Here is a 71,113-nt window from a genome sequence, read left to right as displayed (position 1 = left end):
TGGATATTAGAGAAAATGTCTTTGCTGCCCAGGGAGGTGGTGGAGTGCCCATCCCTGGAGATGTTAAAAAATCATTCAGCCCTGGCACTTGAGGCCATGGTTTAGTGGTCATGCTGGTGTTGGACTCAATGACCTTAGAGGCCTTCTGCAACTGAAATGATTCTGTGATCCTATTCCCCAATCCTCACAACTCTGCAACAGAGAGCTGCCAGGCTGCTGAAGGGACTGAGCACTGCCCTGTGAGGAGAGGCTGAGAGCCCTGGGGTGGTTAGTCTGGAGAGGAGGAGACTGAGAGGGAATCTGATCAATGTCTATCAATATCTGAGGGGTGGGGGCCAGGAGGGAGGGGACAGGCTCTGCTCAGCTGCACCCTGGGATAGGACAAGGGGCAATGGATGGAAACTGCAGCACAGGAGGTTCCACCTCAACATGAGGAGGAACTTCTGCACTGTGAGGGTCACAGAGCACTGCAACAGGCTGCCAAGAGAGGATGTGGAGTCTCTGTCTCTGGAGACATTCAAGATCCCCTCTGAATGCATTCCTGTGTGACCTGTGCTGGATTCTATGGTCCTGCTCTGGCAGAGGGGTTGGACTTGATGATCTTTGAAGGTCCCTTCCAATCCCTGACATCCTCTGATCCTCTGATCCTATGACCTGGTAGGAGTAGGCAGGGTGCTGTCTGCAGTTGCTTGTGCTCTGAGTTTGGTTTGGAGTTCTTAACACCAGCCTCAGAGAGACAAACAAAACAAAACACCACCAAAGCAACACCTTGACTTTGGGAGAGAGAAATGCAGAGCTGAGCATCCACCTGGTGTTGTGTTCACCTGCAAGCAGAGGATGAGAAGCTGCTTTTCAGTAAGGTCAGCTCTTTGGAGAAGTGCTGACCTGCACAGCAGCAGTGCTGTGACCTCTCAAGCCACCACTTAAGCAGGGAAGGAGCTGCCCAGAGTGTCAATTAAGGAGGTAATTTTCTGTGACATCAGCTTTTGAGCGAGACATCAGCAGCGTGGCCTTGGCTGGCCAAAGAGAATCGATGGCTCACAGTGGAGCTGATCAAGAAATGATTGAGATCAGTGGGAAAAGCTGCACTGAACGTTTTGATTGGGGTGTGGACAGCCAAGCTGAACAATCCTGGGATTGAGAGGGTTGTTCTAGCAAACAAAAGAGGATTTACAGCAGGGACACCTGAAAAGAGAAGCTTCACAATCCTGGGACTGAAGGGGTTGCTCCAGCAGAAAAAGGATTTACCCCAGGGACACCTGAAAAGAGAGTTTTCACAGGCAAACTCACACCTCTCTCTTGGCAGATGTTTCACATTCTACAAACCTAACCCAGCAGGAAGGAAAAGGCTCCAGACAGATGGTTTGGAAAGAAAAGGTTTGTCAGTGGAGATGGAGTCTCAATCCTCGAAGGAAGCTGTACCCAAAAATACTCTAAAGGTCAGGACACTCCCAGAGAAGTGCTCGATTCAGGAAGACAGAAACCTCTGCAAAGCTGTGCGTGGGGATAAGGAGAGACCACTTCACTGCAAGGAGCTTGTTATGGAGAGGTGGGCACAAGCCAACCTCAGGAGGTTCAACAAGACCAAGGGCAGGGTCCTGCATCTGGGTCGAGGCAATTCCAGGCACAAATCCAGGCTGGGCAGGGACTATCTGGAAAGCAGCCCTGAGGAGAGAGCCTTGGGGGTGCTGGGGGAGGAGAAGCTCACCAGGAGCTCTCACTGTGCACTTGCAGCCTGCAAAGCCAATCAGATCCTGGGCTGCATCAGGAGAAGTGTGGCCAGCAGGGCAAGGGAGGTGATTCTACCCCTCTACTCAGCTCTGGGGAGACTCCAGTTCTGGAGCCCCTATTACAAGAGGGATCTGGAGGTGCTGGAAGGTGTCCAGAGCAGGGCCAGGAGGATGAGCAGAGGGCTGGAGCACTTCTCCTATGAGGACAGACTGAAGGAGTTGGGGCTGTTCAGTCTGCAGAAGAGAAGGCTCTGAGGTGACCTCATTGTGGCCTTCCAGTATCTGAAGGGGGCTACAGGAGGGCTGGGGAGGGACTGCTCAGGATCTCAGGGAGTGATAGGACTAGGGGGAATGGAATGAAGCTGGAGGTGGGGAGATTCAGGCTGGATGTGAGGAGGAAGTTCTTCCCCATGAGAGTGGTGAAGCCCTGGAATGGGTTGTCCAGGGAGGTGGTTGAGGCCCCAGCCCTGGAGGTGTTTAAGGCCAGGCTGGATGAGGCTCTGGCCAGGCTGATCTAGTGTGAGGTGTCCCTGCCCATGGCAGGGGGGTTGGAACTAGATGATCCTTGTGGTCCCTTCCAACCCTGACTGATTCTGTGATTCTTCTATTCTAACCTCCCAAAACATTTGAGCATCATATATAGAATCAGAGAGTGGGTTGTGTTGGAAGGGACCTGCAAGGGTCACCCAACACAACCCCCCTGCAGTCAGCAGGCTCATCCTCAACGAGAGCAGGTTGCTCAGAGCCTTGTGAAGCCTTAGCCTGAGTATCTCCAAGGGTAGAGCCTCAACTGCCTCTCTGGGCAACCTGTTCCAGTGTTCCACCACCCTCACAGTCCAGAACTTGTTGCTCACATCCAATCTAAATCTGCTCTGCTTTAATTTCAAACTATTTGCCCTCATCCTAGCATTGCAGGCTTTCAGAAACAGTCCCTCTGCTGCCTTCTTGTAACCCCCTTCAAGCACTGGAAAGCTGCTCTTAGGTGTCTCTGGAGCCTTCTCTTCCCCAGGCTGAACAACCCCAGCAGGATTCTTGACAAGGAAGAGAGGTATGCAACAAATAAGGCCAAAAGCATTTCTGGTAGTCACAGAAATCAGGACTCAGAGTGAAATCCCTGATTATTTTAGAAGGTCATAGAATCACAGAATTGTCAGGGTTGGAAGGGACCCCAAAGATCAGCCAGTTCCAACCCCCCTGCAGGTACACCTCATACTATAGCAGGTTGCCCAGGGTCACATCCAGCCTGGCCTTAAAAACCTCCAGGAATGAGGCTTCCACCACCTCCCTGGGCAGCCTGTGCCAGTCTCTCACCTCCCTCATGGGGAACAACTTCTTCCTAACATCCAATCTGAATCTCCCTACTTCTAGTTTTGCTCCATTCCCCCCAGTTCTATCACTCCCTGGCACCCTAAACAGTCCCTCCCCATGATTCCATGGCTGTTATAACCAAACAACCCTTTAACACCACCCAAAATCATCTTCATTTCAAGGCACCCAGGGAGAGAGAGAGGATTTGTGGCTGTCAATGGCTCCATGTCCCAGTGGAGGCCAGGGACAAGCAGAGTCCCTCAGGGATCAGTCCTGGGCCCAGGCTTCTTCAACATCTTTGTGGGTGCCATGGACAGTAGCACTGAGTGCACCCTCAGCAGGTTTGCTGATGACACCAAGCTGTGTGGTGCGGCAGACACGCTGGAGGGAAGGGATCCATCCAGAGGGACCTTGACAGGCTGCAGAGTTGGGCACAAGCCAACCTCAGGAGGTTCAACCAGACCAAGGGCAGGGTCCTGCAGCTGGGTCAAGGCAATCCCAGGCACAAATCCAGGCTGGGCAGGGACTGGCTGGAAAGCAGCCCTGAGGAGAGAGCCTTGGGGGTGCTGGGGGAGGAGAAGCTCACCAGGAGCTCTCAGTGTGCACTTGCAGCCCAGAAAGCCAATCAGAGCCTGGGCTGCAGCAGGAGAAGTGTGGCCAGCAGGGCAAGGGAGGTGATCCTCCCCCTCTGCTCAGCTCTGCTGAGACCCCACCTGGAGTACTGTGTCCAGTTCTGGAGCCCCTATTGCAAGAGGGATCTGGAGGTGCTGAAAGGTGTCCAGAGCAGGGCCAGGAGGATGATCAGAGGGCTGGAGCTGCTCTGCTGTGAGGACAGACTGAAGGAGTTGGGGCTGTTCAGTCTGGAGAAGAGAAGGCTCCCAAGTGACCTCATTGTGGCCTTCCAGGATCTGCAGGGGGCTCCAGGAAGGCTGGGGAGGGACTGCTCAGGATCTCAGGGAGTGATAGGACTAGGGGGAATGGAATGAAGCTGGAGGTGGGGAGATTGAGGCTGGAGGGGAGGAGGAAGTTCTTCCCCATGAGAGTGGTGAAGCCCTGGAATGGGTTGTGCAGGGAGGTGGTTGGGGCCCTGTCCCTGGAGGTGTTTAAGCCCAGGCTGGATGAGGCTGTGGCCAGGCTGATCTAGTGTGGGGTGTCCCTGCCCATGGCAGGGGGGTTGGAACTAGATGGTCCTTGTGGTCCCTTCCAACCCTGACTGATACTATGATCTCAAGGCAATCTTGTCCTTCCTGCATGTAGGGAAAGACATTAGTGACAAGGTGACCTGCAGGCATGCACCTCTTATGTTAACCTCAGGATCTGCTTTATTTTCAGAAAGGCTGACTCTGCAAGAAACCTTTTGTTGGAACACTCCCAGAGGGTATTACTGGGACAGCTGAAATGTGCTGCTGCCAAGATAAGCAATTAAGAAAGACTAACAGAAAAGGAAAGAAAGGCAGGGGGGGAGAGGAACCAAACCCCAAACCAGCATCAAGAAACTTCATGTGAAGGTTAAAAATCCTGGCTGGATTCAATGGAAGCAGGCTGCAATTACTTCATTCAGAGAATTGATGGCATTTGGATTTCACACAGCAGGGGGATGATAGATGAAGGATCACACAGATGACCACTGGCAGCCTGATTCTCCCATAATATTTGCTTTGCTCTAGGCATTAATCAAAAGCTGCTGGACACAAAAGCTGGTGGACACTTAGCTGACAAATGGAGAAGCCTCCCAACAGCCCTGGTTCAAAGACCCTCTTCAGCAGCAGCCATTTGCCTGCAGACCTCTTTCGAGTGAGCCACAATTAAAAGGCCACTTGCTTCTTTGCTCACACAGTGCAACCTGCGGTATCTGGATAGCCTGGGATTGCCTCCCTCCTCGCTGTAGCTGCCTCCTAGCCTCATGGGACCTCATTGCCCCCTCCTAAATGGGCACCTGTGTCCCATGGGCACAGCCTCCAACCAGCCGATGCAGATGGGGAATGAATTTGTTCAGCACAGGGCAACGAAACAGAGAGAGACTGGCTGCAGAAAGTCGTGGGACAGCAGATTGTGTGGCTGGAGATAAGGCACTGGCTGCAGAAGGTTGGGGGACAGCAGATTGTGTGGCTGGAGATAAGGTATTGGCTGCAGAAGGTTGGGGGACAGCAGATTGTGTGGCTGGGGATAAGGCACTGGCTGCAGAAGGTTGGGGGACAGCAGATTGTGTGGCTGGAGATAAGGCACTGCCTGAATCATCTGCACTTCTCCTTGCCTCTGGAAGGAGAATTACCCTTCCTGATCTCTCTGACAGAGGTGGGGAAGGCTTTGCTTGTGTTGGGCTTGCCAGTGCAAACCACTGGTTGCAGATGCTGCCCCAGGTCCCTGAAGATGCCTGATGCCGTGGCTTGGATTCAAACCCAGCTGGACACAGCCTTTGCCTTGAGCTTGCTGCTCCTCTCCCTCTGACCCCATCCCAACCTTGAGAGCAGACTGAGGTCAGTTTCATTTTAAATGGAAAATTCTCCACTCAGAGTGGAACCACTGCGTGGATTCAGCTTTTCATTAAGCAGCATCTTATCTCACTCACCCTCAGACACTCCTCATCTTATTGCACTTAATAGAATCACAGAATCACTGAATGGGAAGGGTTGGAAGGGACCTCTGGAGATCATTCAGTCCAACTCCCCTGCCAGAGCAGGGTGTCCCAGGACAGGTCACACAGAAACACATCCAGGTGGGTTTGGAAAGTCTCCAGTGAAGGAGACTCCACAACCTGCTCCAGGCCTCCAGCACCCTCACACCAAACAAGCTTCTCCTCATGTTGAGGTGGAACCTCCTGGGTTCCAGCTTGTCCCTGTTGGTCCTTGTCCTGTCACTGAGCACCACCCAACAGAGCCTGGCCCCTTCATCCTGACCCCCACCCCTCAGATATTGACACACATTGATCAGATCCCCTCTCAGCCTTCTCCTCTCCACACTAAGCAGCCCCAGGGCTCACAGTCTTTAGTCATAGCAGAGATGAATGAAGAGATCATCACTTCTCCCCCTCCATCTCAGCAGCACAGAAAGTTAGCAGTGCAGCAGCTAAATGATGGCATCAGCAGTTCTCTCTCACACCAACAGGACAAATGATGTCATATTCTCACAGTCTGACCTTCCTAAGCTACTTACTATTCCTGAGTACCTCCAACAGCATTTCCTCCTCCAAGAGGGGTTGGAAAAAAACCCTGCAGATGTCAAACCCAAAATAAATGTTGAATGCTCTGCCCTACAGATAGAGGAAAATGCAGATATGAATTAGTTCTGAGTAAATAGATCATACCTGGCTTGAAGACTTCCAGGGAAGAGGCAGCCACAGCCTCCCTGGGCAGCCTGTGCCAGACTCTCACCACCCTCACACTGAAGAACTACTTCCTCAGCTCCACTCTAACCCTGCTCTGCCTCAGCTTCAAACCATTCCCCCTTGGCCTGGCTCCAGACACCCTCAGCAAAAGTCTCTCTGCAGCCTCCATGCAGGATCCCTTCAGCTACTGGAAGGCAGCTCTGAGGTCCCCCCAGAGTCTCCTCTCCAGGCTGCACAGCCCCAGCTCCCTCAGCCTGTGCTCACAGCAGAGCTGCTCCAGCCCTTGGATCATCTTTGTGGCCTCCTCTGGCCTCACAGAATCATAGAATCAATCAGTGTTGGAAGGGACCACAAGGATCATCCAGTTCCAACCCCCTGCCATGGGCAGGGACACCCCACACTAGATCAGCCTGGCCAGAGCCTCAGCCAGCCTGGGCTTAAACACCTCCAGGGACAGTGCCTCAACCACCTCCCTGGACAACCCATTCCAGGGCTTCACCACTCTCATGGGGAAGAACTTCCTCCTCATGTCCAGTCTGAATCTCCCCACCTCCAGCTTCATTCCATTCCCCCTAGTCCTATCACTCCCTGAGATCCTGAGCAGTCCCTCCCCAGCCTTCCTGTAGCCCCCTTCAGATCCTGGAAGGCCACAATGAGGTCACCTCAGAGCCTTCTCTTCTCCAGACTGAACACTCCAGCAGCTCTGTGTCCTTCTTGTGCTGGGGACAGCAGAACTGGAGGCAGGATTGGAGTTGGGGTCTCAGCAGAGCTGAGAAATGAGAAATGATGAGAAATACAAAGAAGGATCAAACTCCAGTGCTGGGCACTGCTGTGCTTTCCCTCCCTGCATGTGATGGGGATCCAAGGACCCCCAGGTGCCAAGTTTCTGTCTCTCTAAGCAGGGTAAAGCCAAGCAGACAGAAGAGCCTCTGTGCCCTGTCTCCTTCCCCAGCTCTGCTGGCACCATGCCTGGAGGCGACCTGGCAAGGGACTGAGTGTGCTGCACAAAGCAATTCTCACAGCCTTGGCCACAATGACACTGGCTGCTGCCACACAGAAGTCACAAGCAGACAAGAGAGCTGGGGACTGACTTTTCTCCTCCCCACTCGAGAGGGATAAAGCTCAGCTGAGCTTCAGTGAGCACAAAGCAGGAGCTGTGCCGCAGACAACAGATTCATGCAGCTGGACAGACTTGCAAAGACCTTGTGTCAGCACACCCTCAACTTCCCAGAGCAGTGACAGGCAGGTCCCCTGCTTCCCTGTGTCACCAGAGAAGAGATCTGCCCTGGCAGGCAGCACACATGCTCCAGACTGAGGCACTGAGGCATCAAGATCCTAATCATCCATCTCCTGCAGTCGCTCCTCAGCCTGCAGCTGCCCTTGAACTTTTAAACTGGATTTTTGCTGTCAGACTCAGGAATGGTTTGTGCCAGGGTCAAACCACTTCCCTGTCCAGCTGGTTGCTTGCAGGAACAGAGATGTAAATGGTAAAGGCTGGAATCCAGGAGGTCTAAGTGTGTCTTACTGACTGCCTGCTAAGGGATGGGATAAGTGGGGAAGAATAAGATGTACTCAAAGTCCTGAAGCTCAGCCAGTCCCAGGCACACATCCAGGCTGGGGGCAGAGTGGGTTGAGAGCAGCCCTGAAGAAAGAGCCTTGGGGGTGCTGGGTGCTGAGCAGCTCCCCAAGAGCCAGCAGTGCTCTCCTGCAGCCCCAAGGCAGCTGTGTGCTGGGCTGCAGCCAGAGCAGGGTGGGCAGCAGGGCAGGAGAGGGGATTCTGCCCCTGGGCTCTGCTCTGATGAGCCCCCACTTCTGGTAACACCAAGCACAAACCATTCCCTCTTATCCTGTTGCTAGGCACGTACTACTACTACTACTACTACTACTATTATTATTATTATTATTATTATTATTATTATTATTATCACCATTATCACAGTATCACCAAGGCTGGAGGAGACCTCAAAGATCATCAAGTCCAACCTGTCACCACAGACCTCATGACTAGACCATGGCACCAAGTGCCACATCCAATCTCCTCTTGAACACCTCCAGGGCTGGGGACTCCACCACCTCCCTGGGCAGCACATCCCAATGGCTAACAACTCTCTCAGTGAAGAACTTTCTTCTCACCTCAAGTCTAAACCTCCCCTGGCACATCTTGAGACTGTGTCCTCTTGTTCTGCTGCTGCTTGCTTGAGAGAAGAGATCAACTCCCTCCTGGCTACAACCTCCCTTCAGGGAGTTGGAGAGAGCAATGAGGTCTCCCCTGAGCCTCCTCTTCTCCAGGCTAAGCAACCCCAGCTCCCTCAGCCTCTCCTCACAGGGCTGTGCTCAAGGCCTCTCACCAGCCTCATTGCCCCATCCTGACAGAAGGAGGGATGCTCCACCTGCCTGCTGTCGTCATTAGGCTTGAGATGGGGACATCCTCAATTTAGGAAGGACATTGAGAGACTTGAAGGTGTCCAGAGAAGGGCAACAAAGCTGGGGAGGGGTCTGGAGCACAGCCCTGTGAGGAGAGGCTGAGGGAGCTGGGGTTGCTTAGCCTGGAGAAGAGGAGGCTCAGGGGAGACCTTCTTGCCCTCTCCAACTCCCTGAAGGGAGATTGTAGCCAGGAGGGAGTTGGTCTCTTCTCCCAGGCACCCAGCACCAGAACAAGAGGCCACAGTCTCAAGCTGTGCCAGGGGAAATTTAGGCTGGAGGTGAGGAGAAAGTTCTTCCCAGAAAGAGGAATTGGCCACTGGGATGTGCTGCCCAGGGAGGTGGTGGAGTCCCCAGGCCAGGAGGTGTTCAAAAAGGCTTGGACGTGGCACTTGGTGCCATGGTTTAGCTGTCAGGAGGTGTTAGGTATTAGGTAATAGGTTGGATTTGATCTCTGAGGTCTTTTCCAACCTGGTTGATTCTGTGATTTTGTGACTGCAACTGGCAGGAGACTGAACCCAGCTGCTTCAGGCATTAGTAGGCCAGCACACAGCTTTGTCCTACTTTTGGCTACTCTTTGACAAGCTCTTGAAGGTTGAAGGAATCTGTGTTAAGACAGAAGGTCCAGCCTTATGGAGAAGAAGGGATGAGTCATTAGGATTGGCAGCATGGCAAAGAGAAAGTGTTCGCTGCAGGGACACCAACTGCATGTGGCAGCGTTGTCAGATACATGAAGTTGTGCTGGAGAAGTTCTCTCCCTTGTAAACAGTCTGGAAATTTGTTGAAACCACCATGCAAAGCTGACCCAGCAACATGTTCAGGCTGTGAAACCACATCCCCCTCCCCTCCTGGAATGTAATCCTTACAAACTGTTTTCACCACAGATTTGTTTCAACCTCTTGACTGAAGATCAGCCTGCAAGTCCCTGGCTCAGGAGTGCAGGAGGTTCATAGCATCACTGAATGGGACCTGAAAGATCACCCAGCTCCAACTCCCTGCCATGGGCAGGGACACCTCCCACTAGAGCAGGTTGATCAGCGCCTCACCCAACCTGGCCTTGAACACCTCCAGGGAGGAGGCAGCCAGAACCTCCCTGGGCAACATGTTCAGTGTCTCCCCACCTTCACTGGAGAGAATTTCTTCCTAATCTCCAGTCTAAATCTGCCTCCTCAAACTTCAGTCCATTCTCTTTTTTGCTATTGCAGGGGGTTGGATGATCTTTAAGGTCCCTTTCGCAGTATCACAGTATCACTAAGGTTGGAAGAGACCTCAAATATCATCAAGTCCAACCTGTCACCACAGACCTCATGACTAAACCATGGCACCAAGTGCCACATCCAATCCCCTCTTGAACACCTCCAGGGATGGGGACTCCACCACCTCCCTGGGCAGCACATTCCAATGACAAATGACTCTCTCCATGAAGAACTTTCTCCTCACCTCCAGCCTAAACCTCCCCTGGCACAGCTTGAGACTGTGTCCTCTTGTTCTGGTGCTGGTTGCTAGAGAGAAGAGACCAACTCCCTCCTGGCTACAACCACCTTTCAGGTAGTTCAGCCCAAGGCATTCCATGAATCTAATGAACCTAGACCTGCAGAAGCCACACATCAAGGTAGTAATCTCCGGTCTAAATCTCTCCTCCTCAAGCTTCAACCCACTTCTCCTTGCCCTACCATTACAATCCCTTGTAAAAAGCCCTTCTTGGCTTTCTTGTAGCCCCTTTCAGGTACTGGAAGGCTGCTCTAAGGTCTCCCTGCAGCCTCCTCTTCTCCAGCTAGCCCTGAAGAGGTCTTCATTCCAGCAGGAAGCAGAAACAATCCCTCGCTAACAAAGTCAGAGTGGAGGAGCTGCACACATCTCCTCAGTCTGGCTTCTCAAAGCCATCTCAGCACTCCTCACTTGGCACACATGGTGCTGAGCAGACAATAGCCTCTGACTGCAGAGAAGCAGGAAAACCAATAACCCCTGCTTGGAAAAGGGAATGGTCTGAGGTCCAAGATGAATTGTGCCACTGGGGTAATCAGATGCAACTCAAGATGATCAGAGGGCTGAAGCTCCTCTCCTATGAGGACAGACTGAGGGAGTTGGGGTTGTTCAGTCTGGAGAAGAGAAGGCTCCCAGGAAACCTTCCTGTGGCCTTCCAGGATCTGAAGGGGACTACAAGAAAGTTGGGGAGGGACTTTTGAGGGTGTCAGGGAGTGATAGGACTGGGGGGGATGGAGCAAAGCTAGAAGTGGGGAGATTGAGATTGGCTGTGAGGAAGAAGTTCTTCCCCAGGAGGGTGGTGAGAGCCTGGCACAGGCTGCCCAGGGAGGTGGTGGAAGCCTCCTACCTGGAGGTGTTTGCAGCCAGGCTGGATGTGGCTGTGAGCAACCTGCTCTTGTTGGGGGTGTCCCTGCTGACTACAGGGGGGTTGGAACTGGCTGATCCTTGAGGTCCCTTCCAGCCCTGACAGTTCTGTGATTCCCTGATTCTATGAACTCAGCTGCAGGCAATGGCAGTGAGCTGCAAGCATCCACAGTGAATTTTGTCACCGGGTTGGCTTCTTTTCTTCGACAGAGGTGAAGCAGCTTCCCCAGGAAAGGCAGAAGCACATCAAAGGCAAGCTTGCCTTGCAGAATGAGCAGCACACTCTGAAGCTGGGGATGGATTAGGCAATTCCCCACCTCATTTCCTTTTTTCTCTCTTACAAAAGGGTTTGAAAAGGAGAACAAATTCTCTGCAGTGGAGAACATTTGAAAGGAGAGAGTTAGGAGACAGCTCACTCTCCCCTGCAGCTGAAGTCATCCAGCTGGGACGTTACTCAGCTTAAAAACCTCGGGGGTACAGCTTGTAAATGTTCCACACAGCTCTGCTTCCCTGAGGAAGTGCAGCAAAAAGATCAGGGATGGGTAGGGTAGATTCATAGAAGACCAGGTTGGGAGGGCCCCCAAGGATCCTCTGCTCCAACCTTCCTCATAAAGCTCAGCTGCTTCCTGCTTTGCTTCTGCAGCTAATTTTAGCAGGTGACAAACTGTGGTGAATCCATCAGGGCTGTCTATGGAACAACACATCACAGACAGAGGATTAGAGTAAATAGTTCATGGCAGGGGCAAACCAGTCCATCAGACTCTGAAAGAGGCAGGTAGGATAGAGCAAAGGTACTGAAACACAGAATGGTGGAGGTTGGAAAGGACCTCTGAAGATCATCTAGTCCAATCCCTCTGCTAGAAGAGGGTCACCCAGGGGTAAATCACACAGGACACAGACCCAGGCAGGTCTGGAATGGTTAAAAGCAGAGCTGAAAATCAGATTGTAGCCAGAAAGGAAAGCAAATGATATTCCCAGATGAAAGTACAGCATAAATGGCTTTCTTTGTTCAGATCTGCAATTTATTTCCTTTCCTTTTTATCCTTGGATCTCCTTGGCCACCCAAAGAGCCTTTCCCCATACTCATCCATGTCAGCAGCTGCCCTTCTTGTGACTTCACAGAACTACAGAATGGGAGGGGTTGGAAGGGATCTCCAGAGATCATCCAGTCCAAGTCCCCTGCCAGAGCAGGGTCACCCAGGGCAGGGCACACAGGAACAAAGCCAGAAGGATTTGGGGAAGTCATCATAGAAGGAGACTCCACAACCTCTCTGGGCAGCCTGCTCCAGGCCTCCAGCACCAAAACATCAAACAACTTTCTCCTCATCCTCAGATGGAAGCTCCTGGGCTCCAGCTTCTCCCTGTTGTTCCTTGTCCTGTCGCTGGGCACCACCAACCAGAGCCTGGCACCTTCATTCTTACCCCCACCCCTCAGATATTGATAGGCATTGATCAGATCCCCTCTCAGCCTTCTCTTCTCCACACTAGAGTCCCAGGGCTCTCAGCCTTTCTTCACAGCAGAGTAGTTCCAGTCCCTTCATCATCCTCAGAGCCTCCCCTGGGCTCTCTCCAGCAGGTCTCTGTCTCTCTTCAACTGGGAGCCCCAAACTGGACACAGTATTGGCAGCTGTGGTCTCAGCAGGGCAGAGCAGAGGGGCAGGAGAACCTCCCCAGCCCTGCTGGCCACACTTTCCTTGCTGCCCCCCAGGATCCCACTGGCTCTCTTGCCCATGAGGACACATTGCTGGCCCATGCAGAACTTGCTGCCCACCAGTACTCCAAGATCTTTCTCCATGGAGCTGCTTCCCAGCAGGACAACTCCTAGTCTGGCCTGGTGCCTGGGGTTGTTCCTGCCCAGATGCAGGACTCTGCACTTGCCCTTATTGAACCTCATGAGGTTCCCCATTGCCCAGCTCTGCAGCCTGTCCAGATCTCCTTGGATAGCAGCACAGCCTGGGGGGCTGTCAGCCACCCCTCCCAGTTTGATATCATCAGGGAACTTGTTGAGGGTCCCCTCTGTACCCTCAGCCAGATGCAGACATTGAACAAAACTAGACCTAGTCCTGATCCCTGTTGAACACCACAGGCTTTCAAGTGGACTCTGTGCTGCTGACCACAGCTCTCTGAACTTCCAGACAGAGCAGCACATTGTGGATTCTTTTTTTCCTTACTAGAAAGCTCAAACTTTTCTTTCCAGTGCTTCATTTCATTCCAAAGCCTTACCTCAAGCAATCATCCTAAACTCCATCTCCCACATCCCAGCAGTTCTGGGGTGAGTGATGCTCACAGCAGATCCTTGTTCCTCCTACTCCTGTTGGATCTTCAGCTGGCACACATCTAATCACAGGACAGCAATCCATTAGGGCTGGAACTGAAGTGATGGCCATTAGTTAGTTATTGATTTACCACACAGAGCAGCAGGGCATGAGGAATAGAGTTTTTGCTTCTCACTGGCCCAGAAAATTGCTGTCATAATCTAAACCAACATTGCTCAAAGCTGCTGCTTTATTTTTTTTCCCCATGTGTTCCTCAGCTCTTTTGACTCTTCCTCATCTCATTTTGCTCAATGAGCAGTTTAAAAGATGCTGTAGCCATTTGTTATCCACTTAACAGCTGTCGATGCCAAGTGGGGATATCCATGAATACCCATCCCAAAGTGACCAGAGAAATCACTCTTGCTATCCAGAGCAACGCAGGCAGCAACTGAGAGGGTAACTAAAGTCACTTCCTGTTGAATCAGGTCTTTCATTACTCACCACTAAAGAGCTTTTCACTTGTTAATGCCGACAAGGAAACCCAGACACTGCCTTGCCTTCCATGCTGGTTCAGATCTGTGCCACTGACCAACCAAAGCTCCTTTACCATTGACCTTTGCTGCTTCGAGATCCTTTCTCACCTGACAACCAGCTCTGCTCCCTCAGCTCTCCTGTCAAAGTGTATTCATTGTTATTACAGGATCAGAGGATGTTAGGGGTTGGAAGGGACCTCTGAAGACCTTCCACTCCAACCCCCTGCCAGAGCAGGACCATGGAATCCAGCACAGGTCACACAGGAACACAGACAGACAGACAGGGCTGGAAAGGCTCCAGAGAAGGAGATTCCACAACCTCTCTGGGCAGCCTGTTCCAGGCCTCTGGGACCCTCACAGTGCAGAAGTTCCTCTTCATGCTGAGCTGCAACCTGCTGTGCTGTAGTTTATATCTATTGTTCTATCACAGGGCACAAGTGAGCAGAAACTGTCCCTGTCTCTTCCTTCCTGATCCCCAACCCTCAGATATTTATATCCATTTATTAAATCCCCTCTCAGCCTTCTCCTCTCCACACTCAGCACCCCCAGGTCTCTCAGCCTCTCCTCCCCAGGCAGTGTTGCAGTCCCTTCAGCAGCCTTGCAGCCCTCCCTTGGACTCTCTGCAGAGAGTCCCTCCTCTGTCCCTCCTCAACTGGGGAGCCCAGAGCTGGATGCAATATTCCAGGTGAGGTCCCAACAGGGCAGAGCAGAGGGGGAGGACAACCTCCCTGGATCTGCTGGCCACACTCTTCCTAATGCATCCCAGGACCCCATTGGCCTTCTTGGCCACCAGGCCACATTGCTGTCCCATGTAGAACTTGCTTTCCACCAGCAGTCCCAGGTCCTTCTCCCCAGGGCTGCTCTCCAGCAGATCACCTCCCAGCCTGCCCTGCTGCAGTTTATTCTTCCTTTCAGGCTGCAGGACTCTGCACTCATCCTTGCTCACCCTCAGTAGATTCCTCCTTGCCCAGCTCTCAGCCTGTCCAAGTCACACTTCAGGTGTCTCAGCCAAGCCTCCCAGTTTGGTGTCACCCCAAGGGAGTTTCACAATCATGCCCTGGTGACAGTGTCATTATTAGACATCCCTAGCCCTTAACATGCATTTTATGGGGCATGAAAGTTGCACAAAGCAGGACAAGCAAAATTAATGTTGAACATGTTGCTAACTTGGCTGTGGAGAACATCAAACACTTAATCATGCCATTAATAATTACACCAAGCACATCAGAAGACAGCACAGCATTGGTAATTTCTCCCTCAACTCCATGCAGATCTCCCCTCTGCTCCCTCCTTTTATCTTCCCAGACTTCAGGGGGGGGAAATTCTTCCCTCTGCAGAGGGTTTGTGTGATGCCTACAGCCCCCTTCTGCCTCAGGTTCTCATCTCCATTCACAGGGGTCCCCAGTCTAGAGCCTTTCTTTTAGTACCAGCTCCCTCCCAGCCAACTGTGCTGAAGGCAAAGCTTTGCCATTTCAGACAGAGCCAGGGGCTGGGTGTTTAAGGGAGCATGGAAGCACAGAACCACGGAATGGGAGGGGCTGGAAGCGACCTCCAGAGATCATCCAGTCCAAGTCCCCTGCCAGAGCAGGGTCACCCAGGGCAGAGCGCACAGGAACACACCCAGGTGGGGCTGGAAAGTCTCCACAGGAGACTCCACAACCTCTCTGGGCAGCCTGCTCCAGGCCTCCAGCACCAAAACACCAAACAACTTTCTCCTCATCTTCAGGTGGAGCCTCCTGGGTTCCAGCTTGCCCCTGTAGTTCCTGCTCCTATCACTGGGCACCCACCAACCAGAGCCTGGCACCTTCGTCCTGACCCCCACCCCTCAGATATTGATAGGCATTGATCAGATCCCTCTCATCCTTCTCTTCTCCAGACTAAACAGCCCCAGGGCTCTCAGCCTTTCTTCACAGCAGAGATGCTCAAGCCCCTTCATCATCCTCATAGCCTCCACTGGACTGCCAGCAGCAGATCCCTGTCTCTCTTGAGCCAGGGAGCCCAAAAGTGAACACAGTGTTCCAGGTGTGGTCTCAGCAGGGCAGAGTGGAAGAAGAGTCCTTTAAAGGTCACCTTGTCCAACCTTAAGTGTTGCCCACTGATAGGACAAGGAATCAATCACCTACACTCCCCTAGTGTCCTGGACAAGTTCTTGCAAAAGGTAGAATTAACTGGAGAGGGCAACAGGTCACCCCCTGTAAAAGGAAAATGCTCCTGCAGTCCAAGACTCCAGTTCTCCAAGGATAAATTTCTCAGGACACCAAAGAATTCAACAGATTCTGAGGAAGCCAATTAATTACTGCTGGAAGCTCTCCAAGCTGATCAGAAAAAAGTAATAAATAAAATGCAGGACTCATTCAGAGACAAACCCTGGCTGAAATTTCAAGATGCTATCATCATTTGCTTCCCTAATGAGACAATATTTGTCTGGAAGGAACACCACGTTCCCAGCAGCCTGGCTTTTAAATCAGTGACTGTAACAAGCAGCTGAATGTCAGTGTGGGTCCAGAGGAGGCCATGAAGATGATCAGAGGGCTGGAGCACCTCTGCTGGGAGAACATCTCCGACCTCCCCACCATGGGCAGGGACAGCTCTCAACTACTCTCAGCTGCTCAAGGACTCATCCAGCCTGGCCTCCAACACCCCCAGGCAGGAGGCAGCCACAGCCTCCCTGGGCAGCCTGGGCCAGGCTCTCAGCACCCCTCACACTGAAGAGCTTCTTCCTCAGCTCCACTCTAACCCTGCTCTGCCTCAGCTTCAAACCATTCCCCCTTGGCCTATCTCTGGACACCCTCAGCAAAAGTCTCTCTGCAGCCTTCCTGCAGGATCCCTTCAGGTCCTGGCAGGCAGCTCTGAGGTCCCCCTGGAGCCTTCACTTCTCCAGGCTGCACAGCCCCAGCTCCCTCAGCCTGTGCTCACAGCAGAGCTGCTCCAGCCCTTGGATCATCTTTGTGGTCTCCTCTGGCCTCACTCCACAGCTCTGTGTCCTTCTCCTGCTGGGGACCCCAGAACTGGAGGCAGGACTGAAAGTGAGGTCTGAGCAGAGCCAAGGGGCAGAATCCCCTCTCTTGCCCTGCTCCCCACACTCCTCTGGCTGCAGCCCAGCAGGCAGCTGTGTGCTGGGCTGCAGATGATGATTTGCCATTGCCCTTGGAGCCACAAGGCAGAGGCCAAGCTTGACATCAGTTGTTTCAGTGGAATCTGCTCCTTCCAAACGCTGCAGTGATGAAATCAGAGCTCAATGGAATCCCAAATCAAGGTCACTTCCAGAGCACTTTGCCAGCCTGATCTGTGCCTGGTGTGTGGCTTAAACTTTATAACTGAAGTAACAAGCCCTGGCCTCCCTCCCTGCACCCTGTGCTGCTCCAGGTGGCTCCAACCTTTTCCTTTACACCTTCCACCTGCTCAGGCCAGCAGCTGTCTGGGGCAGCAGCTGTGGTTGCACAGTGACTCTTGGAGCTGGGGTCTTGCTGCTTGCTGTGCATGGTTGGACTCCATGATCTTAAAGGTCTTTTCCAGCCTTCATGTTTCTATGGCTCTACCCTGGCCCTACTGCAGGGGCCCCAGCAGTGCTAGGGTTAACAGAGCTGTCTGCTAAGGGACTGAGTCCAGAATGTTTGTGTTGGGTTTTTTTGTTGCTGTTGGGTTTTTTTTCCCCCAGATTGAATTATTTTCAGCTTTCAAAATGCAAATAAATCACATGCTCAACGTCTTGGCTGCAAGAAAACAATATTCAAGCAACCCAAACTCTTCTGCTGGGTGACTGGAGCAGTAGCAGCCCCAGCAGGAGGCTCTTGTTAGCATCATTCTCTTTCCCACTGCAGAGCATCACTGCAGCATGTGAGGAACAGGCAGGGATGGGCATTACCCCATGGGCTGCTGCTCTGCACACCTTCCATGTTCACACACAAACCCTCAGGGAGTTGGGGCAGCTTATTGTCAGGATATTAGCCTACAGACTGCTCCTCTGCACACCTCCCAGGCTCATACACAAACCCCCAGGGAGTTGGGGCAGCTCATTCATAGAATCACAGAATTTTCAGGGTTGGAAGAGAGCTCAAGGCTCAGCCAGTTCCAAACCCCTGCCAAACACCTCACACCACAGCAGGTTGCTCACAGTCACATCCAGCCTGGCCTTCAAAACCTCCAGGGATGAGGCTTCCACCCTGGGCAACCTGTGCCAGGCTCTCACCACCCTCCTGGGGAACAACTTCTTCCTCGCATCCAATCTGAATCTATCCATTTCTAGTTCTGTTCCAGTTCTATCACTTCCCAACACCCTAAAAAGCCCCTCCCCAGCTTTCTTGTAGCCCTCTTCACAGTATCACAGTATCACAGAATCACCAAGGTTGGAAGAGACCTCAAAGATCATCAAGTCCAACCTGGCACCACAGACCTCATGACTAGACCATGGCACCAAGTGCCACATCCAATCCCCTCTTGAACACCTCCAGGGATGGGGACTCCACCACCTCCCTGGGCAGCCCTTCACAGAATCTTAGAATCAACCAGGTTGGAAAAGACCTCAGAGATCATCAAGTCCAACCCATTACCTATCCCCTAACACCTCCTGACAACTAAACCATGGCTTCAAGTGCTACATCCAAGCCTTTTTTTAACACCTCCAGGGCTGGTGACTCCACCACCTCCCTGGGCTTCCCCTTCCACTGGCCTACACCCTAAAATGTCCCTCACCAGTCTTCCTGTAGGCCCCCCTAAGATACTGGAAGGCTACATTGTGAGGCAGGGATGGGCATTACCCTGTGGCTGCTTCTCTGCACACCTTCCATGTTCATACACAAACACTCAGGGGCTAGAGAACCTCACTGTCAGGCAGGGTTGGACATTGCTTCATGGGCTACTCCTCTGCACACCCTCCATGTCCATACACAAACACTCAGGAGCTGGGGAACCTCACTGTCAGGCAGGGATGGACACTACCCCACGGACTGCTCCTCTGCACACCTACCTTCCAGGCTCATACACCAGCCCTCAGGGACTGGAGAACCTCTTTGTCAGGCAGGGATGAGCATTGCTCCACAGACTGCTTCTCTGCACACCTTCCATGTCCATACACAAACCCTCAGGGGCTAGAGAACCTCCTTGTCCTCCAGGTTGTATCTGAGCACATCCCAGCTGCCTCCTGCAGCACTGTGGGGGTTTGAAGTTCCTCTGTAACTGCATCCTGTCAGAGAGGTGACCTCTGGGCCAAAGACAGAGCAGTTGTACAGATTCCAGGTTCACTTTTAATGTAAAACTGCTCCAGTTCTCGAAACCAAACGGTTAAACTGCAGAGCTGGGAGCTGGAGGAGAGCACTGAGCAACAGCACTGAGCTTGCAGAGCATCTGGGATCCCTTTGGCATCATTTCCAGTTCTGTGGCTGTGTTCAGCTTCACACACAGTGAGCAGGACTGGAAACCAGCCCCACTACAGCTCTGGGCATAGGCTGGAGATGTGGTTTTTTTTCTTCTCTTCTCTTCTCTTCTCTCTGCCAGCTCACTCAGCTCTAAATTTAGTTATAGTTCCAAATACAAACTTCAGAGGGAGGCTGAGTACATAAAACCCCTCAAGATCCCGGGATGAAGTGGTTACCTAATTCCCATCTGTGTACCAAGTATCCTCAGACCACATCTGCAAACCAGAGGCTCTGCTTTCAGATGACTTCCAAATGTCAATCTCCAGCTCCTGCTGCACTTTGGCTCAGCCAAACACAAACTCACAGGGGCAAAAGAGACTAAATTAATGTTCCAGCATAGTCAGGGAAGCATTGACCGACCTTCCACAGCTTGGAAAAAGGCTGATACAGAGAGCCTTGTGCCTTGGAAAACAGAAGCCCTTTAGCAGAGGGTGGAATTGGAGCTGCAGCATGTAAATTGGGAGGAAAATGACTCATTACTAGTTAATAACCTAATCAGCTCCTTAATGTTGTATCTATCAGTGTGGGATCTTCTTTGGGGCATATCCACCCAGAGGGCCTTTAATATTGCAAGCTGCTTGGGCATTCATCACTGAAAGGTGTTCTAATTAATGACTTTTCAGAAGATGAAATGGGAAAAGAATTGAAAGTCAGACCACAGAGTAAATACAAACACAGCCCAGCAGGGCTCCGAGCTCCGGCTGGGCACAGGCACTTCACTCTAATTGCAGCTATTCATAGAGTGGGCTGGGTTGGAAAGGAGCTTCAAGATCATCCAGTTCCAACCCCCTGCCATGGACAGGGACACCTCCCACTAGAGCAGGTTGATCAGAGCCTCATCCAAGCTGGCCTTGAACACTTCCAGGGAGAAAGCATCCAGAACCACCCTGGGCAACATGTTCAGTGTCTCCCCATCCTCACTGGAAAGAATTTCTTCCTAATCTCCAGTCTAAATCTGCCCTCCTCCAACTTCAATCCATTCTCTCTTTTCCTATTGCAGGGGGTTGGATGATCTTTAAGGTCTCTTCCAACCTAAGGCATTCCATGAATCTACCGAGTCTAGGCCTGCAGAAGCCACACATCAAGGCAGCAACTTTTGCCCTCCTGCATTTCCATTACTGGCATGGAGTGTGCAATGCCTTGCAAAAGGAGAAGGGAGGACGAGGGAGGAGAAGGGAGGGGAAGGGAGGGGAAGGGAGGAGAAGGGAGGAGAAGGGATGAGAAGGAAGGAGAAGGGAGGGGAAGGGAGGGGAAGGGATGGGAGGGGAAGGGAGGGGAAGGGAGGAGAAGGGAGGAGAGGGGAAGGGAGGGGAAGGGAGGAGAAGGGAGGAGAGGGGAGGGGAATAATAGAGAAGAAGGAAAAAGAAGAAAGAAGCAGGTTGTAGAGTCTTCTTCTCTGGAGATTTTCCAAACCCACCTGGATGTGTTCCTATGTGCCCTGCCCTGGGTGATGCTGCTTTGGCAGAGGGGTTAGACTGGATGCTCTCCAGAGGTCCCTTTCAACCCCTAGTATTCTGTGATTCTGTGACCTTGAGTACAATGCAAGTTCCCACCCCAGAGGGCACACAGCAATCTTTAAGGTTCCCACCCGACTTCAAAGCAAGCTGCCCAGGACCGTGGCTATCCCCAGCTGCTTTAACAGCATCCTGAGGGATAACTCTTCTCCCAGGGTACAGTGTAGTAAATTAAGGTTAATTCCAGTGAATTACACCCATGTATAATTGGGCTTAGAGCTGGGAAGCTGGAGTTGAGTTTTGCCCTAGGATTCATCAGGCAGAATTCCACTGAGAGCAACGTAATTAGAGTATTGCTAAAAATAGCACAAGGCTGGAAGAGACATCCCCTGAAGTTGTGAGAAGCAGAGGAAATTGGAGAGTTCAGGGTTCTGCCTTCATGTACAGATCCAGAGCTGTGGGAGTGGGAGGATGAAAATGGAAGCAGGGTCTGGGTCTGCTCAGCAGACGGGACAGGAACAAGAAGAGATATTTTGGCAGGGATTGGCCAGTGCAGGGGAAATTCCTTTCCAGAAGCAGGCAGAGCAGACAGAAAATCAGAGAATCAGGAGAGGATCAGGATCAGGGGAGCAGAGCATCAGGATCAGAACCAGAGGATCAGAACAAGGGGACACAGTCTCAAGCTGCGCCAGGGGAGGTTTAGACTCAAGGTGAGGAGGAATGAGCGAGTCATTCATCATTGGAACGGGCTGCCCAGGGAGGTGGTTGAGTCATCAACCCTGGAGGTGTTCAAGAGGGGACTGGACGTGGCACTTGGTGCCATGGTCTAGTCATGAGGTCTGTGTTGATAGGTTGGACTCGATGATCCTCGAGGTCCTTTCCAACCTAAGTGATACTGTGATACTGTGATACTGTGAACCAGAGAATCAGAGAATGGTCTGGGCTGAAATGAACCTCCAAAGCTCATCCAGTCCAACCCCCTCTGCACTCAGCAGGGACATCCTCCACTAGATCAGGTTGCCCAGAGCCCTGTCCAGCCTCCCTTTGAATACCTCCAGGAATGAGGCCTCAAGCACCTCCCTGGGCAGCGTGTCAAGCCCTGCGAAGCTGCTGGAGCATCTCAGCGAGGAGCTCTGAACCTGGCCACCAGGTCTGCTGCTGGAAGCTCTTCTCATCAGACACCACAGCTTCTTTCCCCCCCATCCCCCCCCCCCACACACACACACTTCTGCATCATCACTCTCAGCAGCAGCAACTTTCAGCTGCTTTCCTCTTCCACCTCTCTGCTGGGTTCCTGGATCCCAGTCAATGCTGCATTAGTGACTAGACAATTATTGGAGGACACATTCCCCACACACACCCCGGGCATGGGAGCTGTTCTGGTGCAGAGCATGGCACCGTGACAAGGCTGTCTGCAGGGGCACTTTAACATTTCTTAGAGCTGCCATTTGAGGAGCAGTTTATTTTTTCCTTAGTACAAAGAAGGGAGGGAGGGATGGGGGGGAGGGGAGGGAGTGGGGGGAGGAAAGAAAAACAACTGCAGCCCCGTTGGTTGTGGGCACAATCTGCAGGCTGATGTCAGATCTGCTCATGCTGACCTAGATGTCCCAATGGACTTTCTAATTCATGCTGCAGATACTGCAGAGATATGGGTGGGGTTTCCTAGATGGGGAGAGGGGGGGGAAAGAAAATGCATATCTATCCCTACCACCAAGTAGCAGAGAATAAAGAGATTTAAAGGTATAATCACAGCCCTGCCCAGGCTTGGCTGTGCCTCTGTTCCACTCAGTTGGATTTGTATTCTGCAGATTAATTGTTTGAATCGTTCCAGAGGCTGCTTCTGACTTCTTCCAGGAGCTTTCAAAAGGGAATTGGTAGCATTTAGCAAAAGAGAGGCAACAGAGCAGGGAGGTCATTCTGCCCCTGTACGCTGCACTGGTTAGGCCATACCTCGACTCCTGTGTCCAGTTCTGGGCTCCTCAGTTTAGGAAGGAGGTTGACTTGCTGGAAGGTGTCCAGAGAAGGGCAACAAAGCTGGGGAGGGGTCTGGAGCACAGCCCTGTGAGGAGAGGCTGAGGGAGCTGGAGTTGCTTAGCCTGGAGAAGAGGAGACTCAGGGGTGACCTCATTGTTCTCTACAACTCCCTGAAGGGAGGTTGGAGCCAGGTGGGGGTTGGTCTCTTCTCCCAGGCAACCAGCACCAGAACAAGAGGACACAGTCTCAGGCTGTGCCAGGGGAGGTTTAGGCTGGAGGTGAGGAAGAAGTTCTGTACAGAGAGAGTGATTGCCCATTGGAATGTGCTGCCCAGGGAGGTGGTGGAGTCACCATCACTGGAGGTGTTCAGGAGGAGACTTGATGGGGTGCTTGGTGCCATGGTTGAGTTGATTAGGTGGTGTTGGATTGGTTGATAGGTTGGACACGATGATATTGAAGGTCTCTTTCAACCTGGTCTATTCCATTCCATTCCATTCCATCCCATTCCATTCCATTCCATTCCATTCCAATGTGGTCCAGCAGCTTCACTGCATTCACCAGAGCCCAGCCTTGCTCCACTGCTTTCAGCTTTAATTCATTTTTAGTGGCTTTTTTTTTTCTTTCATTGGGTTTTACTCTTTTTTGAGGGGTTTGCTATGAATGAGGTTTGTGCAAACATTCTGTGTGTCAGCACAGCCCTGAAGCTGGCAAGGCTCTCTTGTAGGACACTGAAGTTTGTGCTCTCACTAAAGCCCAGGGCTGCTAGCTGATGAGAACGATCAGCCTGTGGCTTTTTCTCCTGTCATAGGAGATCTGCTCTCACCTCACAGAATCATTAGGATGGAAGGAACCTCAAGGATCAACCAGTTCCAACCCCCCTGCCAGGGCCAGGGACACCTCACACTACATATCAGAGAGGTTGTGGAGTCTCCCTCTGTGGAGACTTTCCAACCCCACCTGGCTGTGTTCCTGTGTGCCCTGCCCTGCCCTGCCCTGGGGGATGCTGCTCTGGCAGGGGGGTTGAACTGAATCTCTGGAGGTCCCTTCCAGCTGCTGCCATTCTATATTCTACACTTAAGCTGAATCTCCAGGTGAGCAGAGCCACTGAAGCCCTCATGGTGAGCAGGGGCTGGGCTCTGCAGGATGCTGTGCAGCATTCCTGATTCACAGAGAATCACAGAATTGTCAGGGCTGGAAGGGACCTCAAGGCTCAGCCAGATCCAACCCCCTGCCACGGGCAGGGACACCTCACACTACAGCAGGTTGCTCACAGCCACATCCAGCCTGGCTGCAAACACCTCCAGGCAGGAGGCTTCCACCACCTCCCTGGGCAACCTGTGCCAGGCTCTCACCACCCTCATGGGCAACAACTTCTTCCTAACATCCAAACTGAATCTCCCCATTTCTAGTTTTGCTCCATCCCCCCCAGTCCTATCACTCCCTGACACTCTAAGAAGTCCCTCCCCAGCTTTCTTGTAGCCCCCTGCAGACACTGGAAGGCCACAAGAAGGTCTCCTTGAAGCTGTTGTCTCTCCAGACTGAACAACCCCAACCCAAAAGGGGGTTTCCTCTTTTTATTTCTCTTTTTAGGTGCAGCTAAATCCTACTTTGCCAAGAGAAATTATTTCCTTGTTGAACTGCAATGTCCTGTCCCAGGTTGCTCCAATCCAGTGTGCAAAAAAAAAAACACACACACAACACCAAAAAACAAAACACATATGGTAGGAACAGATGGGAGGGAACTTCCTGTAAGCCACAGGAGAGGGAAGAGGAGGTTGGAAACTGAAGATTCAAAATAAAGATCAACCCCCCTATTGACAAGTTAGAGTCATGAACCAGCTCGAGAAACCCCCAACAGCACAGGGAGCAGGGCAAGAAGACTTAGAATCATAGAAGCATAGAATCAGGCAGGTTGGAAAAGACCTCAGAGATCATCAAGTCCAACCTATTACCTAATACAGATGGGCAGAGTCCAACAGGATGGCATTCAACAAGTCCAAGTGCCAGGGGCTGCACTTTGGCCACAACAACCCCAGGCAGTGCTACAGGCTGGGGTCAGAGCAGCTGGAGAGCAGCCAGGCAGAGAGGGACTTGGGGGTACTGGTGGACAGCAGCTGAACAGGAGCCAGCAGTGTGCCCAGGGGGCCAAGAAGGCCAAGGGCATCCTGACCTGCATCAAGAATAATGTGGTCATCAGGAGCAGGGAAGTCATTGTGCCCTGTGCTCAGCACTGCTGAGGCCACACCTTGAGTCCTGTGTCCAGTTCTGGGCTCCTCAATTTAAGAAGGGCATTGAGAGACTTGAAGGTGTCCAGAGAAGGGCAACAGAGCTGGGGAGGGGTCTGGAGCACAGCCCTGTGAGGAGAGGCTGAGGGAGCTGGGGTTGCTTAGCCTGGAGAAGAGGAGGCTCAGGGGAGAGCTTCTTGCTCTCTCCAACTCCCTGAAGGGAGGTTGGAGCCAGGTGGGGGTTGGTCTCTTCTCCCAGGCACCTAGCCCCAGAACAAGAGGACACAGTCTCAAGCTGTGCCAGGGGAAATTTAGGCTTGAGGTGAGGAGAAAGTTCTTCCCAGAGAGAGTTGTTAGCCACTGGAATGTGCTGCCCAGCGAGGTGGTGGAGTCCCCATCCCTGGAGGTGTTCAAGAGAGGATGGAATGGGATGGGGTGCTTGGTGCCATGGTTTAGTTGATTCGATGGTGTTGGAAGACAGGTGATCTTTGGGGTCTTTTCCAACCTTATTGATTCTATGATTCTAATGCCTAACACCTCCTGACAACTAAACCATGGCTCCAAGTGCCACATCCAAGCCTTTTCTGACCGCTTTCCAGGGAGCAGGGCAAGAAGATGACTTCCAGGTATGGCTGCACAAGTGGAGGTCACAGCTGTATCATGAGAAGGTGGCACAGCCAGGGAGCAGTGCAGTGAAGTTCTTCCCCATGAGGGTGGTGAGACACTGGCACAGGTTGCCCAGGGAGGTGGTGGAAGCTCCATTCCTGAAAGATTTTAAGGCCAGGCTGGACGTGGCTCTGGGCAACCTGATCTAGTGTGAGGTGCTGGATGATCCTTGAGGTCCCTTCCAACCCTGACAGTTCTGTGTGATTCTGTGAATCTAGTCACAAGCAGGCTAGAATTTGATCTTGCACAATACAGAGGAGTTCTGCATGCCATTGCCCTCATTGGATGCAGAGAGCTCTCAGACCTGCAGCATTAATTTCCACTCCCAAGGCAGCTGCTGAAATTCTCACTCTAACATAACAAGCTGCCTCCCACCTTAGCTGGGCTTGCTTTTCCCCCCCTGCTCCTAAACTTCAGCTGCATTAAAAATGTAAGGCTCATCTTGGCAGCTGCCTCATCCCTCCTGTTGGCCAACATTGTAAAAGCTACAAAGGATGAGGCTGGAGATCCATTAGCCCCAAACTGGTCACAGAACAAACTGAATTGTGCAAGACTGCAGGCAAGACCCTCCACACCCTGGCCAGGACAAGTGCCAGGGCTCAAGGACACAGTTTTATGACCACTGCTGAGTGTCCAGGACGCTTTACAGTCACAGAATTGTCAGGGTTGGAAGGGACCTCAAGGCTCAGCCAGTTCCAACCCTCCTGATCACAGCCAGGGACACCTCACACTACAACAGGTTTCTCACAGCCACATCCAGCCTGGCCTTCAAAATCTCCAGGGATAAGGCTGCCACCACCTCCAAGGGCAACCTGTGCCAGTCTCTCACCACCCTCCTGGGGAACAACTTCTTCCTAAGGTCTAATCTCAATCTCCCTTCCTCCAGCTTGGATCCATCCCCCCAGTCCTGTCATGACCTAACACCCTAAAAAAGTCTCTCCCCAGCTTTCTTGTAGCCCCCTTCAGCTGCTGGAAGGCCACAATAAGGTCTCCTTGAAGCTTTCCTCTCCCCAGACTGAACCAACCCAACTCTCTCAGTCTGTCTCCATGACCTCAGGGAGAGGAAAAGAGTGCAAAGTGATGTAATGAGGAAGAAAGTTGCTTCCCCAAGAGCTGGCATTGGGAACCAGCCCAGGATTCCTTGTAGCTCAAGTCACTGCATCGTGCAGACGTGGTGCTTAGTGAAGTGGTTTAGTGGTGGACTTGGCTGTGTTCATTGGTTGGACTCAATGACCTTAAAGATCCTTTCCAACCTAAGCAATTCTCTGATTCTCTGCTGCCTCTGCTTCCTTTAGTCATACACCAAATAAGCAGTTGGGGTTGTTCAGTCTGGAGAAGAGAAGGCTCCCAGGAGACCTTCTTGTGGCCTTCCAGTGTCTGAAGGGGGCTACAAGAAAGATGGGGAGGGACTTTTGAGGGTGTCAGGGAGGGATAAGACTGAGGGGTGGGGGGTGGATTAAAACAAGAAATGGGGAGATACAGATTGGATGTTAGGAAGAAGTTGTTCCCCAGGAGGGTGGTGAGAGCCTGGCACAGGTTGCCCAGGGAGGTGGTGGAAGCCTCATGCCTGGAGGTGTTTGCAGCCAGGCTGGATGTGGCTGTGAGCAACCTGCTGTGGTGTGAGGTGTCCCTGGCCATGGCAGGGGGGTTGGAACTGGCTGAGCCTTGAGGTCCCTTCCAACCCTGACAAGTCTATGATTCTAAACCACCACTGGATCCAAGGACTGCCATGGAGCTAAAACTCAGGGTGACCTTATTGCTCTCCACAGCTACCTGAAGGGGGGTTGTAGACAGGCAGAGGTTGGTCTCTTCTCCCAGGCAACCAGCACCAGAACAAGAGGACACAGTCTCAGGCTGCACCAGGGGAGGTTTAGGCTGGAGGTTAGGAGGAAGTTTTACACAGGGAGAGTGATTGCCCATTGGAATGGGCTGCCTGGGGAGGTGGTGGAGTCACCATCACTGGAGGTGTTCAGGAGGAGATTTGATAGGGTGTTTGGTGCCATGGGTTAGTTGGTTGGGTGGTGTTGGATGATAGGTTGGAAACGATGATCTTGAAGGTCTCTTCCAACCTGGTCTATTCTATTCTATTCTATTCAAGGAGAATATTCTAAGGCAAAAGAAGAGCACCTCATAAATAGCTAAAGCCACACAGACACTCCCTCCATCACTCCTGCCACAAAGCAAAAGGAGACCTTCCACCCAGGGCTCCTTCTGACTACTGTCTCTTGGTTTTGGCAACTCCCATCCACGAGAAGATGACATCACCTGGCTGCATCCTTCAGCTGCCAGGCTGGCAGGAAGCATCCCAGAGATCTGAAAGCCCTGCAGTGCCTCTCACCAGCTCCTCTTCCCCTCAGACAAAATGAATTGCCTTATTGGCAGGATGACTCAGGCAGCTGTACTCAGGCTTGTCTCATCTTCCCTGCACTTGCAATGAGATTCCCCTGATTTATTTTCTCTGCAGTAATTAAGGAGGCAGCCTTCTCCCTCACTCCCACTACACAGCAGAGGTTTAAAAATAACCCCAGGAACAGCAGCAGGCTCCACGAGAGGATCAGCAAGGAAAGTGCTCTGGGCAGTTAAAGAAATGTCACCTCAATGGACACAGAGCAGGTTGTGCCTCTGAGGAGCCCTCCCTGCTGCAGGACAGCTCAGCAGAGCTCCTTGTGCTAGGGCAAGGAGGCTGGCATGAGCCCAGCCCTGCCACTGGAACTGGTCCCAAGCCCTAGGACTGGGTTAATTTGGGAGGTTAGCAGCCCTCATCACCCTGTCAGCCAAAGATGCTGTGCTAGGCAGAGTCTTTGGACTGAGCCCATGGTGCAACAACTGCAAGATCAACAAGAAAGCTCCAAGGTGTCTCCTAAAGAGAGATCCAGTGTGAGGTGTCCCTGCCTGTGGCAGGGGGCTGGAACTGGATGATCCTTGAGGTCCCTTTCAACCCTGGCAATTCTATGATCACAGAATCAGGTTGGAAGAGACCTTTAAGATCATGCAGTCCAACCTTCAGCCCAGCACTGCAAGGTCACCTCTGAACCATGTTCCTAAGCACCAGGTCCACACTACTTTTAAATACCCCCTGGGGTGGTGACTCCACCACTGCCTTGGGCAGTGTCAGGGTTGGAAGGGACCTCAAGGCTCAGCCAGTTCCAACCCCCCTGCCTTGGGCAGGGACACCTCACACCACAGCAGGTTGCTCACAGCCACATCCAGCCTGGCCTTATAACTTCCAGGGATGAGGCTTCCACCACCTCCCTGGGCAACCTGTGCCAGGCTCTCACCACCCTCCTGGGGAAGAACTTCTTCCTCACATCCAATCTGAATCTCCCTGTTTCTATTTTCACTCCATTCCCCCCAGTCCTATCACTATCTGACAGCCTTAAAGGTTCCTCAGCAGCTTTAAATACTCACAGGTTGTAATTTCTGCAGCACTGCAAGAGTTTTGTCCTTGTAGAGGCAGAGTCAGTGCCTCCCCCTGAGGCAGCTGGGTGCTTGGGAAGGCAGAGCTGCTGCTCCTGCAGCTGCTGCTGAGCTCTCTGCCTGGGGAAATCCCTTTCCCATCTTTGCAGCCCTGTCTGGAGTATGAAAAGCAGCACCAGCACGCCCAAGCTGCCTGCCTCCCCTGCAGGCAAGGCTGCTCAGCTGCAGCTTCCACCACGCAGCACCTGGGTGGAATCTCATTAGGAACAACCTGCAGCAGGTTAGAGCGGCCCTAGGAGGTGGCTGGGGCCCCATCCCAGGAGATATTCCAGGGGAGGCTCAACAAGGCTCTGGATAACCTGATCCAGTTGAGGATGTCCCTGCTGACTGCAGAGGGACTTGGGCTGGATGACCTTTGGCAGTCCCTTCTAACCTATTCTATGATTCTATGGGACACAAGGGTGCGCACAGCTCCTCACCACAGACCTCTAGGAAGCAACCAGGGAAGGTAAAGCAAGATCCCCAGCCCCAGAGCATTGCAGCTGTGCTGGAGTTCACTCTGTGTTTCATCCCAGCAGGCATTGTAACCCTTCCCATGCTCTCTGGGCCACAGAGCCGTATGCAAAGCAGCCATGGGCTCTAAGCCCCAGGTGTTCCAGCTGCACTAAAGCTTTGAGCCCATGGCTCTGAGCCCAGATGTTCTACCCACACCAAAGCTCTGAGCCCAGATGTTCCAGCTGCACCAAAGCTCTGAGCCCATTGCTCTAGGCCCCAGATGTTCCAGCTGCAAAGCTTTGAGCCCATGGCTCTGAGCCCAGATATTCTACCCACACCAAAGCTCTGAGCCCAGATGTTCCAGCTGCACCAAAGCTCTGAGCCCATTGCTCTAAGCCCCAGATGTTCCAGATGCACCAAAGCTCTGAACCCATGGCTCTAAGCCCCAGACGTTCCAGATGCACCAAAGCTCTGAGCCCAGATGTTCCAGCTGCACCAAAGCTCTGAGCCCATTGCTCTAAGCCCCAGATGTTCCATCTGAAAAGCTCTGAGCCCAGATGTTCCAGCTGCACCAAAGCTCTGAGCCCATTGCTCTAAGCCCCAGATGTTCCAGCTGCACCAAAGCTCTGAGCCCAGATGTTCCAGCTGCACCAAAGCTCTAAGCCCCAGATGTTCCAGCTGCACCAAAGCTCTGAGCCCAGATGTTCCAGCTGCACCAAAGCTCTGCAGGGCTGGGAGGAGGAGCAGACACATTTCTACCTGTTTAGCCTCAGAGATGGGCTCAGGATTAGCTTCTCCCAGCCCTCCTCCCTCCCACCCCCCCATTAGTTGCTGCTTTCTGCTCCTTTCTTCACGCTACAAACTAATTCAGGCACTTCACAACTCAGCTAATTATGGGAAGGAGCCAGCCCACAATCTCTTGTGCTAATGAAGGGTTTGATCATTTTCTGGGATTCTGCAGGGGCTGCTCTCTGTCTAGTGTCAAAAACCCACCTCCCTGGCTGAGTACCAGCAGAGCCCAACACTTGCTTCCTGCTGCTAGTCAAGGTCAGGCAGACTGTCATCAAAATATAATCAGCAGGAACTAGAGAACAGGAACAAGCTGGAGCACTGCAGACTCACAGGGCTGCCTCTTCCCCTCTGCTCTGCCTGGCATTTCACATCCCAGAATAAACCACGCTCAGCTCTCCCAGGGAAAAACAGCACTTTGAGTGCTTGCCTTCATTTTCACACTGACTGCACAGCCACATCCAAAGTGTCTCCAGGAAAGGAAGGATTTAAGGCTCATTACGAACTCCTCCACCCTGTGGAGCTGATTCTTCCTCCTCTGCGGCTTTGTGTTGTCCTTTACACCCAAGCTGTGCTGTGCTACTGATTTACATCCATCTTCCTCCCTCCCTGCATGAGCTGAGTAACTTTGCAGAGTGGGAGGAGAGCAGCAATGCTACCTCCAGGCTCAACCAGCTTCAGCTGAGCAGGTGAGGCTTTTTCCCAACCTCCTGACTCACCGTGTTCCTGTAGAAGGGGCACACACTGGCACAGGTTGCCCAGGGAGGTGGTGGAAGCCTCATGCCTGGAGGTGTTTGCAGCCAGGCTGGATGTGGCTGTGAGCAGCCTGCTGTGGTGTGAGGTGTCCCTGCCCATGGCAGGGGGGTTGAAACTGGCTGAGCCTTGAGGTCCCTTCCAGCCCTGACAGTTCTGTGATTCTATGTGGCTGAAATCCTGCCTGCAGCAAAGCCAGAGGAAAGGAGACAGCTTCACACCACCTCAGCTTGCACTGACTCAGCACCAAACAGGTTTTGCTCCATTTGTTGTGTACAGCACTGAACTGCAGTTTGAAGCAGTGTATGGGAATCATGGCATGGGTTGGGCTGGAAAAGACCTTTAAGATTACCCAATCCAACCATCACCTAACTCTACCAAGTCAGGGGCTAAGCCAGGAGCTACACAGCTCACAGAATGGAAACATAGAAAGGCTCAGGTTGGAAGGGACCTCAGAGATCATCTACTCCAACCTCCCCACCATGGGCAGGGACACCTGTCAGCTGCACTCAGCTGCTCAAGGACTCATCCAGCCTGGCCTTGAACACCCCCAGGCAGGAAGCAGCCACAGCCTCCCTGGGCAGCCTGGGCCAGGCTCTCACCACCCTCACCCTGAAGAACTTCTTCCTCAGCTCCACTCTAACCCTGCTCTCCCTCAGCTTCAGACCATTCCCCCTTGGCCTGGCTCTAGACACCCTGAGGAAAAGACCTTCTCCAACCCTGCCTTGGAGCAGGAGAGCAGTACCTGGGTGGTGAGACTCTGGAATAGGCTCCAAGGCAGAGCTCAGGATTAGTATTCAGTATCACTAAGGTTGGAAGAGACCTCAAAGATCATCGAGTCCAACCTGTCACCACAGACCTCATGACTAGAGCAGGGAGGACACCACTGCCCACTGCAGGCTTGCACTCACAACCTTCCCATTAAGGGTCTTACTCTCTCAGCTTTTTTCCCCATTAGTTGCTGCTCTCTCCTCCTCCCATTCATACTTCAAACTAATTCAGGCACTTAACAACTCAGCTAATTATGGGAAGAGGCCAGCCCACAATCTCTTGTGATAAGGATTTGATCATGTCCTGGAGCTCTGCAGTCTCTGCATCTGTCAGGGGGGGTTCTGTCACTGAGCACAACTCTGTTCAGTGCCTGAAGCTGTGCTTGCCTCCCAACAGAAGCAGCAAGTTGAAGGCACAGGTGGAGCTTAGCCCTGCCTGCATCACTCCCCTGGGAGCAGAATGGCTCTTTCTGGAGCCAGCCCAGGATTGAGAGCCCACGCTTTTACTCTCCACGCTCGCTGCACCCATCCAGCAGCAGGCAGGCAGGGACTAAAATAGGAACTGGGTAATAAATAGCTCTGAGTGAAATGATTTCAATAAAAGGCCTCAGAACAAAGAGCTCTGGGTTGGATTTCATTAGGCAGCAAACAAACACGACTTTAAGTAGTGGCAAGCTAAAAGATGCCCAGTAGGTCATCATCAGGCAGTCTCACAGCCTGCTACAGGGTTGTTATTAGCCTTTCATTAAAGTAATTAGGTTGAGAGGCAGAATAATTCACTAGCTGCACGTGCAGCACAGCTGGGGAAGGGGAGTGCCTGCCTTACCTCTTCCTCTGTGGTTTCCTTTGCTCTGCAGGTGTCTTTGTTTCTCTGCCTTAAAGAGCCCAGGATTCAGGAGTTGATCTGCTGCAGGGTAGAGAGGCTCTGCAGAGGGACCTGGACAGGCTGGGCAGATGGGCAGAGGCCAAGGGCAGGAGATTGAACACATCCAAGTGCCAGGTGCTGCACATTGGCCACAGCAACCCCATGCAGAGCTACAGGCTGGGGTCAGAGTGGCTGAGAGCAGCCAGGCAGAGAGGGACCTGGGGGTACTGCTCGATGGTAGGCTGAACATGAGCCTGCAGTGTGCCCAGGCAGCCAAGAGGGCCAATGGCATCCTGGCCTGCATCAGGAACAGTGTGGCCAGCAGGAGCAGGGAGGTCATTCTGCCCCTGCACACTGCACTGGTTAGGCCACACCTTGAGTCCTGTGTCCAGTTCTGGGCCCCTCAGGTTAGGAAGGAGGTTGACTTGCTGGAAGGTGTCCAGAGAAGGGCAACAAAGTTGGTGAGGGGTTTGGAACACAGCCCTGTGAGGAGAGGCTGAGGGAGCTGGGGTTGCTTAGCCTGGAGAAGAGGAGGCTCAGGGGTGACCTTATCACTCTCTACAACTACCTGAAGGGAGGTTGTAGCCAGGCAGAGGTTGGTCTCTTCTTCCAGGCAACCAGCACCAGAACAAGAGGACACAGTCTCAGGCTGCACCAGGGGAGGTTCAGGTTGGATATTAGGAAGACGTTTTACACAGAGAGAGTGATTGCCCATTGGAATGGGCTGCCTGGGGAGGTGGTGGAGTCACCATCACTGGAGGTGTTCAGGAGGAGACTTGATGGGGTGCTTGGTGCCATGGGTTAGCTGTTTGGGTGGGTTGGATTGGTTGATGGGCTGGACACGATGATCTTGAAGGTCTCTTCCAGCCTGGTTTGGTTTATTCTAAATAAAGGTTTTATTATCAGCATTATCAGGTTGCCCAGGGAAGATGTGGAAGCCCCTTCCCTGGAGGGGTTCAAGGCCAGGCTGGATGAGGCTTTGAGCAACCTGGGCTGGTGGGAGGTGTCCCTGCCTGTGGCAGGGGGTTGGAATTGGATGAGCTTTAAGACCCCTTCCAGCCCAACCCATTTAATGAATCTGTGGAGCTATGCTCCTGATGCAGGTCACAGAATCACAGAATGTAAGGGATGGAAGTAATCTCCAGAGACCATCCAGTCCAACCCCCCTGCCAGAGCAGCATCACCCTGGGCAGGGCACACAGGAACACATCCAGGTGGGTTTGGAAAGTCTTCAGAGAAGGAAACCCTATAACCTCTCTGAGCAGCCTGCCCCAAGTCTCTGTCACCCTCACAGTGACAAAGTTTTTCCTTCTGTATCTGAGGGACCTCCTCCGCTCCAACTTGCTCCCAGTGCCCCTTGTCCTACTGTTGGAAATCCCTGAGCAGAGCCTGTCAAAGCAGCAATTGTGCTGGGCAACCTGATCTAGTTGGGGATGTCCCTGTTGACTGCTGGGGGGGTTGGACTGGATGAGCTTTGGAGGTCCTTCCAGCCCTGACCATCCTGTGATTCTATGATTCTGTTATTCTGTGATTCGTGAGGTTCAACAAGACCAAGTACAAGGTCCTGCAGCTGGGGCAGGGCAATCCCAAGCACAGATACAGGCTGGGCAGGGACTAGCTGGAGAGCAGCCCTGAAGAAAAGGACTTTGGGGGGCTGGGTGAGGAGAAGCTCAACAGGAGCCAGCAGGGAGCACTTGCAGCCCAGAGAGCCAAGCAGAGCCTGGGCTGCAGCAAGAGAAGTGTGGCCAGCAGGGCCAGGGAGGGGATTCTGCCCCTCTACTCTGCTCTGGTGAGACCCCACCTGGAGCTCTGTGTCCAGCTCTGGAGCCTCTGTGCCAGGAAGGATCTGGAGGTGCTGGAAGGTGTCCAGAGAAGGGCCAGGAGGATGAGCAGAGGGCTGGAGCTGCTCTGCTATGAGGACAGACTGAGAGAGTTGGGGTTGTGCAGTGTGGAGAGGAGAAGGCTCTGAAGAGACCTAATTGTGGCTTTCCAGGATCTTAAGGGAGCTACAAGAAAGTGTGGGAGGTACTTTTGAGGGTTTCAGGGAGTGACAGGATTGGGGGGGATGGAGCAAAACTAGAAGTGGGGAGATTGAGATTGGATGTGAAGAAGTTCTTCCCCAGGAAGGTGATGAGAGCCTGGCACAGTCTGCCCAGGGAGGTGGTGGAAGCCTCATGCCTGGAGGTTTTTGCAGCCAGGCTGGATGTGGCTGTGAGCAACCTGCTGTAGTGTGAGGTGTCCCTGGCCATGGCAGGGGGGTTGGAACTGGCTGAGCCCTGAGGTCCCTTCCAGCCCTGACAATTCTATGGTTCTTTGGTTCTGTCCTTTGGCCACTCCAGGATGCAAAAGCCCCAGCTCAGGCAGCCAGCCACCTGCAAGGCATCATCCAACTTTTAGAGCATCTACCCAAGGCTCCCAGTCCCCAGCAGCACCCTGCCCTCGAGCTCCCTAAACTTTTCTGGGTTTTACCAGAGCTTTTAATTTGTGCACTGCAAAACCACAAATGCTTGCCAATGACAGTTGCATCCCATGGATTAATCCTTCCTCAGATCCTCAGTGATGAAGTGCTGCATGGCCTCAAACTCAAGGGAACGACAGCCTGCAGTCTTGATCTCCAAATTCCCATTGCAAACCTGCAATTAGTTTCCTGTGATCTTTTTGGTTTTAATTCCTCCTGCCCCTGATGACTACCAGGAATTAGCCCACTAAGTGAAAAATATGTCCTTGCAGCTTACACAGCTTCCCAAGCAGCAGGAGTCTTTGTGTGCGTGTAGAGACAGAGATCTAACAAGGAACGAAGCCACTGAGAAGTGCAGCAGATGCTCAGGGCTGTGAGATGGTGTCCTGAAATCAAAGGAGTTACAGGGACAGCTCACAGAGTCACAGAGCCACAGAATCACAGAGCCATAGAATCACAGAATCACAGAGCCATAGAATCATAGGATCACAGCATGGTCTGGGTTGGAAGGAACCTCCAGAGCTCAGCCAGTCCAACTCCCTCTGCAGTCAGCAGAGACATCCTCAACTAGATCAGGTTGCCCAGAGCCCTGTTGAGCCTCCCCTTGAATATCTCCAGGGATGAGGCCTCAACCACCTCCCTGGGCAACCTGTTGTAGTGTTCCAGCACCCTCCTGGTGCAGAGCTTGTTCCTAACATCCAATCTAAATCCCTTCTGCTCTAGTTTGAAGCCACTGCCCTTGGTTCTGTCACTGCAAGCCTTTGCAAACAGCCTCTCTCCATCTTTCTTGTAGCCCCCTTCATGTATGGAAGGTCTGTCTTAGATCTCCCCAGAGCCTCCTCTTTTCCAGGCTGAACACTCCCAGCTCCCTCAGCCTGTCCTTGTAGCAGAGGTCCTCCAACCCCTTCATCATTTTTCACAGTATCACAGAATCACCAAGGCTGAAAGAGACCTCGAGGATCATCAAGTCCAACCTGTCACCACAGACCTCATGACTAAACCATGACTCCAAGTGCCACATCCAATCCTCTCTTGAACACCTCCAGGGATGGGGACTCCACCACCTCCCTGGGCAGCACATCCCAATGACCAATGACTCTCTCCATGAAGAACTTTCTCCTCACCTCCAGCCTAAACTTCCCCTGGCACAGCCTGAGACTGTGTCCCCTTGTTCTGCTGCTGGTTACTTGAGAGAAGAGATCAACCCCCACCTGGTTTCATCCTCCCTTCAGGGAGCTGTAGAGAGCAATGAGGTCTCCCCTGAGCCTCCTCTTCTCCAGGCTAAGCAACCCCAGCTCCCTCAGCCTCTCCTCACAGGGCTGTGCTCCAGACCCCTCCCCAGCTTCGTTGCCCTTCTCTGGACACCTTCAAGTCTCTCAATGTTCTTCTTAAACTGAGGGGCCCAGAACTGGACACAGGACTCCAGGTGTGGCCTAACCAGTGCTGAGCACAGGGCACAAGGACTTCCCTGCTCCTGCTGGCCACACTGTTCCTGATGCAGGCCAGGATGCCATTGGCCTTCTTGGTCCCCTGGGCACACTGCTGGCTCATGGTTAGGCAGCTGTCAATCAGCACCCCCAGGTCCCTCTCTGTTTAGGAGCTCTTTTTGTGGCCCTCCTCTGGACATGCTCCATCTGGTTCATATCCTTCTTGTATTGAGGGCTCCAGAGGTGGATGCAACACTCCAGGTATCCCCACATCTGGAGATTTAGGGATATCTTCCAAATCCCACTTGATTTAACAAGCATTTGAAAGCCCTTTGCCCTTTATAAGGGTAGCTTTACAGAAGGCTGATGGGTCTGGGGAAGAGCTGAAGGAGCTGGGGTAGTTCAGCTTGGAGAAAAGGAGGCTGAGGGGAGAACTTACGGCTCTCTACAGCTCCCTGAAAGGAAGCTGGAGCCAGGTGGGGGCTGGGCTCTTCTCCCAAGGAACAGTATCTATTTATAACAACAACTACATCAGGGCTTCCAGAGCTACAAATCTCCTGCATGATTAGAGCCTACAGGTTTGCAATTTCCATAAGTCAATAGCACACCAGCACCTACTGCAGGGACATTATTTTAGGCTGTCACTGAAGTTGGAAAGCAGAAGGAGCCATAGACTCACAGAACATTATTCACAAAGTCACAGAATGGGTTGGCTTGGAAAGGAGCTTCAAGATCATCCAGTTCCAACCCCCTGCCATGGGCAGGGACACCTCCCACCAGCCCGGCTTGCTCAAGGCTTCATCCAAGCTGCCCTTGAACACCTCCAGGGAGGGGGCAGCCACAACCTTCCTGGGCAACCTGTGCCAGTCTCTCCCCACCCTCGCTGTCAAGAATTTCCTCCTCACCTCCAGACTCAATCTCCCCTTTTCCAGCTCACAGCCACTGCCCCTCGTCCTGGCACCACAAGCCCTTGCAAATAGTCTCAGGAGTCAGTAGCCCTTTATAAATGTGACTGTGTCCAAAGGAAGGGCCTCAGTGGAAGGAGGAAAATTGGGCACAGCAGCATTCAGCTGTCACAGGGGAGATTTAACCTGGATGTTAGGAAATACATTTTCTCTGCAAGAGAGGTTGGAAGGGACCTCCAGGGATCACCCAGAGCAGGTCAGACAGGAATACTTCCAGGTGGGTTTGGAAAGTCTCCAGAGAAAGAGCCTTCACAACCTCTCTGGACAGCCTGCTCCAGGCCTCCAGCACCCTCACAGCAAAGCTGTACCCTGCCCATGGCAGGGGGTTTGAAGCAGATGATCTCTAAGGTCTCTTCCAAGCTAAGCCATTCCGTGATTCTATGATCGTGTTTGAAACCCAAACCAAACCAAACCCAACCCAGACTGAGCCTTGGTTTGGTTATTAATTTTTTTCCCTTTGAGTGATGATTTGACCTAAAGGCCAGCAGTTTGCAGTGAATTCCATCTGCATGTGGGGTTGCAAGAGCCATCCAGCAACATCCTTACAGTAGCACTGAGCCTTCTGCTCCTGCACCTCCGGGAACCTCTGATTTTCCTCCCCTGCTGTAACTGCCTGACACATTTCAGGCAGTAAATTCGACTGATTGCATTTGCTTTGCTTTAATGAGCTCTCAGACGTGCTAAAGAGGTCTAGCAAAGCCTCACTGAGCATTTACAATTCCTTCAGAGCCTTCACACACACCTGGAGCCCACTGAGTCCTGCAGGTCCTTCGATGCGCGCAGGGAGAAGGGAGACGCAGGCTCGAGGTTCACAACCTATGCAGCACTTCACATCTGATCACAGGAAGGAAACAGCTGCAAAATTACTTCCCCCTGATGTAGGCTGGAGGACCAGGATCCATTTCTCCAGCCCAGGGTGACTGCTGTCAGCTAGCTGCTGTCCTGCTGCACTCAAGAGAGCCTCAGAGCCTTCACACGCAGCATCCTCCAATCTTCTGCCAGTCTTAGGACCACACTCAGAGCCTTTATTACCAAAGCAAAGCCCCCACACAGCAAGCAAATAGATTATTCTTAGCTGGAAATATTAGTAGAGGATTAAACAAGAGGCTTTTATCACCAAAACACCCTCCCCACACACCCCCTCTGCAGCAGGCAAATAGATTATTCCTAGCTGGAAATATCGGTAAAGGATTAAACAAGAGGCTTCAGGGCTCTGCAGCAGCAGTTAGCAGCCACACAAGAAAATAAATCATCAATAAATGGGTTAATTTATGGCAGCATATGCAGCTTTCCATTCTTTATGCTAATTTAATCAATACAGAAGCATCTGAACCATTTTTTTCCCCTCTCCTTTCCCCCCAGTGATCAGCTCATCTGCAAAAGGCCCACGAGTAGCCACCTGACATTTACTTTGTCAAAAGGAAAAAGGGCTGCAAGTAAAACAAATTATTATGTGACAGATCCTTATGGTGCCAGAATTAAAGGGAAATGATTGAATATGCACACAGGCACCGAGGGAGACTGCTGGGAGCAGATAATTAGGTATTGTGCACTCTGCTCTGGGGGGGGACTCCATTTGCTCTCTCCGCTGAGAAGCAGTTCTCCATTTCTGATGAAATTAGCAGATTCCATTAAGTCTTCCCAACTACTCTTGGGCTAGAAGGAAAGATTCATCAGAGATACCTCAGGCTTCGCCAGGACAGGCGGAATGAGCACCATCTCAGCTGCTTTCCTGCGGTGCCCCCCAGTTTGTCAACTCCAATCCTGCAGCTGGTAAACCCCCACCCTGTTTCCCCCCCAATTTACCAACCCCCAACTCTGCTTTCCCCCAGTTTACCAACCCTACTTTCCCCCATTTCACCAGCCCCCAACCCTGCTATCCCCCAATTCACCACCCCCCAGTGCTGCTTTCCCCCAATTCACCAACCCCCACTCTGCTTTCCCCCAATTCACCAACCCCCACTCTGCTTCCCCTCAGTTCATCAACCCCCACTCTGCTTCCCCCCCAGTTCATCAACCCCCACTCTGCTTCCCCCCAATTCACCAACCCCCACTCTGCTTCCCCCCCAGTTCATCAACCCCCACTCTGCTTCCCCCCAATTCACCAACCCCCACTCTGCTTCCCCCCAATTCACCAACCCCAACTCTGCTTCCCCCCAATTCACCAACCCCCACTCTGCTTCCCCCCCAGTTCATCAACCCCCACTCTGCTTCCCCCCAATTCACCAACCCCCACTCTGCTTCCCCCCCAGTTCATCAACCCCCACTCTGCTTCCCCCCCAGTTCATCAATCCCCACTCTGCTTCCCCCCAATTCACCAACCCCCACTCTGCTTCCCCCCAATTCACCAACCCCCACTCTGCTTTCCCCCAGTTCATCAACCCCCACTCTGCTTACCCCCAATTCACCAACCCCCACTCTGCTTCCCCCCCAATTCACCAACCCCCACTCTGCTTCCCCCCAGTTCATCAACCCCCTCAGCTCCTGCATCCACTTTGCCTCAAAGCTTCAGCTAAACGCTCTGTGTCTCTGTCCCATTCCTCCTTTCCCAGCACAAACATTGGCACAGACACCACTGCAGAGTGAGAACCAGGAGCCAAACTTTAGGACCCCCCACCCATGCCACACTCCCTCCCCCTGCCCCTCCTGTCACAAGCAAGGAGTAGTTTCCTCCCCAGTGAAAGAAAACAAGCAGCTGGCACTAGGAGAATCGCTGACACAACAGATTTACCCCACGCAACCTGCACCTGCCCACCAGCCTGAAGTCCCTGAGGGCTATGGAGATGGTGCATTAATGGATGGGAGCCTCGCTGGAGCCTGCAGCAGGCGGCCCAGCCCCTATCAATTATAGATCCCCACACCGAGCAGCCACCAAGCTCAGGGGGACTGTGGAGCGGCCACGCCGAGCATCTGCAGGCAGATTTGCTGCCTACAGGGGAAGGAAGCCCAGAGCAGCATTTTCTACCTGAGCAGTTTTCCCTCAACCTCTGCAAACATGAGCTTGCTGCTGTGCAACAGAAACGACTCAGTGCACAAACGAGAGGGAGCTGCAGGCAGAGCCAGGCACGCGATGTGTCAGAGCCACTCAATCCAGACAGCTCTGCCTTTACCCAAGGCAACCTTCTCATGCTAAGTGGCAGAGTTTCCAGGCATTTGCACAGTTCCTCAAGTTTGACTTATCATAGAATTCTTAGGGTTGGAAGGGACCTCAAGGTTCAGCCATGGGCAGGGACACCTCACACCACAGCAGGTTACTCACAGCCACATCCAGCCTGGCCTTCAAAACCTCCAGGGCTGAGGCTTCCACCACCTCCATGGGCAACCTGTGCCAGGCTCTCACCACCCTCATGAGGAACAACTTCTTCCTCACATCCAATTTGAATCTCCCCACTTCAAGTTTTGCTCCATCCCTCCCAGTCCTATAACTTCCTGACACCCTCAAAAGTCCCTCCCCAGCTTTCTTGGAGCCCCCTTCAGATACTGGAAGGCCACAAGAAGGTCTCCTCAGAGCCTTCTCCTCTCCAGCCTGCACAACCCCAACTCCATCTGTCTGTCCTCATAGGAGATGAGCTCCAGTCCCCTGCTCATCAGTTCTGGTTGCCCCAGCATAAGATGGGCATGGAAGTGCTGGAGCAGGTTCAGAGGAGGGCCACGAAGATGACCTCACTGCAGAGGGGGTTGGGCTGGATGACCTTTGCAGGTGCCTTCCCACTCAGACCATTCTATGGGTCTATGACTCCCTGATTCTATGATTCCATGATTCTATGATCAGAGGGCTGGGGAACCTCTGGGGATAGACTGAGAGACTTGGGCTTGTTCAAGCCTGGAGAAGAGAAGGCTCCAGGGAGACCTTAGAGCAACCTTCCAGTCCCTGAAGGGGCTACAGGAGAGCTGGGGAGGGACTTTCAACAAAGGCTTGTGGTGACAGCATGGGAGGGAATGGATTGAAGCTTGAGGAAGGGAGACTGAGGAAGGGAGATTGAAAATGGATATTAGGAAGAAATTCATGACAGTGAGGGTGGAGAGACTCTGGACCAGGTTGCCCAGGGAGATTGTGGCTGCCTCCTCCCTGGAGGTGCTCAAGGCCAGCTTGGGTGAAGCCTTGAGCCGCCTGGGCTGGTGGGAGGTGTCCCTGCCCATGGCAGGGGGGTTGGAACTGAATGCTCTTTAAAGTCGTTTCCAACACAACCCATTCCATGAATCTATGAACTTGAGCCCTTAAGCAAACCTCAAGGGACAAACCCCAGCAGGATGTGGCCATCTGCACCTGCAGCCCTCTTGGCCAGCGAGCTGGGAGCAGTGGCAGCTAAGGAGATGAGGATCTTAGGGAAGAACTACTTCTAGCCTACAGATGAGGAACTGACACCAAAACCAGCAACAAGAAAATACATAGGGAAAAATGAAGGCCCAGAACAAGCTAAAGTCATCACTGATTCAGCTACAGAGCCAAGAACATAGACTTGGCAAGGAGCAGCAGATCTATACTTGGAGGAGCCCTTCCAAGTCAACCTTCCATTTGTGTTATTAATAAAAAAGCTCTTAGCAAAAAAAGCAGAAGAAAAATGGATTCCATCCTCTAGCAGAACAAAATCTAATCGAGTTACACAAGGTGACATCTCCCAGAGCCAGGCAGTTGATTATGAGGATTAATTAAAAGGGCTCTGCACTGCCTCTGTGAAGCTGCAGCTCAAGGAAGAAGCCTCCCATCAGATCTCTCTGCTCAAAGCAATCTTTGGTGACAGTTCTGCCAGGATAGAGGCATAGAATTGTTAGGGTTGTAAAGGACCTTAAGGCTCAGCCAGTTCCAAGCCCCCTGCCATGGGCAGGGACACCTCACACTACAGCAGGTTGCTCACAGCCACATCCAGCCTGGCTGCAAACACCTCCAGGCAGGACGCTTCCACCACCTCCCTGGGCAACCTGTGCCAGGCTCTCACCACCCTCCTGGGGAACAACTTCTTCCTAACATCCAATCTGAATCTCCCCACTTCTAGTTTTGCTCCATCCCCCCAAGTTCTTTCACTCCCTGGCACCCTAAACAGTCCCTCCCCAGCTTTCTTGTAGCCCCCTTCAGATACTGGAAGGCCACAATTAGGTCTCCCCAGAGCCTTATCCTCTCCAGACTGCACAACCCCAACTTTCTCAGTCTGTCCTCATAGCAGAGCAGCTCCAGCCCAATGCTCATCCTCGTGGCCCTGGTCTGGACATGTTCCAGCATGTCCATAGGCACAAACTGGGTGACCATGGAATTAATGGGAGAGGAGAGAGTGTTTAGTAAACCTGAGATTTTGTTTCCACTCCTCAAGCTTCTGGATTCATTCAAAACACAGCTGGACACATTCCTGTGATAGACTTAGGACTGTAAGGGAATGTGAAAGGGAGTTGGATTTGAGGAACCAGGCTCTGCAAGCTCCCTGGCTCACTGGAGAGGTTCCAGGTGACTGGAAGCTGCCAAGGTGATGCCCATCCACAAGAAGGGCTGGTTGGATGAGCCAGGGAATTCCAGGCCTATCAGCCTGACCTCAGTGCCAGGCAGGGTTATGGAAGAGGTCGTCTTGAGTGCAATCACACAGCACTTACAGGATGGCCAAGGGATCAGGCCCAGCCAGCATGGATTTAGGAAGGGCAGGTCCTGCCTCTCCAACCTGATCTCCTTCTGTGATCAGGTGACTGCCTGGTGGATGTGATCTGCCTGGGCTGCAGCAAGGCCTTTGCCACCATCCCCCACAGCAAACTCCTGGCCAAGCTGTCAGCCCCTGGCTGGGACAGCAGCTCTCTGAGCTGGGTTAGGAACTGGCTGGAGGCTGAGCCCAGAGAGTGGTGGGGAATGGTGCCACAGCCAGCTGGCAGCCAGGCACCAGTGGTGTGCCCCAAGGAGCAGTTCTGGGACCCATCCTGTTCAACATCTTTATTGATGATCTGGATGAGGGCATTGAGTCCATCATCAGTAAATTTGCAGATGACACCAAGTTGGGGGCAGGAGTTGATCTGTTAGACGGTAGGAGAGCTCTGCAGAGGGACCATGCCAGGCTGGACAGATGGACAGAGTCCAAGGGCAGGAGATTGAACACAGGTTCTACACATTGGCCACAGCAACCCCAGGCAGTGCTACAGGCTGAGGTCAGAGTGGCTGGAGAGCAGCCAGGCAGAAAGGGACCTGGGGGTACTGGTGGACAGCAGCTGAACAGGAGCCAGCAGTGTGCCCAGGGGGCCAAAAATGTCAATGGCATCCTGGCCTGCATCAGGAACAGTGTGGCCAGCAGGAGCAGGGAAGTCCTTGTGCCCTGTGCTCAGCACTGGTTAGGCCACACCTTGAGTACTGTGTCCAGTTCTGGACTCCTCAGTTTAGGAAAGACATTGAGAGACTTGAAGGTGTCCAAAGAAGGGTAATAAGGCTGGGGAGAGGCCTTGAGCACAGCCCTGAGAGGAGAGGCTGAGGGAGCTGGGGTTGCTTAGCCTGGAGAAGAGGAGGCTCAGAGGAGACCTACTTGCTCTCTCTGACTACCTGAAGGGAGGTTGTAGCCAGGTGGGGGTTGGTCTCTTCTCCCAGGCACCCAGCACCAGAACAAGAGGACACACCCTCAAGCTGTGCTAGGGGAAGTTTAGGCTGGATGTTAGGAAGAAATTCTTCCCAGAAAGAGGAATTGGCCACTGGGATGTGCTGCCCAGGGAGGTGGTGGAGTCACCGTCACTGGAGGTGGTTAAGAAGAGACTGGATGAGGCACTTGGTGCCATGGTTTAGTTGATTAGATGGTGCTGGGTGATAGGTTGGACTTGATGATCCTCGAGGTCTCTTCCAACCTGGTTTATTCTATTCTATTCTATTCTATTCTATTCTATTCTATTCTATTCTATTCTATTCTATTCTATTCTATTCTAACATGCTCTGGGTGACCCTGCTCTCGCAGGAGGTTTGGTCTAGAGGATCTTCGAACCCCTAACATTCTCTGATAAGAGAAGGAATAATATAACAAAGACATCTTACTGTTTCCAACTCAGAAGAAGGAATCAGGCTTCTTTTATACTCCTACCCACAGTGAGCATCCTATTTGAGCAGAAGAAGTTAAGAAACTCACCAGCACTGGGAGTCTGCCCTCCACTTGTGCACTTGGCAGGTCCTTTGGCAGTGCCTTATCAGCACAAAAGAACCAGAAAAGAGGCTAAAGCAAAGGATGGAAGCCATCTCCCAACAGCAGCAGCAGCACTAGGACAAGGTTTGCTCAGGTCTGCCTGCTGTGACTGGGATTCTCATCCCTCAGGATAAGAAATCAAAGGCACCAGCCCCATCCCTGGCAGCCCTGGGCAGCTGTGCTTTCATCAGACTTCCCCAAAGAATCCTTTTCCATCGGAAAACTGCAACCCTTTTGATCAAAAAGAAGCAAAAAAGGCAGCAAGTCCTAAGGAGAAAGCTGGGAGCTAACTCAGCTCTGCATCATCTCTGACATCTTGACCCAAATTAGCCATCCCCTGCAGAGTTAAAGGAGGATCTCGTTTCATCCTGTGCAAGAGACACCAGAAGTGAGGCCTCCAGAGCTCCTGAAATGAGTGGCCCCAGGCTGGGCTGATGCTAATGCAGGAACACTCCTCACAGGCTGGGTTGCTTTCTCTGATGATGCCTTCCCCCCAAATGAAGAGACTAAATGCAGACACTTCACTGGAACTAACCCACCAGAGGAGCTTTCCATTAGACATGACTGTTAATTAGCATCAGAGAATCGTTAAGGTTGGAAAAGACCTCTAAGACCACCAAGTCCAACTAGCAACCCAACACCAGCATGCCCCAAAGTGCCATGGCCACAGGGTTCTTGAACAGCTCCAGCAATGAAGGACTCCACCACCTCCCTGTGCCATTCTCTGACCACTCTTGCAGCAAAGAAATTGTTCCTCCTCTCCAACCTAAACCACCCCTGGTGCAACTTGAAGCCATTTCCTCTTGTCCTATCACTTGCTACTCAAGAGAAGAGACCAACTCTGACCTCCTTACCACCTCCTGGGATAGGACAAGGGGCGATGCATATAAACTACAGCCCAGGAGGCTGCAGCTCAGCATGAGGAGGAACTTCTGCACTGTGAGGGTCCCAGAGGCCTGGAACAGGCTGCCCAGAGAGGTTGTGGAGTCTCCTTCTCTGGAGCCTCCTTCTCTGGAGCCTTTCCAGCCCCATCTGGATGCATTCCTGTGTGACCTGTGCTGGACTCTGTGGTCCTGCTCTGATAGGGGGGCTGGACTCAATGATCTCCTGAGGTCCTTTCCAACTTCTAACATCCTGTGAGCTGTGATCCTTCCAGGAAAGCAGTAAAATACATCCCTTTCCTTTATCCCCAGGGCAGCTGGACCCTTTTGGAATGGACAAAGGTGACCATTTCTGGCTGTCCCTGGGGAGCTTGCTTTGCTCATAGAATCACATATTGTCAGGGCTGGAAGGAACCTCAAGGATCAGCCAGTTCCAACCCCCCTGCCAGGGCCAGGGACACCTCACACCACAGCAGGTTGCTCACAGCCACATCCAGCCTGGCTTTCAAATCCTCCAGGGATGAGGCTTCTACCACCTCCTTGGGCAACCTGTGCCAGCACTCCTGATGCTGAGTTGTCACATCAGGATCCAGGAGACTGTCTGCAAGCCTTTGGCAGCACCACACACACTCCTCTAGGATCTCAAGCAAGCTCTGGAAAAAACAATCCTGCCTTGGTAAGCTATTTAGGATCTTCTGTTGCATTCCTGTATGCACTACCCTGGCTAATCCTCCTCCCTGAGGGTGTTCAGGGTCAGGTTGAGCAGCTGAGTCTAGTTGAAAGGTGTCGCTGCCCATGGCAAGGCAGTTGGAGCAGATGACCTCTGCAGTCCCTTCCAGCCTGAGCCCTTCTAGGATTCTATGAATATCTGAAGGGGACCTAGAGGAAGGCTGGGGAGGGCCTGTTCTCAGGGGGTTGTAGCAACAGGGCAATGGTTTGAAACTGGAGCAGGGGAGATTTAGGTTGGAAGTTCTGCACCATGAGGGTAGGGAGACACTGGCACAGGTTGCCTAGAGATGTGCTTGAGGCTCCATCCTTGTAGACATTCAAAGCCAAATTTGACAGAGCCCTGAGCAACCTGCTCTAGCTGGAGGTGTCTCTGCTGCCTGCAAGGTGGTTAGGACAAGATGAGCTTCAAAGAGTGCCTTCCAACCCAATGCAATCTGTGACTCTGTATCTTTCAGAGCACTTGCAAACAGTTCCCAGCCTTCAGTGGCCAAATTCAGGGCCATGTCTTTATCTAGGCAACTGTAATCTGCAGCAAGAAACAAGCCAGAGCAGGAGTTTTGCAAACATGTAAAGCCCAATGAAATTAGAAAGCAATTGGCTGTGGTGGGCAATTAATAATGGCTTGGATGAGCCTTGTAAATACAACCTCTAATCACATCCCAAGGACATCTCATCCAGCAGGAAACTGCAGCACCAGCTTTCAAAGCACTCCTCTTTTGCAGCAGGCTAGGAAGCTAAGCTTCCTCTCTAGTTATTATTCAGGTTGCAATACAATTGGGGGGGGGGGGGGGGGGAGGGGGGTTGCTTTGGGGTGGGATTTGGTTTTCCAGGTAATTAGATGGCATTTCTTAGAACTCATCACTTGTGGCCAAGAGAGACAATGGTATCCTGGCTTCAAACTAGAGAAGAGCAGATTTACATTGGATGTTAGGAACAAGGTCTGCACCATGAGGCTGCTGGAACACTGGAACAGGTCGCCCAGGGAGGTGGTTGGGGGCCCCATCCCTGGAGATATTCAAGGTGAGACTCAACAGGGCTCTGTGCAACCTGATCTAGTCGAGGATGTCCCTCCCTAATGCAGAGGGAGTTGGACTGGATGACCTTTGGAGGTTCCTTCCAGCCCAGACCATCCTATGACTCGATGTGAACAGGGCTGTCCCTGCGGCCAAGCTGGCAGGAAACCATCCACTGGTTGGAGCCATGTGGGGGTTTGGTTCTCTTCTTCCAAGGACCTAGCAACAGGTTGAAAAGAAATGGCCTCAGGTTGCACCAGGGGAGGTTTAGGTTGGACATCAGAAGAAACTTCTCCACTGAAAGGGTTCTCAAAGCCTGGCACAGGCTGCCCAAGCAGATGGTTGAATCCTCCTCCCTGGAGGTGTTTCAGAGTTGCAGAGATGTGGGGCTGAGGACCATGGTTTAGCCACAGACTTGATAGAGTTAGATCATGGTTGGACTCCCTGGTCTCAAAGGTCTTTTCCAACTGAAGTGATTCTGTGATTGTAAGCTGGCATTCCTGGAAGTTCATTCAAGTGAGGCTTCCCCAGTTCTGGAGCTGGGCTGCCAGCTGACGGCCAGCAAAAGGGAAACTGTCTTTTAACCTCCTAATTACACTTGAGGGCCAAGTCACCCCATTAATTGCAGAGAAGCATGCAAAGCAGATCTACCACAGGCTATCCTATGGAGCCATTAGCATCCTCCCACACCAATGTTTAGTTAGAGCAGTTCAATTCATGATTCATGTGCCTGGCTCCTGCCTTTCAGCTGTGCTCTGGATCCCATAACAAATCACTCCAAGCACACAGCAACACGCAGGGCTTCACAGACTGCCATGAGGTGACTCTGCTGCTCCTCCTCATCAGCTGTGCTGCAGCTTTGGCTCCTCAGGCATTTTTTCTTAAAGCTTTCCCTCTTTCTCCTTCTGTGCTCCACATGTCACCAAAGTCCCTCTCCAGATGCAATTAACAAGTGCATCAATTAAATCACGCTCGTGGCTTCAGCCTCTTTGTTGCATATTTGCTCTAGGCCCCTCCACAGCCACCTCCAGCCTCTTTGCACTGCTTCCACCTCCCCAGATCTCATCAAGCAGGAGCCAAAGGGAATCACTCCCAGGAGGTGTGAGCTGGTGCTGTCGTGCAGGACAGATCTGAGCTCTCTTTGAGAGCTGAAGTCTGGCCCTTGAAGGATAGTGAAACCAGGAGGCTTCCACATGCATCATGTCCCAGCTTCATCTGCTACCTATCAGTGGCTACCCTGCACTGAATGCCTGAGGCAGGATGACCCTCGAGTCTCTGCAGCTTGGCACAGAGTTTCAAGGAGTGTTTCTCCTTCTGACCCAGGGGTTGCTGTTCTCAACTCTTCTTGGTTGTATTAGCAAGGGCAGAGTCACAGAATGGGTTGGGCTGGAAGAGATCTTAAGGATCCCCTGCCCAAGGCAGGGGGATTGGAAGGAGAAGATCCTTGAGGTCCCTTCCAACCCTAACAATTCTATGATTCTATGATTATCCAGTTCCAGGGATACCTCCCACCAGCCCAGGTCCTCACTTGCCCTACTTTGATAGGGAGGGTTTTTCTTTTTAATTAAGGGGTGGGGGAGTGGAGGGACAAAAAGAGCAGGGGGACAAAAAGAGCTCACAGAATTCCACAATCACAGAACATTAAAGGTTGGAAGGGAAACTCCAGAGATCATCGAGTCCACCCAAAGCAGGACCACTTAGGGTACAGTTCACAGCTCTCTTGCAAGATCACATCACTCTCAGGTACTCACCTCTGGTTTCTTTTGGAGTTTTGGGGTTGGGGTTTCTTTTGCTTGGCCAAAAGAAACAGGAGAATCTCCCTGGAGAAAAGGACCTGGGGGTGCTGGGGGAGGAGAAGCTCAACAGGAGCCATCAGGGAGCACTTGCAGCCCAGAAAGCAAATCACATCCTGGGCTGCAGCAAGAGAAGTGTGGCCAGCAGGGCCAGGGAGGGGATTCTGCCCCTCTGCTCCACTCTGCTGAGACCTCACCTGGAGCTCTGGGTCCAGTTCTGGAGCCTCTATTCCAGGAAGGATCTGGAGGTGCTGGAAGGTGTCCAGAGAAGGGCCATGAGGAGGAGCAGAGGGCTGGAGTTGCTCTTCTGTGAGGACAGACTGAGGGAGTTGGGGTTGTGCAGTCTGGAGAGGAGAAGGCTCTGAGGAGACCTCATTGTGGCCTTCCAGGATCTGCAGGGGGCTCCAAGAAAGCTGGGAAGGGACTTGTTAGGGTGTCAGGGAGTGATAGGACTGGGGGGGATGGAGCAAAGCTAGAAGTGGGGAGGTTTAAATTAGACCTTAGGAAGAAGTTTTTCCCCATGAAGGTGGTGAGAGCCTGGCACAGGTTGCCCAGGGAGGTGGTGGCAGCCTCCTGCCTGGAGGTGTTTGCAGCCAGGCTGGGTGTGGCTGTGAGCAACCTGCTGTGGTGTGAGGTGTCCCTGGCCATGGCAGGGGGATTGGAGCTGATCCTTTCCAAGCCTAACAGTTTTATGATTCTGATTTCCAGGATTAATTTACATCCCTTATGACTTCTCCAGTCAAGGCTTAAGAACACATCATCAATCCTCAGCCATGCTTAACCTTTCCTGAGGGCTTTACAAAGCACTGGACAAACAGTAATTAATTTTGCTTCCCAGCAATCTTGGATTACCCAGGAAAGAGGGAAACCAAACAAGAAAAACCAATAATGAGCAGCTCCATCAAGAGCCCAAAGCCTGTAAAAATGAATTCCCCCAACCCCTCAGATCCATATCAAGAATGTCCTTCCCTGAAGCTCATGAGGGACTCACAACACAGCTGGGGCCAGATCAATCTCAGGTCTGACTTCCAGCAGCAGGTACCCAAGAAGCTGCTTTGCTCTGTCAAAGAGGAGGCATCATTCTAACAACACAGCCACGAGAAGCTGATCCTTTTTCCTTGCTTATCAACCATCTGGGAAGGTCAGCAGCGTGCAACTGCTTTATTGATTTGCAGGGGTTCCAGGGCAGCTTGGAGGAAGCTGTGAGGCAGCTGTTTTCTCCTCCACTCCAGTGTTGTGCAAGCCTTTGTGGGAGCAAATTAAACACCCATCCTGCTGCAAGGTCCAGCCTGCTGTGCTTGCACAGCCGCTGAGTCTTGGCTGGTACCCACGGCTTAGCCAGGCAAAAAGAAAAGCAAGATCTGCTACAGCACCAGCTGAGCAGCCAGGGGCAAAAACAAGTCATATCCTCTGTGATTTGGAAAGAGGAAAGGACTTGAAATACATCTTCAGCAGTGCATTACACATTTGTTCCTTGCCAGCCTCTTGTCCTTCACAAATCACAGCTGAGAAGAGCACGAGAGACAGCTACGTGCCCTGAAAGAGAGATCTCAGGCAGAAGCTAAAGCAAATCATCACAGGATCATAGAACCACAGAAGAATAGAATAGAATAGAATAGAATAGAATAGAATAGAATAGAATAGAATAGAATAGAATAGAATAGAATAGAATAGAATAGAATAGAATAGAATAGAATAGAATAGAATAGAATAGAATAGAATTAACCAGGTTGGAAAAGACTTTTGAGATCATTGAGTCCAACCTATCATCCAACACCATCTAATCAACTAAACCATGGCACCAAGCACCCCATCAAGTCTCCTCCTAAACATCTCCAGTGATGGTGACTCCACCACCTCCCTGGGCAGCACATCCCAGTGGCCAATCTCACTTTCTGTGAAGGACTTCTTCCTAACCTCCAGCCTAAACCTCCCCTGGCACAGCTTGAGACTGTGTTCTCTTGTTCCAGTGCTGGGTGCCTGGGAAAGAGACCAACCCCCACCTGGCTACAACCTCCCTGCAGGGAGTTGGAGAGAGCAAGAAGGTCTCCCCTGAGCCTCCTCATCTCCAGGCTAAGCAACCTCAGCTCCCTCAGCCTCTCCTCACAGGGCTGTGCTCCAGACCCCTCCCCAACTTTGTTGCCCTTCTCTGGACACCTTCCACAGAATCATAGAATCACAGGATGATAGAATCACAGAACCAGAGAACCACAGAATCACAGAACCACAGAATCAGAGCATCACCCATTTTGGAAGTGACTTCTCAGGGTCATCCAGACCAATCCCTCAGCGCTCAGCAAGGACATTCTCAACTAGATCAGGTTGCCCAGAGCCCTGTTGAGCCTCACCTTGATTATCTCCAGGTATGGGGGGGCTTCAACCAGCACTCTGGGCAACCAGTTGCAGTATTCCACCACCCTCATGGTGCAGAACTTGTTGTTCACATCCAATCCAAATCTGCTCTGCTCTACTTTCAAACTATTTGCCCTCATCCTATCACTGCAGACCTTTGGGAACAGTCCCTCTGCAGCCACCATCAGCTGTCGGAAGGCAGCTCTGAGGTCCCCTGGAGTCTTCTCTTCTCCAGGCTGCACACCCCCAGCTCCCTCAGCCTGTGCTCACAGCAGAGCTGCTCCAGCCCTTGGAGCATCTTTGTGGCCTCCTCTGGCCTCACTCCAGCAGCTCTGTGTCCTTCTTGTGCTGGGGACAGCAGAACTGGAGGCAGGATTGGAGGTGAGGTCTGAGCAGAGCAGAGCCCAGGGGCAGAATCCCCTCTCCTGCCCTGCTGCCCACCCTGCTCTGGCTGCAGCCCAGCACACAGCTGCCTTGGGGCTGCAGGAGTCACTGCTGGCTCCTGGGGAGCTGCTCAGCACCCAACACTCCCAAGGCTCTTTCTTCAGGGCTGCTCTCAACTAACTCTGCACCCAGCCTGGTTGTGTGGCAGAGAGCTGAACTCTGCTCACTCTGGACAGTGCTGGTGTGACAGATGGGAGCTGCAGAAGGGTGGAATTGCCATTTGGAGCTAGAAAGTCACATTTATTTTCAGCTGACTCCAACATCTCACAGTGAAGCTTTTCCTTCCTTTTTCTGTTTTTCATGGGCAGAGCTGAGCTGTTATCAATAATGCAAGAGGTGAGAGTAAAGCTGGAGCTGGCCAAGAAGGGCCAGGAGCTGATTAAGTGAATCTGCAGATTTACTACAGTTCAGACATGCAGGCAGCAACTTTTACAAGCAGTTCATGGTACCAGGCCAAAATACATTAAAAACCTGCTTTGAAGCACAGGACAGGCAGAAGGTGCACTGAAGGTGGAACACTTCTGCTGTGAGGACAGGCTGAGGGAGCTGGGGGTGTGCAGCCTGCAGAGAAGGCTCTGGGGGAACCTCGGAGCTGTCTTCCTGCAGCTGAAGGGACCCTGCAGGAAGGCTGCAGAGAGACTTCTCCTGAGGGTGTCTAGAGCCAGGCCAAGGGGGAATGGTTTGAAGGTGAGGGAGAGCAGGGTTAGAGTGGAGCTGAGGAGGAAGTTCTTCAGTGTGAGGGGGGTGAGAGTCTGGAAGAGGTTGTCCAGGGAGGCTGTGGCTGCCTCCTGCCAGGAGTTGTTCAAGGCCAGGCTGGATGAGGCCTTGAGCAGCTGAGTCTAGTTTGAGAGGTGTCCCTGCCCACAGTGGGGAGGTTGGAGGAGATGATATCTGAGGTCCCTTCCAACCTGAGCCATCATAGGATTTCCTGATCCTATGACACAATCCCCCACATAGCATAGAATCATAGAATCAGTAAGGTTGGAAGAGACCTCAAAGATCATCAAGTCCAAGCTGTCACCCAACACCTCAGGACTACTAAACCATGTCTTCAAGTGCCACATCCAATCCCCTCCTGAATACCTCCAGGGATGGGGACTCCACCACCTCCCTGGGCAGCACATTCCAATGGCCAACGACTCTCTCTGGGAAGAACTTTCTCCTCACCTCCAGCCTAAACCTCCCCTGGCACAGCTTGAGACTGTGTCCCCCTGTTCTGCTTCTGGGTGCGTGGGAGAAGAGACCAACCCCCTCCTGGCTACAACCTCCCTGCAGGGAGTTGGAGACAGCAAGAAGGTCTCCCCTGAGCCTCCTCTTCTCCAGGCTAAGCAACCCCAGCTCCCTCAGCCTCTCCTCACAGGGCTGTGCTCCAGACCCCTCCCCAGCTTTGTTGCCCTTCTCTGGACACCTTCAAGTCTCTCAATGTCCTTCTTAAACTGAGGAGCCCAGAACTGGACACAGGACTCAAGGTGTGGCCTAACCAGTGCTGAGCAGAGGGCAGAATGACTTCCCTGCTCCTGCTGGCCACACTATCCTTGATGCAGTCCAGGATGCCCTTGGCCTTCTTGGCCCCCTGGGCACACTGCTGGCTCATGTTCAGCTGCTGTCCACCAGTACCCCCAAGTCCCTTTCTGCCTGGCTGCTCTCCAGCTGCTCTGTCCCCAGCCTGTAGCACTGCCTGGGGTTGTTGTGAAGAGGAGTCAGGGTGTGTGGGGATGCACAAGACTGAGAGCACTGGAGAACATGGATACAAACCATCACCTAAGGGGCACCCCTTGCCCTGTCTCAACTCAGGTTCTGCCCTAAACTCCCCAAGTTCCACATTTTCCACCACAAACTTCACTCACTATAAGCCAGGGCTGGGCTATTTACTTCCTTCAGCAGAGTCATATCTCCTCTAAGGCCACTGCTGGAGTGAAAAACAGCAGCTGGGTTTGTCAGGGGAAGTTCAAATACTTCCATTAAATAGATTAGTTTTAAGAATTCTTATGTGACCGAAGGAATTTGTCCCCTGGGCTAATTCTGCCAGCACAGCAGATTCCTGCAGTCTTCACCCTTTGTATCAATTATCTGATTGCAATGGCCTTGGCTTGACCACTGCTTCTCCCTGTTTCACCTTGGACTCCCTCACTGATTGTGTCCATGCTGTTACTCCCTGTAGCCTTGCCATGATCTGCTGTCACCTGCTGCCACCGCAGAGCCAGGGGGCTTAAAAAGAGGCAGAGATGTGGTGCTGAGGGACATGGCTGAGCAGCAGGCTTGGTACAGTCAGGTAAGGCTGGACTGGATGGTAGAAGCCCCATCCCTGGTGGTTTTTAAGGCCAGGCTGGATGTGGCTCTGGGCAACCTGATCTAGTGTGAGGTGTCCCTGCCCATGGCCAGGGGGGTTGGAACTGGATGATCTTTGAGGTCCATTCCAGCCCTGACAATTCTATGAGTCTATGATTCTGTGTCCAGCTCTGGAACCCCCAAAACAAGAGAGATACAGACCTGCTGAAGTGGGTCCAGAGAATCACAGAATCACCAAGGTTGGAAGAGACCTCAAAGATCATCAAGTCCAACCTGTCACCACAGACCTCATGACTAAACCATGGCACCAAGTGCCACGTCCAGTCCCCTCTTGAACACCTCTAGGGATGGGGACTCCACCACCTCCCTGGGCAGCACATTCCAATGACCACCAAGATGATCAGAGGCTGGAGAACCTCTCCTATAAGGACAAGCTGAGAGAGTGGGGTCTCTTCAGCCTGGAGAAGAGAAGGCTCCAGGGAGACCTTTAGAGCTGCATTTCAATATCTGAAGGGGCTGGGGAGGGACTGTTTAGAAACATCTGTGGTGAAAGGATGAAGGACAATGGTTTGAAACTGGAGCAAGGCAGAGTTAGGTTGGACCTCAGGAGGAAGTTCTGCACAGTGAGGCTGGGGAGACACTGGAACAGGCTGCCCAGGGAGGTAGTTGAGGCCCCATCCCTGGAGACATTCAAGATCTGATTCAGTGTGGTGCAGGTCAGCCTGATCTGGCTGGGGATGTCCCTGCTGAGTGCAGGGGAGTTGGGCAAAGATGACCTTTGAGGGTCCCTTCCAACTTAATGCAACCTGTGAATCTTAAAGGTCTTTTCCAACCCAAAGATTCTGAGTCTGTATCTGCCCTAGAGGCTTGAACAGCCACCCTAAGCCAACCATCCAGATCCAACCATCCTGATCCAGCCACCCTAGCCCAACCATCCAGATCCAACCATCCTGATCCAGCCACCCTAGCCCAACCATCCTGATCCAGCCACCCTAGCCCTGCTACCCTAACCCAGCCACCCTAACCCAACCACCCTAGCCATGTCACCCTATCCCAACCATCCTGATCCAACCATCCTAACCCAAATATCCTAACCCAGTCCACCCTAACCCAACGACCCTATCCCAAACCATCTTACCCCCAGCCACCCTATTCCAGCCACCCTATCCCAGACACCATATCCCCAACCAACCTATCCCCATCCACCCTATCCCAACCACCCTATCCCCAACCACCCTATCCCCAACCACCCACACCTTTCCACAGCAAAGGTGAAACTGCTAAGAAGACAAATTGTGCTAACTGAGCAGGACCCTGAGGATGCAGCTGGATGGATGGATGGACAGCAAGGCCATTCAGATCTGTATCTCCAGATGCTTTAGGGTGGACAGAAGCCCTTCCTGCCTCAGCAACAGAAGAGTTAAGTGGCAGGAAGCAGCTTTGCTGAGAGCAAGTGGTGGTACAGATATTTCTCAAAGGACTTGCTCCACTTTTTGCTGAAGCAGCAGGTAGTGACCACAGTCAGAGCAAGGGTATTGGACTCGCTGAGGCACTGCTCTGATCAATATGGTAATTCCTATCTGGCTGCTCACTCGGCTCAAGGTGAGTGCTAATGGCTCCACACAGCAGTTTTTGATACCTTCCAGTGACAGAGAGTGTGGCTCATCAAATCAGGCATTCCATCAGGGTGGGGGGCAGGGGGGGCACTGAAACAAATGCTCTCAAGAATCAGCAGCTCTCTGCTGGCTGGCAAGAAATGACCTGAAGGGGAAACAGGAATAAAATTAAACAATCAAATTATCTATATCTTCATCTATCTCTTTATCTCTAGCTCTACCTCTATCTCTATCTCTATCTCTATCTCTATCTCTATCTCTATCTCTATCTCTATCTCTCTACCTCTATCTCTATCTCTCTCTTTCTTATCTCTGTCTCCACCTCTATCTCTGCTTCTGCCTCTATCTCCATCTCTACCTCTATCTCTACCTCTACCTCTACCTCTATCTCTACCTCTACCTCTATCTCTACCTCTACCTCTACCTCTACCTCTACCTCTACCTCTATCTCTACCTCTATCTCTACCTCTATCTCCATCTCTACCTCTATCTCTATCTCTATCTCTATCTCTATCTCTATCTCTATCTCTATCTCTCTACCTCTATCTCTATCTCTCTCTTTCTTATCTCTATCTCCACCTCTATCTCTACTTCTGCCTCTATCTCCATATCTACCTCTATCTCTATCTCCATCTCTACCTCTACCTCTACCTCTATCTCCATCTCTACCTCTATCTCCATCTCTACCTCCATCTCTACCTCTACCTCTATCTCCATATCTACCTCTATCTCCATCTCCATCTCTACCTCTATCTCTATCTCTACCTCTATCTCTATCTCCATCTCCTTCTCCATCTCCATCTCCATATCCATATCTATCTCTATCTCTATCTCCACCTCTATCTCTATCTCCACCTCTATCTCTATCTCCACCTCTCTATATCTTTATCTCTATCCTTATATCTGTATCTCCCTTAAATTTAGTTTTCTTTCTCTGTTCCTGGTGACCCAGCTGTGGAGTCTAAAGATCTTTTAACAGGCACAGGGCCAGTGCCCCAGGTGTGTCCTGTGAACATGGAAGGTGCAACGTGCTGTCTGGACAAGGGGTGTAGAACATTTATACACTGATAAGCCAGCTCCAGGCAAAGTTCCAGGCTGGGGGCAGAGTGGGTTGAGAGCAGCCATGAAGAAAGAGCTGTGGGTGTGCTGGGTGCTGAGCAGCTCCCCAGGAGCCGGCAGTGCCCTCCTGCAGCCCCAAGGCAGCTGTGTGCTGGGCTGCAGCCAGAGCAGGGTGGGTAGCAGGGCAGCAGAGGGGATTCTGCCCCTGGGCTCTGCTCTGGTCACACCTCACCTCCAAGCCTGCCTCCAGTTCTGGGGTCCCCAGCACAAGAAGGACACAGAGCTGTGGAGTGAGGCCAGAGGAGGCCACAAAGGTGATCCAAGGGCTGGAGCAGCTCTGCTGGGAGCACAGGCTGAGGGAGCTGGGGCTGTGCAGCCTGGAGAAGAGAAGACTCCAGGGGGCCCTCAGAGCTGCCTGCCAGGAGCTGAAGGGATCCTGCAGGGAGGCTGCAGAGAGACTTTTGCTGAGGGTGTCTAGAGACAAGCCAAGGGGGAATGGTTTGAAGCTGAGGCAGAGCAGGGTTAGAGTGGAGCTGAGGAAGAAGTTCTTCAGTGTGAGGGTGGTGAGAGCCTGGCACAGGCTGCCCAGGGAGGCTGTGGCTGCCTCCTGCCTGGGGGTGTTCAAGGCCAGGCTGGATGAGGCTTGGAGCAGCTGAGTGTAGTTGAGAGGTGTCCCTGCCCATGGTGGGGAGGTTGGAGGAGATGAGCTCTGAGGTCCCTTCCAACCTGAGCCATCCTAGGATTCTATGATTCTCAGCTGAGAAACCTTTGGAATCACTATTTCAACCCTCGGGAAGTCTGTAACCCTGGGTGTTTCAGCCCAGTGCTTGTTAACAGCATCTTCTTGAGGAGCAAACAGGATCCTCCTCTCTCTAATGTTGTCTGAATTCCCTGCACTGTAGCTAGGGGAGGAGATTTCCCCCATTTGCAGCACTTTCACAGGGAAGTGGTGACAGACTGGGAGAAAACTGTTGCCATAAATATTTAAGGATTCCCTGCAGAACTCCTTTGCTATACAGCAAAGGAAAGCTCTGAGTCAAAGCATGGCTGAAACCCTCCAAGCTTTCAAAGAGGCTCAACCAAGAGTTGGGCTTTAACCAACCCTCCCACTTCTGATTGACTTCTCCTTTACCATCCAAGGCCAGGGCAGAGATTCTGCCCTGGGGAGAGGTTTCAGAGAGTGGTGCAGCAGATGAATTCATCACACCTCCTAACACCACCATAGAGTTTTGCAGCTCTACACCCATCCTATGTGGCCAAGAACAAATGCAGAAGCAGCAGAGAAAGAGCCTTAGATGTTGACTACCTGCTGAAGGTATTCTGCATGTAGTACAGGCAGCATTTGGGAGCATCTTGTGGTACTTTGGGGGCTGCTACCAACCTAAATCTCACTTTCTGCAGCTTCAAACCCCTGCTCCTTGTCCTATCACCACAAGTCCTTCTGAACAGTCCCTCCCCAGCCTTCCTGCAGGTCTCCATCAGGTATTCAAATATTGGAAGGCAGCTCTAAGGTCCCCCCTGAAGCCTTCTCTTCTCCAGGTTAGACAGCCCCAATCATTTCAGCCTGTCCTCACAGGAGAGGTGCTCCAGCCCCCTGATCATCTCTGTGGGACTCCAGCAGGTCCATAGAATCACAGTCTGGTCTGGGTTGGAAGGGAGTTCCAAAGGTCCTCCAGTCCAACCCCTCTGCAGTCAGCAGGGACATCCTCAACTAGATCAGGTTGCTCAGGGCCTCATCCAGCCTCACCTTGAATATCTCCAGGGATGGAGCCCCAGCCACCTCCCTGGCAACCTGTTCCAGTGTTCCAGCAGCCTCATGGTGCAGAACTTGTTCCTAACATCCAATCAAAGTCTGCTCTGCTCCAGCTGAAAACCATTGTCCCTCATCCTGTCCCTGCAGGCCTTTGCTAAGAGTCTCTCTCCATCCTCCTTGTAGTCCCCTTCAGGTACTGGAAGGTCTCTATTAGGTGTCCCTGGAGCCTTCTCTTCTCCAGGCTGAACATCCTCAGCTGCCCCAGCCTCTCCCCATAGCAGAGGTGCTCCAACCCCCTGATCATTTTCATGGCTCTCCTGTGGAGCTGTTCCATCAGATCCACGTCCTTGATCCCTATTCCTGCTACCCTACCAAAGCAGCTTAGCATTTAGGTGATGAGACAGACAGCAGCGAGCCTTGGGCAGCTCCTCACAGCCTTCCTGCACCTCTTCCCTAGCATCCCTTTAGTAAGCCTCTCAAAACCACATTTCTGCTTCAAGTTCCTTCTAGCCCAGCAGAAGGTGCAGTGAGGATTGATAGAGTGCCATCTGCTGCCACAGCTCAAACTCTTCCTGCACGTAGAGGGAGCAAACAGAAATAAAACTAACACCAAGAGGAGCCCCACAGTAAGAACAGGCTGGGCTGGGGGAGCTCCAGGAATGAATGCAGCAGGCAGCTTAGGACAGAAAAGAAGAGCTGAGTAAGTGGTGTGCCAGGGTGTGGTAGGAGAAGCGAAGCTCTAGGCAAGGAATCTGTTCCCCAAACCCAACCTGGTTGGGGTTTCTAAGCAACTTGAAGTTTCTCAGACCTGGCATTGTCCCATCTGACAGATCCTTTCCTTGCCCAGGCGAAGGACAAAAGCTTGCAGCATGGTGGAGTGGCAAAAATGGCTCCAAGTCAAAGACACCTCTCAAACTGAGAAAGCAGAAGCCAAACTAGGAGCAGTTTGCAAGCTGAAAATCAGAGAATCATGGAATGGCTCTTGTTGGAAGGGACCTCCAGAGATCATCCACTCCAACCCCCCTGCCGTGGGCAGGGACACCACTCAACTGGACTCAGCTGCTCAAAGCCTCATCCAATCTGGCCTTGAACACTCCCAGGGAGGAGACATCCACAACCATCTGCAGCTCTCCTGCAGGATCCCTTCAGGTCCTGGCAGGCAGCTCTGAGGTCCCCTTGGAGCCTTCTCTTCTCTAGGCTGCACAGCCCCAGCTCCCTCAGCCTGTGCTCACAGCAGAGCTGCTCCAGCCCTTGGAGCATCTTTGTGGCCTCCTCTGGCCTCACTCCAGCAGCTCTGTGTCCTTCTTGTGCTGGGGACAGCAGAACTGGAGGCAGGACTGGAGGTGAGGTCTGAGCAGGGCAGAGTCCAGAGCCCAGAATCCCCTCTCTTGCCCTGCTGCCCACACTGCTCTGGCTGCAGCCCAGCACACAGCAGGAGGGCACTGCTGGCTCCTGGGGAGCTGCTCAGCACCCAGCACCCCCAAGTCTCTTTCTTCAGGGCTGCTCTCAACCCACTCTGCCCCCAGCCTAGATTTGTGCCTGGAGTTAGCCCATCAATGTCTAAATGTCCCATTGCTAGACAGTTTGGGGCTGCCCAGACCACCATTAACTACACAGCTCTGTACACCACTTAACTGCACCTCTCACTGAGATGGGAAGAGAGGGAGAGGAGGGAACATGCTTGAACTGGAATGCCCCAACCTCCAACACGTATCAAGGCACTGATATACCTCCAGAAGCCCAGAACTGGCACAGGATTTGCTGTGGGCTTCATACACACAGAGCCAAACATTCCCCACCCAACAGCCCAGGACACACCGCTCATCCAACAGCTGCTTACCCTGGTCTGCTGCTTTGAGGCTAGACAGAGCTTGCATAATTTTCCATCCACTCTCTGGTCCCTCACTTTACCTCCTGTGCTCCCACTTAGGGACAAGACAGAGGAGAGGTTTAGTCACAAACAGTTAAGCACTCAGAGCAATGATGAGGCGCGGCGCCAAAAATGGACATCTTGGCCCAAGGTGAACTGCTCTCAGCATAAGGAGGGATTAGAAGCCATGCATGAAGGCTCTGTTCTCCACCAAGTCTTATTAAAGCTGCTTCAGGTCTAGCTTGGATGTGCTCCATTTAATCAAAGGAGAGCTAAACGATACCCTGCTGCCAGCAGCGCTCCCCAAATGCTCTGCACAGCAAGGTCCAGGGACGAGGCTCTGCGCACAGGAGGCCACAATCCTCAGTGTCCTATCTGTGGCTTGGCCACAGGCTGCTTCTCTGGCATCATTCCAAGGAAAACAGAATTATTTCTTGGAAGAGAAGACCCCTGGAGGGACCTCAGAGCTGCCTTCCAGTACCTGAAGGGATCCTGCAGGAAGGCTGCAGAGGAACTTTTCCAGAGGGTGTCTGGAGCCAGGCCAAGGGGGAATGGTTTGAAGCTGAGGCAGAGCAGGGTTAGAGTGGAGCTGAGGAAGAAGCTCTTCAGTGTGAGGGTGGTGAGAGTCTGGCCCAGGCTGCCCAGGGAGGCTGTGGCTGCCTCCTGCCTGGGGGTGTTGAAGGCCAGGCTGGATGAGGCTTGGAGCAGCTGAGTGTAGTTGAGAGGTGTCCCTGCCCGTGGTGGGTCCCTTCCAACCTGAGCCATTCCAGGATTCTATGAATCAGAGAATGGGTTAGGTTGGAAAGGACCTTAAAGAGAATCCAGTTCCAACCCCCTGACATGGGCAGGGACACCTCCCACCAGCCCAAGTTGCTCAGGGTCTCATCCAACCTGGCCTCAAACACCTCCAAGGAGGGGGCAGCCACAACCTCCCTGGGCAACCTGTCCCAGGCTCCCCCCAGCCTCCCTGTCATGAATTTCTTCCTGCTACTTAGTCTAAATCTCCCCTCCTGAAGGTGCAGTTCAATATCCTCACTCCACCAGGCTTTGCTCTTTCTTGAAGAGGAGAGCAAAAAGAGGGTTAAGGCTCCCTGAGCCTGGAGAAGTTAACTGAGAGTTTGGCTTTAATTCTGTGGATCGATTTGTGCATTAATATGCCATTACCTCCACAATGTATGAGAGCTGAGACCCAGACAATGCTCAAATTTATTGCTGCCCCCCCTTTTCCTTTCTTTCTTTTTTAATCTTGTTAAATCACTCTCTTTCTACCCTCTCCAGGGACACCTCATGAACAACCTTCACGTCAGTCATTAAGTCTCCCAGTCAGGAGAAATGTTAACTGTGCAAAAAAAAACAGCCCATGTTTGGGTTTTTTTTTTACCTTCATATCATAATGTTAGAAGCCTGAATAGCCTGAAACAGTTTGGATCTTCAGGGGCCCTTGCCATGAATTTCAGCTTGGCTTTGAAAGGCTCAAAAGTTCTGGAGATCAAGGAGCTGCACCCAGCCAGTCCAACCCCCCCCCCCCAACTCCCCAGACCCTGCCAGAGCAGGGTCACCCAGGGCAGGGCACACAGGAACATAGACAGGTGGGGGTTTGGGAAGACTCCACAGAAGGAGACTCCACAACCTCTCTGGGCAGCCTGCTCCAGCCCTCCAGCACCCTCACACCAAACAGGTTTCTCCTCGTGTTGAGGTGGAAGCTCCTGGGTTCCAGCTTGTCCCTGTTGTTCCTTGTCCTGTCACTGGGCACCACCAACCAGAGCCTGGCACCTTCATCCTGACCCCCACCCCTCAGATACTGATAGACATTGATCAGATCCCCTCTCAGCCTTCTCTTCTCCACACCAAACAGCCCCAGGGCTCTCAGCCTTTCTCCATAGCAGAGATGTTCCAGTCCCTTCTGGATCCTGACCATTCTCTGAGCTAGCCCTGAGTCTCCTCAAGTCTTCTTCAGGGCTCCAAGCCCTTAATACTCCACATCCTTAATACTCCACACCCTTCACCATCTCAGCCTTCTCTTCTCCACACTAAACAGCCCCAGGGCTCTCAGCCTTTCTCCATAGCAGAGATGTTCCAGCCCCATCTGGATCCTGACCATTCTCTGAGCTAGCCCTGAGTCTCCTCAAGTCTTCTTCAGGGCTCCAAGCCCTTAATACTCCACATCCTTAATACTCCACACCCTTCACCATCCTCATAGCCTCTGTTGGACTCTCTCTAGTAGTTAGCCTTCAACTCCACTCAGATATTGCATCTTGGATCCCTTTGGCTCTTACTGCCTTCTCCAGAAGCTGCAGCCATGTCCTGCTTCACTTCTCTCTCTCTCTCTCTGCACAGCACATGTTCAATTCTCCACAGTCTCTCTGCACAGCAAGGATGTCCAAGCCCCTTCATCATCCTCGTAGCCTCTGCTGGACTCTGTCCCTCTTGAACTGGGGGAGACCAGAACTGAACACAGTATTGCAGCTGGGGTCCCAGCAGGGCAAACCACCACCCCTCAGCTTTTTACAGACATCCACTTCACTTTCCCCCTCACTGCTGCATCTTCAAACCACTCCTCCAGGTCCCCATTGTCTCCTCAGGGCTGTTGAAACTTGCAGACAACCTCAGCCTGCAAAAGTTTTCTTGCAGGGGAAGATGCCTGCCCTTGGCTTTTGCTGGCACACAGCAGCTTCAAGCACAGAAAGCATCAGTTGGCTGCCAGGCAGCAATCCAAGAGTTGCAGGGGGAATGCAGCACTCTGCTGGGGAGGGCTGGGCAGGTTGCATCTCTGCACAGGAATTGGAATAGTGTCAGGGGGAAAAAAAAAAAAGGAAGGGAAAAAAGGAAAGGTCTGCACAAACTATTGATGCATTGCAGATAAAATGTAGAGCAGCTGAGCTGGTTTGGCTGTGATCCTGGTGGAGTGGAGAGCAGGAGCTCTGTCTCTGGGGAGGGGGGGAATCATGCATGTTTCTGCTTCCCCTCCCTTCCTTGGCCCAACTGGGGCAATGGGGGTTTAAATGCCTTTAGAAAGCACTCATTGGAGTAGCCTACAGATGCTTTACAGAGCTCAGACTTCTCTGGATATTCAGAGGTTCATGGAATGGGTTGGGTTGGAAGGGACCTTGAAGATCATCCAGTTCCAACCCCCCTGCCATGGGCAGGGACACCTCCCACCAGCCCAGGTTGCTTCAGGGTCTCACCCAACCTGGCCTTGAACCCCTCCAAGGAGGGGCAGCCACAACTGCTGAAGAATTTCTTCCTGGCATCCAATCTCAGTCTCCCCACTTCTAGTTTTGCTCCATCCTCCCCAGTCCTATCACTCCCTGACACCCTAAAAAGTCCCTCCCCAGCTTTCTTGTAGCCCCCTTCAGATACTGGAAGGCCCCAAGAAAGTCTCCTGGGAGCCTTATTTTCTCCAGACTGAACAACCCCAACTCTCTCAGTCTGTCCTCGTAGGAGAGGCTCTCCAGCCCTCTGCACATCCTCCTGAGGGACTCTTTAGGGTGTTGGGTAGTGATGGGACTGGGAGGAATGGATCCAAATTAGAGGAGGGCAGATTGAGATTATACATTAGGAAGAATGTATGCTAATTGTGGTATTCCAGTATCTGAAGGGGGCTACAAGAAAGCTGGGGAGGGACTTTTGAGGGTGTCAGGGAGGGATAGGACTTGGGGGGATGGAGCAGAACTAGAAGCGGGGAGATTCAGATTGGATGTGAGGAAGAAGTTGTTCCCCATGAGGGTGGTGAGAGCCTGGCACAGGTTGCCCAGGGAGGTGGTGGAAGCCTCATCCCTGGAGGTTTTGAAGGCCAGGCTGGATGTGGCTGTGGACAACGTGCTCTGGTGTGAGGTGTCCCTGGCTGTGGCAGGGGGTTGGGGCTGGCTGATCCTTGAAGTCCCTTCCAGCCCTGACAATTCTGTGATCAAGACAACTACTTTCAAAGCACAGGAGGCCCTCAAATGGTAGTTGTCAGGTAGAAAACCTTTCTGACAAGGGGGATGACACCCTGCCAGCCATGCCCACATTGCAGTTGCCTTCCCCACAGAGTCACAGGTACTGAATGCTCCCAGGGCCACAGCTGCTGCCTTTCACAGCTTCACCTTCCTAGGCACAGATGAACCTGTTCTTGCTCTGCTGGCAGCCAGGCAGCCCCACGGGCAGGCAGCCAGCTCAGGAGAGCACTTGGACACCTTTGCAATGCTGCAAAAATCCCTCTTGCTGACCCAGCCAGGCCACGGTGCAAAAGCTCTGCTGGTTTCGCTGACTTGCACACACTACCTGACCCAGGGCCTTCTAATTTTGAGGTTCCTATTTCAGATGCCTTTGAAAGCTCAGTGGATGAACAGAATCAAGTCAGCACTGGCTGGTGACCTCCATCCCTTGCTGCCTGCTTCACAATATTGACTGATAAGCTGTCCAGAGGCAAGGCAAGAAGAGAGGGAGGAGAGATGGCAGCTACCTGTTGAGCAGCCCCAGAAATGCTTCTGCCTGCTCTGCTCAGACTTTGTCACATCTGAGCTGCTTGGCTGGAAGTCCTCTGCTCCTCTGCTCAGCCCAGACCAGTGAGTCAGAAGCATGGGCTGGGCTGGGCTGGGCTGTGCAGGCAGAAGTGAGCTCTGAAGAGAACAGCAATTGGCTTCAATTCATTTTCCTTCCTCCACCTCGTTCCAGCACCAAAGCAAAACCCTCTGCTCTGCATCCCTCCTCCTGTACCACCCCCCAGGGCCAGACACTTGCTCTGTGCTGTTCTACTCAAAATGCCACCTGCAGAGTTATTGCATTACTCTGGTTCAGACAACTGAGACACATCCCTCCAGGACCAGAGTGCTCCTAACAAGTGAGCATCTCCAAAGCCCCTCCAGGGGTTTAGCTGCAGCAGTGAGTAAATAAACTCGACAGACAGGGATAGACAGTACCACAGGAGCTTGGAAAACATCACATCACACTTCACAGCAGCCAGGAAAGGAGCAGACACTTCAACTGCAGCTGCAGACAGGCAGTGGGAAGGCTGGAAGAGTGTTTGGCCCCCCCACCCCACCCCATTTCAGCTCTTTGGATCCAGTCAGCTCTCCTCTTCCCCATGAGGGTGGTGAGACACTGCCACAGGTTACCCAGGGAGGTGATGGAAGCCTCATCCCTGGAGGTTTTTCAAGCCAGGCTGGATGTGGCTCTGAGCAACCTGCTGTAGTGTGAGGTGTCCCTGCCCATGGCAGGGAGCTTGGAGCTGGCTGAGCCCTGAGGTCCCTTCCAGCCCTGACAATTCTGTGATTCTATTTGCAGAGGTGAAGTCAGCTCTGAAGACACTGCAGAACAAATGGAAACCCAATGAGGCTGGACCTGTGCTGGGCCCTCAAAGAGGCTGTAGCTAATTCCTCTGCTTCTAGGCAACCAGTAATGTAATCACAGTAATGACATCAAAGCAGCAAGGACAGGGGCTGCTTTCCAGCTCTGAGCCTTTGCTGTCCACACAAAGGAAAATGCCCAGAGAAAGGTTGGCTCTTCAAAGTTGTCTTAGAACTGCTGTGGCCAGCAGGGACAGGAAGGTGAGGGGTTTGGAACACAAGCCCTGTCAGGAGAGGCTGAGGGAGCTGGGGTTGCTTAGCCTGGAGAAGAGGAGGCTCAGGGGAGACCTTCTTGCTCCCTACAACTACCTGAAGGGAGGTTGTAGCCAGGAAGGGGTTGGTCTCTTCTCCCAGGCACCCAGCACCAGAACAAGAGGACACAGTCTCAAGCTGTGCCAGGGGAGGTTTAGGCTGGAGGTTAGGAAGAAGTTCTACACAGAGAGAGTGATTGCCCATTGGAATGGGCTGCCCAGGGAGGTGGTGGAGTCACCATCGTTGGAAGTGTTTAGGACTGGATGGGTTGCTTGGTGCCATGGGTTAGTTGATTAGGTGGTGTTGGTTGATGGGTTGGACACAATGATCTTGAAGGTCTCTTCCAACCTGGTCTGGTCTATTCCAATCTATTCTATTCTATTATTTCCTATCCTCCCCCTGGTCTCAGCACTGATGAGGCCACACCTTGAGTGTGGTGTTCAGTTCTGGGCTGGAGTGTGTCTGGAGAAGGGCCTGGAGCATAAGTCCTATGAGGAGCAGCTCAGGGGCTGGGGTAGTTCAGGCTGGAGAAGAGGAAGCTGAGGGAGACCTCATTGCTCTCTACAGCTCCCTGAGGGGAGGCTGGAGTGAGGAGGAGGCAGCCTCTGCTCCTTGGTGTCAAGCTACAGGACCAGAGGAAATGGTTCCAAGCTGCACCAGGCTGGATCTCAGGAAATATTTCTGCCCTGAAATTGTTCTCAAACATTGGAATGCTCTGCCCAGGGCAGTGCTGGAGTCACCATCCCTGGGGGTGTTCAAGCAGCCTGTGGACCTGGAGCTTAGGGACACAGTTTGGTGGTGACCCTGCAGTGCTGGGTTGAAGGTTGGACTGGCTGAGCTTGGAGGCCTCTTCCAACCAGATCTATTCTGTGATCCAAAGTATGATCAAAAGGAAGTTGAGTCAAGCAGTGTAGGACACTTTTCCTGCCCTCCTTTGGAAGTTAAGGGGCAAATAAAGCCTTAAGTAGCTCTTCATTAACCCCCGGGGGTGAGGCTGTTGAAATCACTGGCCCCCAGCGCAGATGAGTTAATTCAGAGCAGCTGAGGGCCTGACCCTCCCTCCCTGCAGTTGCTAAAACACTCCAGCAGAGAAGGCAGCTGGATTGGAACTTGTCTCCCGAATTACAAACCTGTTTCCCTCACACAATGAAATGAATGCAGGCAGCTCAATCAGCAGAACGTTTCCTGTCAAACCAGTAACACCTTCTGATGCAGCTGAGCTGGCTGCAGCCATCTCGGCATAAATTACCAAGCTGGAGCTCAGATGCTAGCTTTGCCTTTCTGTCCATGGAATTAGAGGCTTTATAGACTCTGTAAGCTACTCAAAAGCAGTTTAGATAGCTCTAGTAATGAAAATCTTCCAGATGGAGCCATGCATTACCACTCATGCACAGAGCAGCCTTGCCAGGGTGAGCAGGACTGAGCCCAGGACCTGCTGAAGAGGTTTTCTCAACTACCATACTGCCTGGGCTAAGAGGATGATGAAAGGCCTGGAACACCAGGCTCATGACAGTCTCTGCTGAGACCCCAGCCCCATGTGCTGGGCTGCAGCCAGAGCAGGGTGGGCAGCAGGGCAAGAGAGGTGAATCTGCCCCTGGGCTCTGCTCTGCTCAGACCTCACCTCCAAGCCTGCCTCCAGTTCTGCTGTCTCCAGCACAAGAAGGACACAGAGCTGCTGGAGTGAGGCCAGAGGAGGCCACAAAGATGCTCCAAGGGCTGCAGCAGCTCTGCTGTGAGCACAGGCTGGGGGTGTTCAGCCTGGAGAAGACTACTCCAGGGGGGGACCTCAGAGGTGCCTTCCAGTACCTGAAGGGATCTTGCGGAAGGGAAGGGGAGGGAAGGGGAGGGAAGGGAAGGGAAGGGAAGGGAAGGGAAGGGAAGGGAAGGGAAGGGAAGGGAAGGGAAGGGAAGGGAAGGGAAGGGAAGGGAAGGGAAGGGAAGGGAAGGGAAGGGAAGGGAAGGGAAGGGAAGGGGAAAGGAATAGACCAGGTTGGAAGAGACCTTTGAGATCATTGAGTCCAACCTCTCACCCAGCACCATCTAATCAACTAAACCACAGCACCAAGTGCCTCATCCAGTCTCTCCTTAAACACCTCCAGTGATGGTGACTCCACCACCTCCCTGGGCAGCACATTCCCATGGCCAATCTCTCTTTCTGTGAAGAACTTCTTCCTAACCTCCAGCCTAAACCTCCCCTGGCACAGCTTGAGACTGTGTCCTCTTGTTCTGGTGCTGGTTGCCTGGGAGAAGAGACCAACCCCCTCCTGGCTACAACCTCCCTTCAGGTAGTTGTAGAGAGCAATGAGGTCTCCCTCAGCCTCTTATTCTCAGGTCTTCAGGACAGACTCAACTATGGAGGAAAATGGGGGGGGGGGAGGGAGGGGAATCACTGCCATAAAGCAACATCTTCAAGTTTGAGTCCTTTCAAGGCTCAACACTTGCTGCTCACAGGAGCACTGAAGGGATGTCTTTAAGAGTTGGGGTTGTTATGGTTGCTTTCAATTCCTGTTGATGTCCTTTCCTTTTCTGACAAATATTGGCCCTCCTGGCTGCCTGGGCACACTGCAGGCTCATGTTCAGCCTACTATCAACCAGCACCCTCAGAGAGGGACCTACGGGTGCTGGTTGATGGTAGGGTGAACATGAGCCTGCAGTGTGCCCAGGCAGCTAGGAGGGCCGATGGCATCCTGGCCTGCATCAGGAGCAGTGTGGCCAGCAGGAGCAGGGAGGTCATTCTGCCCCTGGACACTGCACTGGTTAGGCCACACCTTGAGTCCTGTGTCCAGTTCTGGGCCCCTCAATTTAGGAAGGAGGTTGAGCTGCTGGAAGGTGTCCAGAGAAGGGCAACAAAGTTGGGGAGGGGTCTGGAGCACAGCCCTGTGAGGAGAGGCTGAGGGAGCTGGGGTTGCTTAGCCTGGAGAAGAGGAGGCTCTGGGGAGACCTTCTTGCTGTCTACAACTACCTGAAGGGAGGTTGGAGCCAGGTGGGGGTTGGTCTCTTCTCCCAGGCAGCCAGCACCAGAACAAAAGGACACAGTCTCAGGCTGTGCCAGGGGAGGTTTAGGCTGGAGGTCAGGAGGAAGTTTTACACAGAGAGAGTGATTGCCCATTGGAATGGGCTGCCTGGGGAGGTGGTGGAGTCAGCATCACTGGAGGTGTTCAGGAGGAGACTTGATGGGGTGCTTGGTTGCATGGTTTAGTTGGTTGGGTGGTGTTGGATGGTAGGTTGGACACAATCTTGAAGGTCTTTTCCAACCTATTCTATTCTATTCTATTCTATTCTATTCTATTCTATTCTATTCTATTCTATTCTATTCTATTCTATTCTATATTTGGCCTTCTGCTTACCTTTAAACTTGATTTGGTTTGCTGCCAGAAAAATAAAACAAAACAGAATTAGAAAGCCAGGTTATGTTTCTCCCTCTTTGTGCCACCAATTCTCTCTCCACACTCCATGGCACCTGTGGAAAGAACTCATCCTCAGTTACAGCCTCAAGATTTGCAGTACTTAGGGCACTTATGAGCAGCAGAAGCTGCAGTGAGTTTGCAGAGAGCAACAAAAGAAGGACCTGGAGCTGCTGGAGCAGGTCCAGAGGACGCCATGAAGATGAGCACAGGGATGGAGAACCTCTGCTATGGGGACAGCCTGAGACAGTCGGGGTTGGTCAGCCTGGAGAAGAGAAGGCTCCAGGGAGACCTTAGAGCAGCCCCTCCAGTACCTGAAGGGGGCTACAGGAGAGTTGAGGAGGCACTTTTGCCAAGGGCTTGTGGTGACTGCATGAGGGGGAATGGATTGAAGCTTTAGGATGGGAGATTGACACTGGAGTTTAGAAAGAAATTCTTTCCAGTGAGGGTGGTGAGAGCCTGGCACAGGCTGCCCAGGGAGGCTGTGGCTGCCTCCTGCCTGGGGGTGTTCAAGGCCAGGCTGGATGAGGCCTGGAGCAGCTGAGTCTGGCTGAGAGGTGTCCCTGCCCATGGTGGGGAGGTTGGAGCAGATGAGCTTTTGAGGTCCCTTCCATCCTGAGCCATTCAAGGAACCCACAATTCTGTGAGATTCTTTGTGCTCTCAGCACTGCCCAGCAGCTTTGTTCAGCTGGAGCCTGCCTCTGTGCCTGTTCACTACATCCTCACACAGATCTTGAGCACTCTGGGGGAAGAGCAATAATCTCACTCTGCTAAATTGAGGTTGCTCACCCCTGATTTCCTCCCTCTGAAGTTTGCCCTACTGACCTCCCCAGCTCCCCCCCTCAGCTCAGTCAGAAACCCCTTCCTTGGCCAAACAAGTGATGGTTCCTGGGAGAAGGTTTATCATTTCTAAACAAACCTCATTTCCCTGCTTCTTTGATTGCAGATGGTCACATCCCTCTTGCCCCTTCCATCTGTCAAAGGCCATTAGCTTAGAAAACTCATCAGAATTCTTCACACAGGCCAGGAAATGGTTTTCTTGTTATGCTTCTGCAGCCTCAATGTTGCTATTGTACTTCTGTGATACAAAGAAAACCCTTTCTTAATAGCCTCATTCTTTCCTCACTGCAAGGGAATGGAATTCATAGAATCATAGAATTGTCAGGGCTGGAAGGGACCTCAAGGATCAGCCAGCTCCAACCCCCCTGCCATGGACAGGGACACCTCACACCACAGCAGGTTGCTCACAGCCACATCCAGCCTGGCTGCAAACACCTCCAGGCAGGAGGCTTCCACCACCTCCCTGGGCAACCTGTGCCAGGCTCTCACCACCCTTCTGGGGAACAACTTCTTCCTCACATCCAATCTCAATCTTCCCACTTCTAGTTTTGCTTCACACACACCCCCCAGTCCTATCACTCCCTGACACCCTAACAAGTCCCTCCCCAGCTTGCTTGGAGCCCCCTGCAGATCCTGGAAGGCCACAATAAGGTCTCCTCAGAGCCTTCTCCTCTCCAGCCTGCACAACCCCAACTCCCTCAGTCTGTCCTCACAGCAGAGCAGCTCCAGCCCTCTGCTCCTCCTCATGGCCCTTCTCTGGACACCTTC

The sequence above is a fragment of the Melanerpes formicivorus genome, unplaced genomic scaffold (assembly GCF_026170545.1).
Source record: "Melanerpes formicivorus ecotype bairdi unplaced genomic scaffold, bMelFor1.0.p_v2 SCAF_34, whole genome shotgun sequence".
Lineage (NCBI taxonomy): Eukaryota > Metazoa > Chordata > Aves > Piciformes > Picidae > Melanerpes > Melanerpes formicivorus.
The sequence above is the reverse complement of the archived record's forward strand: the minus strand, read 5'-3'. Positions refer to the sequence as shown.